Below are 68267 nucleotides of genomic sequence, written 5' to 3'. Positions count from 1 at the left end.
TATCAGCAGTGCTCTCATTAATAATCAATCGTTTTCCTCTTGCAGTGTTCACTTTTGAAAATGATTTCATCTTCTTTTCCCTTTAGCTGTCTGACATCTCACCAATGGGACGTGACCCATCAGTAACCAGCTTCAGCAGCGCCACTCTCACCCCCTCATCCACCTGCCCCTCTCTGTCTGACTCCCGCTGTGGTTCCATGGACCAGAAGTAAAACTTTTATTTAATACATATTTTATTTCTAAATATGTATTGGTGTCTAACTAGAACATTGCAAGCTTACTTGAATACTCAAAACACTATTCGTTATTGTAGATTGAATGTATTGGCAGCCTGTCACCACGATGCTTACTTATTTCATTGTTTTTCCTAAGGACCCCAGAGAACAGCTCCCGTGCCTCCAGTCCCTCCTGCTCTGACTATGAAAACTTCCCCATGGTGCCAACTCTGGAGTCTTCCTACCTTGCACGGGCTGGAAAGAACGAGTTCCTCAACTTGGTGCCTGATATTGAAGAAATGAGGCCAGGGTGAGTGCTGACATGTTGGCTCTTTTGCTGTTGCAGCAATGCGATTTAGAAAAAGTCAATATGAGATGCAGCCCAAACAAAAATAGATAATCTTGTTTTCCAGTCCAAGCAGAAATTATGTGAATAGATTTTTTTAATCTGGGTGTTTCCAACTGGAAGCAATTCTCATTTTAGTTCACTGAAGTAGAAAAGAAAAAGCTCACCCTCAAAATCTGAGATGCTCCCTTTTTCCCCCCTGTTTTTTTAGATCGGTGGTTTCTAAGAAAGGTTTCCTAAGCTTCATGGAGCCGCGTTCCAACTCGTGGGTGAAGCACTTTGTGGTTGTGCGCCGGCCCTACGTCTTCATCTACAACAGCGACAAAGACCCGGTGGAGCGGGGTGTCCTCAATCTCTCCACAGCACAGGTGGAATACAGTGAAGACCAGCAGGCCATGCTCAAGGTACAGTTTCAATTCCCTTAGGTCATCCCTGTTCCGTATTAAATGGTTACTTTTAACAGAAGAATAAATCTTATTCACAGAGGTAAATAATGAGGTATTGGGCAAAAAGACAAAAATAAGTACCATTTTAAAACCAAATGCTATATAGATAGAAAAACCCAAACGCACAACAAATATTGGATGCTTTCTTTTCAGACTCCCAACACATTCGCTGTGTGCACAAAACATCGAGGAATCCTGCTGCAGGCCAACAACGAGAAAGACATGAACGACTGGCTGTATGCTTTTAACCCTCTGCTAGCTGGAACGATAAGGTAGGCACTCACGTCTCTCAGAACGCTTTCACAAACCAATGCACCTCTGGTGCATTTTAACTGGCCAGTATTGTGGATAGAGTGTTGTGATGGCTGTAATCGCACTCTGTTGGGGACCAAAACAACCGTTCAGAGACAAGTTGCAAAACAACATTGTGCAGTTAAATTACAGTGAGAACATAATCTTACCCAATTGTAAGAAGTGCACCAAAACACAGCGGATTAAAGGCTGCCTGCGCAGTCATTTGCTGAGATGCACACCGGTTAAACAACGGCTTACGTGAGTGGGAGAGGGCTGGCGTCGGTGGCTAGGGATAAAAAAAGGCATTATAATGTAGCGACCCTGTTGGGGACTCGGTCAGGTAGCGTCACTCTCGGCGCTCCGGCCAATCAGACGGGACATGGGAGGGTCTGTCCGGGGGAGCATGACGTAGTTCCGGTTGTTGTGTTGTTGGAAGTGTTGACTGAGTGAGCTGGAGTTACTGTGTCGGACGCTGTGGTGTTTCGCTAATAAAAGGATCTCTGCCCGGCAACTATTCGTCTCAGCGTGTTAAGTATTCCACCACGCCCGGACGTTACATTGGTGTCAGAAGTGTCTTCGTACGGACGATATCGTTGAACCCGGTGGAAAGCTAGCGGTTAGCCTGCTGTGGGCATGGATCGTGTCGGCGGGACGAGCGGCTACGTTACGGTAAAGGAAGAGAGGAAAGAAGCGGAGGAGGGAGCTAGCGGGTGGTCGAAAGACATGGCCAGAAGTTTCGACGGAGCTACTAGGGGCGCGAGGGCTCGTTTGAGAGAGTCTGCAGTGAGGATGGCTAGGGACGCTGGCATCAGTCCCGCGGCGGATTTTCCCGCGGTTTCTCCGGGGAATGTAGCGTCAAACTACAATGGCGGCGCCCATCGCTCGGCAGTCCCTACGGTAAAAACACCGAAATACGACGGTAGGACGCCATGGGAGGCTTTCCTGGCTCAATTTGAATTGCTGTCGCATGCAGGGGAATGGTCCAATGAGACTAAGGCACTTCAGCTGGCGTTGTGTCTCACGGGGGATGCGCTGTCATGCCTGCTGCTGCTGAGCCCTGAAGACAGACGTCGTTACCCAGCGCTGGTAGGGTCGCTCCAGAGGCGTTTTGGACAATGTTTGCAACCCGAACTCCTGCGGAATGAACTAAACAATCGCTGCAGAAGACCGGGAGAGCCGCTGCGGGCGTTGGCAAACGATGTGGAAAGTTTGTCACGGAGGGCTTATGCCCACATGCCCCCTGAAGTGCAGAGCGAGCTGGCGCGGGACCAGTTCATCAGGGCAATTGTTCCCACAGAGCTGCGTGTCCAGGTCCAGCTGCAGCACCCACAGTCATTGCAAGCGGCTTTCGAGTTGGCTGCGGAGAGAGAGAATGTGTGGGGTGCAGCGCCTGGAGGCTACCATAGTGAGGGAGCACCTATGGCCAGGGCGGCGATGGCGGTCCCTCCAGAGGCAGAGAAACCATCGTGGGTTACGGAAGTGACTGAACTGATCAGGGCTGTGTCACTACAACAATCACACCGGCCGCGACCCAGAGTCTGCTGGGGGTGCGGGCAACCAGGGCATTTGGCCAGAGAGTGCCCCAAACCAAACAAGTACCAGGGAAACGGCCCGGGGTCCGCATAGAAGGGGATACGCGGACCCCGGCCGTAACCCCGACCACAGCGCCACGAGCCTCGGCAACAGAAGATGACAACGCCAGCATGGAGCCCGTCGTGGCGGTGGGGCGCACTGGGGAAGGTGACTCGTTCTATGTGCCGGTTACCGTGGAAGGACTGCCCTGCTTGGCACTGGTGGACACCGGTTCGACAGTAACTCTGGTAAGACCAGACATGATCACAGACTGGACTCATCTTGACCCCACCTCAGTGCGACTTCGCACTGTTACCGGAGAGCTGGCACCCATGAAGGGCAGAGGTCTGCTGTCTTTATCGGTGGGAGGGGTGACGGTGTGCCACCCGGTGTGGATAGCTGCAGTTCAGGACCCATGCATTCTGGGTTTGGACTTCTTGAGGGCCACGGGCTGCCATCTAGATCTACAGCAAGGCACAGTGAGTCTCCAGGGAGGGCCTTCCGTCACCTTGCTCTCCACCCCCAACCCGTCCCTACCCCCCGGGCCTCCAACACCAGCGGCGAGTACGGTGGTGACGGTCCCCTGCAACGCTATCCCCCCCGCCTGCCCACGCGAGTCATCTAGGGTCTTTCTCCCGGACGTCCACACCATGAGCCGTGCAGTGGAGGCGCCAGCAGCGATAAAGGAGGTGTGGAGAAAGAACTGTGTCGGCCTGCAGCCGCAGCAGCAGGAGCAGCTGTGGCACCTTCTCCTGGACTTCCAAGGCAGTTTCGCCAAGAGCGAGGATGAAGTAGGGCAAACTCACCTAGTGCAGCATGAGATTGACACAGGGGACGCGCGTCCCATCAAGTGCCGCCCCCGCCGCCTGCCGATGGCTCGTCAACAGGCTTGTGATGACGCGGTCACCAACATGCTCCAGGCAGGTGTCATCGAGCCGTCCGACAGTCCCTGGGCAGCAGCAGTGGTCATGGTCCCCAAGAAGACAAAAGGATGGCGACTGTGCGGACTACAGGCCAGTAAATGGGGTGACCAAGAAGGATTCTTATCCGCTGCCCCGCATTGACGAGTCCCTAGACCTGGTCTCCGGGTCGTCGTGGTTTTCGTCCTTGGACCTCCGCAGCGGATATTACCAGGTGCCACTGGCCCCGGAGGCCCGTCCCAAGACTGCTTTCTGCACTGGGCGGGGGCTGTGGCAGTTTAAGGTTCTCAGTTTTGGACTTTGTAATGCCCCTGCCACTTTTGTAAGACTGATGGACAAAGTACTGGCGGGGATCCCCCGGCAGCAGTGCCTGGTCTACCTGGATGACATTCTGGTCCATGGTAAAACATTTGAACAAGCCCTGGCGTCGCTGCGGTTGGTGCTGGAAAAAATAAGAGCGGCAGGCCTGAAACTGCATCCGGAGAAGTGCCATTTCATGCAGAGGGAGGTGTCTTTTTTGGGGCACCGTGTAGGTGGCGAAGGCATTGGCACCATGCGAGAGAAGGTGCAGGCCGTCGCAGATTGGCCCACCCCCACCAACCAGAAACAGTTGAAGAGCTTTCTTGGCCTGGCCTCATACTACAGGAGGTTTGTGCGGGGGTTTGCTGGCACTGCTGCACCCCTGTTCCATCTGCTGCAAAAGGACCAAGAGTTTTCCTGGACGGAGAAATGCCAGGCGGCATTCAACAACCTGCGGTACGCCCTAGTAGAGGCCCCGGTGCTAGCCCCAGCCGACCCCAGCTTGCCCTTCACGCTGGACACGGATGCTAGCGGATCAGGCATCGGCGGAGTACTCTCTCAACCTTTCCCCGAAGGCGAGCGAGTGGTGGCTTACTTCAGCCGGGCGTTCAACAAAGCCGAGCGAAGATACTGCGTCACCCGCAGGGAGCTCTTGGCGGTGGTGCTGTCAATCCGGCATTTCAAGTACTACCTAAGTGGCCTGAACTTTACGGTGAGGACAGACCACTCTGCCCTACAATGGCTCATGTCATTCAAGGAGCCAGAGGGGCAGGTGGCCAGGTGGTTGGAGGAGCTCCAAGCGTTTAATTTCAAGGTGGTGCACCGGGCTGGGACACGTCACACTAATGCCGATGCACTCTCACGACGGCCTTGTGCCGCAGGAGGGTGCCTCTACTGCGACCGGAGAGAGACCCGCGAGCGGGAACTGCAAGAGGAGGAGGGAGTCGGTCCGTCCGTGCGGCGGTTGGAGGAGGTTGTGATCCAGGATTGTCAGACGGTGGAACTGTCAGAATGGAGGCGACACCAGAGGCATGACGTGGACCTACAACCGGCAGTGCAGTGGGTGGAGGCACAGCGGCGCCCCCCCTGGGAGGAGGTGGCAGTGTTCTCCAGGGCAACCAAAGGGTTATGGTCACAGTTTGAGTCTCTACGCCTGAGCCAGGGCGTGCTCCAACGGGCATGGAAGGAGCCAGCAACGGGGGAGGAAAGGTGGCAGATGGTGGTTCCCAAGGTCCTGCGGGGTTCGGTGCTGGAAGCCATGCATGGAGCTGCAGGGGCGGGACATTTTGGAGTCTCAAAGACACTGCGGCGTCTTCGGCAGGGATTCTACTGGGGACAGTGCCGAAGGGACGTGGAAGACTTCTGTCGCCGCTGTGACCCCTGTACGGCACGAAAGGGGCCCTCAAGTCGCTCCCACGCCCCGCTGCAGCAGTTCCCCGTGGGGGGCCCAATGGAGAGGGTGGCTGTGGATGTGGTTGGTCCGCTGCCACGCTCAGACGGAGGAAACCGGTATGTGCTCACCGCAATAGACTATTTCACAAAGTGGCCAGAGGCGTACGCTTTACCAGACCAAGAAGCAGAGACGGTTGTTGAGGCCCTTGTGGGTGGCATGTTCAGCCGGTTTGGCGTGCCGGAGACCATACACAGCGACCAGGGAAGGAACTTCGAGTCGCGGGTGTTTGCCACCATGTGTGAACGGCTGGGCATGCACAAAACACGCACCTCCCCCCTGCGGCCACAGAGTGACGGACTTGTGGAAAGGTTCCATCGCACTATGGGCCAACAGCTAGCCATCCTCACGTCACAACACCAGCGAGACTGGGACAGGCATTTGCCACTGGTGCTCATGGCTTGTCGCTCTGCAGTCCAAGAGACCTCCTCCTGTACTCCCGCCCTGCTGATGCTGGGAAGAGAGCTCCGCACACCGGCAGAAATGGCTTTTGGGCGCCCCCCGGAATCCTCAGAGCCCCCCTCAGGCTCAGAATATGCCAGGAGGCTACAAGACCGGCTCGATTCAGCTCATGTTTTTGCCCGTAAGCAGCAGCAGAGTGCTGGCGTGAGACAGAAACGCAACTATGACATGAGAACAAGAGGAAAGCATTTTCGCGCTGGAGAGCTGGTCTGGGTCTACAACCCCCAACGAAAAAAGGGCCGGTGCCCGAAGCTGGACAGTCAATGGGCGGGGCCCTGCACAGTGTTGGAGCGGGTGGGTGAGGTTGTGTACCGGGTGCAGCTACCGCCCAAAGGCAGGAGAGTAGTGCTGCATAGGGACCGGCTCGCCCCGTACAGAGGGGTCGCCTCCCCGCTGCCAACAAGTGCCCGAGGGACGTCCTCACGGGGTGTTCCCCTGGGGCAGCCCCCGCCAGGTGCCTCGGGGACAACGGGAGAAGCTGTTGGGCCCGAGTTTCCAGCCGGCTTGGCCCTGTCGCCACCCACAGATAGACACGGACTCCTGGGGGGTGAGGTGGGGCCTGACATCGCCACGGGTTCAGGGGGCACGACCCCCCCGGCGGCGAGGCCGCAAAGACAGAGAAGGCCTCCGGTCCGGTTCGGAGACAGCGGAATTTAGGGAGGGGAAATTAGGGCTAGCATACACCTTGGGTCTTAGAGGTGGCTGTATTCTTCTGCAAAAAAAAAAAAAAAAAAAAAAAGCGGTGTTCTGTTTTGTTCTGTCCTGTGTTCGATTGTAGGTGCATGGTTCCATTTTTCAGCAGTTCCTTGGGGGCAAGGACCTTTGTAAGGGGAGGGTAATGTAGCGACCCTGTTGGGGACTCGGTCAGGTAGCGTCACTCTCGGCGCTCCGGCCAATCAGACGGGACATGGGAGGGTCTGTCCGGGGGAGCATGACGTAGTTCCGGTTGTTGTGTTGTTGGAAGTGTTGACTGAGTGAGCTGGAGTTACTGTGTCGGACGCTGTGGTGTTTCGCTAATAAAAGGATCTCTGCCCGGCAACTATTCGTCTCAGCGTGTTAAGTATTCCACCACGCCCGGACGTTACAATATTATCTTAAAATAAAATATGACATATTTATAAATGATAACAGCACAACGTGAAGCCTCTAACTGCTGCATAATGCACAGGTTTGCAGCAAATGTGCGGAGAAGGCAGCCTCAAAATGTCTCCGTTTAGGGGGAGAATGCCAGCAAACGTGAATTTGAAATAGCTGGGACACACAGGGATGAGGAGACCAGATGTTGAGAGCATGGTGTATATATATGTATGTGTGTGCACGAAAACCACACAAAGCGTAAAAACAGGACTCCTGGAATCATAAGCTGTGTTATTAGGTAAAACGCCTCAGTGTCTAACGAAGGGAAAGAGCAGCATGTGACGCAAGTCCGTGGCTGCTGCTGCCGGGCGTCTCTGTAGCTGTGATTCTGCTGGTCATATTGGTCACGCCGTAGACGGGAGGCCTGCTGACAGCACGCTGGAGGTTGAGCAACACAGAGGGCCGGAGAGCCTTTCTCCCTTATATTTCTGAAATGTCTCTGGTGCTGTGAATTTGTTTAATTAAACAGAAGCATTTTCACCACAGATTGGTGCAGAAACAGAGAAAGCAAACCAAAAAGAAAGAACAAAACAAACCTCGGATCAGTTCCAAGTCAAACTAGAATACCGTGGGCCGGCTTCCTTTGTGCAAGCACCTCAACAAATACTCATTTTCAGTTGGTCCACTTGTTGCTGTGAAATAAAACCAAAATTTAGTTTTCACTCTGGTTCGAACTAGTCGAGCGAACTCTGGCTTGTGACAGCTCTCTCACGCTGCTCTTAACTCACAATTCTTCAGAAATCTGCTTTGTTGTCTCGTCACGAAATAAGCTCCTGTTCCCACAGATCTAAGCTGGCCAGGAGGCGCAGTGGCTTAATGAAGAACTGAGGGGCTTGATTGGCACCCAGGAAACCACGGCTTCCATTCTTTCCGGCAAGCCTTTTGAACATACCAAGTGTTAACACTTATTAATCATTGTGATTCTTGACAGTTTTCTCTTGTTAGTAGACTTGTGGCTTAAGTCTCCTTTCATGCAACTAAAAGTTTCAGTTTGAGAGAAATTTGCCTCCCCCTCGCCCTTCAACAAGCCTGTGTCAACTTAGCGTTCCTCCTCCTCCTCCTCAGCTTTTTGTGTTCTTTGTTTTTATGGCACTGTTAAAACCTATTTTAGTTTTCAGCTTTGTCATCAATCCCTGACTCCCTGAACTAGTAGCATGTTGTGATAGTCTACTTGTGTGTGCACGATTCTTCAGAAACTTATCTTTTTGGACACAAATTTTCTGTTTGCCAATCATCTGTAAAGAAATTGTCTCCATCAGTGTTACTTGTTACCTGAGAACAGTTTGAATTCTATTTTTGGTCTTTTTTTCAATTTTTTATTAAGACGCCTGCATGCTAACAGCAGAAGTCCTCAGGAGATGACTGGGTTTGCTTACTCAAAGAATTCTAATAAATCGGACAACCCACAGTTTAAACCATGAAGGAAAATATAAAAAAGCAAAGCTGCTTCCAGATTTATTGCTGCTAACAAATTAATATTTTTTTCTTCTCTCTGTGAGGCCGGGCCGCCGCCTTTGGCTCCCCTCTGCCGTCCACTACACGGCCTTAAGATACAAAATGTTAAGTCTGAAAAATGTGTACCAGCTCAGCTAGACCCGAGGGTCGGGCTGGATTCCCACTGTCATCCGTGTGATACTTAGATCCCACTCCTCAGTCTGTGCACATTCATCAACGCCGACCCGCGTAGTGCCGTCAGTCAAGCGATTACCTACAATCATGCATTTGTGTCAACATCCAAAATACATCTTATCTCATCAGTGGAAATGTCACAATAGATTGTTGCTTCAAGAGTAGATATTTACCCCTGTCTTTTTTGCTATTTAATCTAAAGAAAAAATCAAGCTTTGAGGAGGAGGAGGAGAAGGAGGAGAAAGAAAGACAGAAAGAATATGCTTTGTACATACAGTTCTGGGGTCAGCGTGGTAGTTTACTCTTATTTAAGACATTCCGCAGTTTTTATTACACCAAAATGTTGATAAAAGCCCAACATTTAGTTCAGCCATCACATATGTGTGGTATGGAAAGCTGGATGGAAGGAGCTAGAAGGAGATCAAAGTGCTCGAGCCCTGACGTCAGTAGATAATTGATGAAGCTGCTAGCATAAAGCCTGCAGGACAGAAAACAGACCGTCTACCACATGACTCCCCTCTCTGTCATGACATTGTTGGCTAAAAGCTCTAAAAAGAAGTACTTACTGTTGAGCAGCACCCCAGGTTACCATTTATTATTTTTTAGTTGTGTTATTGAATTGAAACTCATCTCTACCAACTCTCATTGGTTGACATTTTTTTTAAATTATTAACATTGTTTTCTTTTCTAAAATGCTTTTAATCATTCCACAGTGAAGTTTTATACGAAATGTAACAGGGCATTGATTTCAATTTGTAACCAGCTTTATTGGTGTTTAACATTATTTTGCACATTTACACATATCTATAGCAAGACAAAGGCAGATCACCCATGTTTAGGTTACGGTTATTTATGATTATCAGGAACACGGATAAGAGCACATATCAAAGCTATGCTGGATAGCTGTTTATTGGAAAGGAAGAAGTGAAATTAAAGGGACAAAATATACAAAAAGGTTTTATTTCTGATATTCTTAATGAAAATATTTGCTCTGAACATTGTACTATAACTGTTACATTTGGCTCCTGATAAATGACACCTCTGTTTCTTCAAAAGGTAGAAGAATGCACAGATGGGCGTTAGAAACGCTGGCCAACCAACCAGTAGTATGCCCACCCTATCGTGAGAACGTTATGGTCGACGGTTTTGAAACAGAGGTAGTCTTTACAGATTCTAGTGTTGTTAATGTAAAGAGATCATAATTGTGCACCAGGAGTCAGAATGATTGAAAATTGTGGAGCGTCACTGCCCTCGGGTCAGCCAACCTGCTGGTCAGAGAAACTCAAACCTGCTGGATTGTTGCTGAGAAAATGTTTTGTCTTAAGAAGAAAAATAATAATAATAATGAAAAGCTATCTATGCACCGATAAAGGCTCTCTGAGCGGCGTAGCTCACATTAACCTCAGCGTGTTGTGCGAGATGCGTATCGATATGAAGACTTGTCAGAGCAAACATTTTCACTCACTCACTAATTTGCAGAGATATATTATTTTGGATAGTGTATTTATTGTTTGCAATGTACATATTAGTTTGCAGCTCTTTGCACATATTAATAAAAGGTTCAACTAACTGATCAAATAAAGTCTGTGCGGTTTAGTTGTTCTACTCCGAGTGAACCAAATGATGGTGTGGCAGCCTCCTCCAGTCTGAACCGGGAGAGCGTTGAATGTAAAATGAAGATGTGTTTTTCCATCGTTTAATATAAAGAAAAAAAAGTGAACTAAAATAAACCCACAGCATCTTTTTCAGGGGAGGTGAGTTAGAGTAGTTCCTCTTTATTAGAAGGTGGTTTGAGTGAAAGTCTGTTTTGGATTTGAAGAATATTTACTCACTACTCGTGCTAGCCAGCCACTTGAATTATAACTAAATTAGGGTGGTTTTTAACTCATTCTGTTTTTTTTTTCTAATATCAGGGAATATAATATGAAGTAGCTAGTGACATCAAAAAATGACAGTATACTATTGTTGTAATGGTGTCTTTCTTCACCTCAACATTTTGATTTATTCTTCCGTTGATGCCTTTCAAAACAAAGCTAGCCATGATCATCTTCCCCTCTGACAATTAATATCAGTTAACCGCATTCCCTTTGGATTTGTCCACCAAAAAAAGAAAAGACAAACCACAACATTAACACTGTACATTATTTGTCAGACTGGTTTCATTTTCATACTTATTTTGTAAATATTTGTGTTGGATGGAGCTTGAATTAAAATGTAAATATGTTTACTGTATTTGTAATAATTATAATCCATTTGCTGTATAGCATAGATGTGTCATGCAGATATCCTAATTCTGTGTATGGTAATCTTGCACCATTGAACTGTTTAGTGAATGAGGCAAAAATAAAAGTGCAAACTTTGCGTTAGCAAAACAAATGCAGCCCGTTTGTCTTCTCCTTTGTGCAGTTGGAATCCTATTTGTCTTGTTCTTTTTACATATTACTACTTCCTGGTACTTGTGTGTTACCAAAAAACCTCTCTACCAGAAAAAACTGCTTTGGAATGAGGAAAATGTTGCAAGACACCCTGATACAAAACTAGTACAACAGTGTATTCATATTCCACAAGTTAAGTATAAAAAGCAAAATGTGTTCACATTTTCAGTTTTTCTGGATTACATTTGACATTAATAGCTTGAGATTGTGTTTCATGGAAGAGAAAAGAGGTGTTTTGCTCAACATTTTCTTAATAATTGTGACAGTAAATGTCCCAAAGGCCGCCAGAATAAAACTGGGTTAATGTAAAATGTCACAAGCAACTCTGAAATAAAGTCCAATTACTTTAGTGCTGGTATAAGTATTTCAGAGAATACTGTCTTCCTCTTTAAATGTACTTAGTGCGTCATTGGTCATGAAACGACACGGCCAATGAGCGGAGGGAGGGTGGGGAGGGCAGCGTGGCTGACGTCTTGTAAGTGACGGCCAAACGGGCGAATAGGAGAACGGGTACATCTGCTCACGATTTTGGACCAATGGGATTTCGAGAACAACATCGCTTCAGTTTACTGGCCGTCATCTGATTGGCGTCTGTACAGGATTGTCTGCGTGAGCCAACGTGAGCCCCTCCCCCCTGACGTCACGAAGAGGAAGAACAAGGAAGTTAAAAACGAGCGAGGAGGAAACCTGAAGCGAAGTCCTTTCGTCATTTGGAATCTGTCACTGCGAACACACCTTATCCACGGAGCACCATGGCGAAGTAAGTTCTCCAAGTAGTTTTACAGTTATTCAGTTAGTCGTATAAGTGGGACGGTAGCGTTAAATCATTGTGGTTAAAGCATCGTAACGTTAGACTTTTAACTTTTGACCTATGAGTTGTTCACAGCTATGTTGTTGAGGTTTTAGTACTTTTTGGTTCTCAGATTTAATGTTCAGAAAAATGATGTGGAAAATGTCGTAAGTAATAAAAACAGATGTATAAACACGGAGTGACGAATTACATATAAGATATAATTTTCATTGAACGTTTGGAAGGTTGGAAGTGATTGTGGGCTGGTTTCAGATGCTCCGTGTGTGACCTGACTCCCTAAATGTGACCTCTTCTCCCCACAGAGCAGACATTGCACTGATTGGCTTGGCTGTCATGGGCCAAAACCTCGTCATGAACATGAATGACCACGGCTTCGTGGTAAGATGATGACTCTGACTGTGTTTGGCAGTTAAACACGTTTTTTTTATTAATCCCTTTTTTTATTTCACTGAGTACTTACCAAACCTCTCCAACAGGTCTGTGCTTACAACCGAACTGTGTCCAAGGTGCACGACTTCCTGAAGAACGAGGCCAAAGGCTCCAAGGTGATTGGAGCCGAGTCTCTGGAGGACATGGTGTCCAAGCTGAAGAAGCCCAGGAGGATCATCCTGCTGGTCAAGGCAGGACAGGCTGTCGACGACTTCATCGACAAACTGGTCGGTAGTTCGGTCTGAGCAAGGTTTCCCAATCACTCCTTCCCAACTGCATCGATAGGCCATTTGTTTCTCCTGCAGGTCCCTCTACTTGAGGCTGGGGATATCATCATCGACGGTGGCAACTCTGAATACAGAGACACCACAGTAAGTCGCGCAGGACCAAAAAACTGAGCGGCTGTAAGTCTCTTTCTGTTTGTGGAACTCATGGCATTTGTGTTTCGGGCGTGCAGCGGCGCTGTAAGAGTCTGCAGGAGAAGGGCTTGCTGTTTGTCGGCAGTGGAGTCAGTGGCGGAGAGGAAGGGGCGCGCTATGGACCCTCACTGATGCCGGGAGGACACAAGGAGGCCTGGTGAGTCATCCAAAAAAAAAAACTAACCTCTTGGCCGCTCGCACTTTCAGCCTCGTGGTAAATGTTGGATACAGGGCACAGAAATGGTTATACAGCCGGAGACGTGTGCGACCGTGTGCATGTTGAGTTTGAGCCGGTAAATCAATTAAAATCCGTTCTGTTGTGTTATTTTAAAGGCCACACTTAAAGGATATCTTCCAGAGCATCGCTGCAAAGGTCGGAACAGGAGAACCTTTGACTGGGTGAGTGCTGTGCAACGTGTGACTGGTCAGCGTACCTGTTGGTTGTTGTATCAAGTCGTTCTCACAATGTTCTGATCGACCTGCTGGTGCAGGTTGGAGATGAGGGCGCAGGTCATTTCGTGAAAATGGTCCATAACGGCATTGAGTATGGCGACATGCAGCTGATTTGTGAGGCCTATCACCTCATGAAGGATGTTCTGGGTATGGACCACGATGAGATGGCACAGGTGAGCTTTAACATATGTCACCTGCATTGGTGTTGGCGTGTGACATTTCATGTATTATAAAGGGTCCTTGACTATATTTCGTAACACTTTGGTTGAATCTCTCAGGCTTTCGACAGCTGGAACAAGACAGAGCTGGACTCCTTCCTGATCGAGATCACGGCCAACATCTTTAAATACAGGGACTCTGACGGCACCCATCTGCTGCCCAAGATCCGCGACAGCGCCGGACAGAAAGGCACCGGGAAGTGGACGGCCATCTCAGCCCTGGAGTACGGCACACCTGTGACTCTGATCGGTAAGAGGAAGAAAGGACAAGGAAGTATCTGGTTTCCTTCTCTCTGCTTTCAGTAAAGATGATGTTACGTCACACACACGTCGATATTTCAACACCGATATGAACAAACTGAAGAGTAGCCAATAATGATCCCGGTTGTTTTAACTAACCTTTAGCTTTGCTGCCACTAAGAAGATTGGCGGCTTTTCTGGTGCTCTGGTGACATAAGGAGGATTTGTGATAGTCTGCAGCTTTGGTCTTTGCTCTGACTGTAAGGCGGTCGCTTTCATCAAACAGTAGGGGGGCAAAATGATGGTCAGGGAGTTTAATCAACCGGTACAAAATGTGTCTTTTATATCCGCTCATGCCCTACCAAACAGACACCGCTTGTGAGAGGGACATGCATCAGATACCTTGAGTAAAAGTGCATTGTTGCCCTCGACCAAATCCCTAAAACCATAGTAGAGATTAGATTTTTATAAACATATTTGTTTCCTCGACCGCTCTCAGTGCTGTAGATCCTTTTGTGATAGAGCGAGGTGTTACAAAAGGTTTCATTGTGTGAGCGCTGACGGGCCGTTAATGGTGTGCATGGCTGGATCTCATGTTGGAGAACATTCCTCACCAGGAGGGTCCCCTCACTGTGCACATTTCCTCTCCGCCAGTATATTGCATCACCTTGCTGTTTTTTGGCAAGTCATGCTTACCCAACAGTTTCTTCCTCCTCTCTTGGTACAGTGGTAATCTAATGGCCATTTTACCGTAGCAACGGCATATCTCTCTTTTCTGATGCAGTCGCGGCATGAATCATTCAAAGCTTCTGATGAGTCATGCTGATCCTCTGGCATTTGTTTGCTTGGTGTTCCTGCAGTAAATCGGTGGATATGTCATTAGCCATCATAACATGAAATCATTTGTGAGGAATTCTAAATGAATTTGCACAGTTTTGGTTTTGGAGTGCCAATAACTGTTACCGTGTCCTTTTTTCTATGCCTCTGTGTCCTTTATTTATTTATTTTTTAACTAAACTAAATCTCTGTTTCAGGGGAGGCTGTCTTTGCCAGGTGCTTGTCCTCTCTAAAGGACGAGAGAGTCGAGGCCAGCCGCAGCCTTTTAGGACCACAGGGGGTCAAGTTCAGCGGGGACAAGGCTGCCTTCCTGGAGGACATCAGAAAGGTAGAACACACAGTGTGGTGTACCACAGACTGTGGTCTACAAGTCCAATCCGACAGCCATGCAGTTTGTCCTGCATTCAGTGTTTGGTTGTGACGAGGATTATTGCTCAAAACTATTACCAGTTTAATGAATCTAACGTGTACTTCTCTCCTCTTTCAAGGCTCTGTACGCCTCAAAGATCATCTCCTACGCGCAGGGCTTCATGCTCCTGCGGCAGGCCGCCAAAGAGTTCGGCTGGACTCTCAACTACGGCGCCATCGCTCTGATGTGGAGAGGAGGCTGCATCATCCGGAGGTACTTTTAACCTTGTTTGTGTTCCCATATCGACAGTTTTGCCTCACTGCTGCATTGTGCAACTTTTATGTCAACAGGTGTCTTTCACATAGATGGTGAAAGCAATGGTTTGGTAGTTGTGTAAGAGAGCAATTGATTTAATTCCCCTTTTCAGATTTCAGAATAATAATAATAATAAGAGGAGATGGGCCTCCCTGAAGTCTTAATATCTCACCATAAAGGAAGTTGTGTTTTTCTTTTTTTTGTCATTGTAAAATCAGTAATTGAGAAGGATGAGGAAATGATGGTTGTGACACTGGCTTGTTTTGTGTAATCTGGCAAAAACTGTTGCGTAAATCCAACACTCAGTGTGACTTGCACTTACCTAATGACGATTCCCTTTTCTGCTCTTTGCCCTTCCCACCAGTGTGTTCCTGGGAAAAATCAAAGAGGCGTTTGACCGGGACGCCGAGCTGCAGAGTTTATTGCTCGACACTTTCTTCAGTAATGCCGTGCAGGACTGTCAGGTATGATGATGATGATGATGAAGGAGAAAGTGGCCAAAGATCAATCTGCAATACCCACACAAATAGATATTTCCTCTTTCACAAAGTAAACGGTGGACACCACTTGTTAGCTTCATAGTCCGCTGCACTGCGGGTTTTTGAAAGGTAGTTTTCTTTGTTAAATTGTATTGTTATGCATACGTCTAAAAATGTCTTGATCCTATTCAAGCGTTCTTGGCTGAGGTCTTTTATTCATGGACAAAACCTAAGCCAATAGAATACCAAAGTTTGTGTCCAACAGCAGCAGGGAAATCAACACGTCACATATTCCTGTCCAAAAGGAACGGCTCATAGTGAGTCTGCACCGATCCACCAGGACTTCTTGTCTCTTGAGACCCTCGGCAGTAGACCGATTGAATGTCCTCAGATCGTCTCTGTGACTAGTGATGGACAAATTGCAGCCAACTGCGACTCGTTTCCTGTGTGCCAAGCGTGTAGCAGAACTACGGTTGAGCAAGTAATTGGTGTTCATGCTATTGTGGAAACGTCTCATTGCAACTTAGCGGACTCGTGGAAGACCCGCCTCCTTTTCGGATATAAGTGGCTCGTTCACTAAGAAGAATCAATCATTTATATTTCCAGGTGATCCCTTTTTTTTGCATAACTTCTATTAAAATAAAAAGTTGTTGTCTGGTTCACTTCTTCTGTTCAGGAGTCATGGCGTAGAACAGTCAGCACCGGAGTCCAGCATGGCATCCCGATGCCCTGTTTCACCACGGCTCTGTCCTTCTATGATGGTTACAGAACCGAAAAGCTGCCAGCCAACCTCCTCCAGGTAAGACCAGAGCCCACTGAGCATGAGGCGGGGAGGCACATCGGATTAAAGCTCCTCTCTGTTTGTGTTGCGATTTTATTTCTTTGAAACCACAGATATATACTGATGGTCAGTTTGAATCCCATACTACACACAAGGTCAGCTTTTCCTTGTGTGAGATTCTCGCTGTTCTCAACTGGGAGGTGCAAGTGATCATTATCGACCTCCGTAGCGATAACGAGCAGATCCGTTGTGACATGAATTCATCCTTGTAACTGCGCCACCATCTGGAGTGTGAGACGCTTGCAGGGTTTGTGAGATTCAACACTTGCTTGTTTGGGGGGGGGGGAGCAGACACAATGGCTTTTACAGAGTACTTTTCTAGTTGCAGATTTAACAGAACAAGCTATTTGGAGGTTGACTGACACAACTGTCAAATGAATCACGTGTGTAATATGTTTTTTTTGGGGGGGTGGTTTTTAGGCCCAAAGGGACTACTTTGGAGCCCACACATATGAACTGCTGTCCGACCCCGGCCATTTCATCCACACCAACTGGACCGGCCATGGTGGAAATGTCTCCTCCTCCTCCTACAATGCTTAAGGATCTTCAGCTCACTCAAAAAAATACAACCAAGATGGAAGGACGAGGGGGAGAGATGTGTGTGAGCAGACAACATGTGACCATAATAACCACTGAATTTACGGGACGCCCCTGGACAAACACTGTAATCCAACTTTCTACTCCTCAAAGTGGATTGTTGCGGTTTTATTTATCAACAAGTGGGTTACTATTGTGCTGGCTGTCAGGCTAATGTTGAGCTCAGGGTTCACAGTGTTAACTCTGGATTAAGGTGAACCATGGTACTGTATTAGGCTAAATAAAGATTTCAATCCCTTTATAAATAGCTCGTATCCTCCTTACGCTCTGGGTGTTGTAAACAGGATTCTGATCAGTCTGTGCTCCCGCATACAGTGAACATGTAGTATGATTAAACAAGATCAAAGAGGCTCCAGTCACATCTGGAATTTGTTTTGGGCCCAATATCAGCATTATCTCTCTATAGCTTTTCTTTTGTGTTTCAGTGATTGTCCAGCAGATGGCCCCAAGACACATTTCTTGACAGTAATTCTAAAGAATTAAGCTGAAAACTGCTGTGGGTCAGAGAGGACCTTTTTGAAAGGGGGTGGCAATTTGTGCTCTGAGTCATTAGCGTTTGCGGTAGTAGAAAGGCTGGCCTCTAATGAACATCCAGGTTAAAATGTCTCACGTGCAACCAGAGAAGAGGCCTCAACCAACAAGGCATCACTAGGTAAAAACAAATAACCAACCGACCAAAACTAATACATTTTAGGGGGGAAATAGAGGCTGTATTAAGAAGCCGTGTGTGGTCTCTAAAGCCCCATCAGACTACTCTTCTCAGCTGTTGTCAGTTACTGAAACAGCGACGCGTTCACCCCCACAGGAGGGAGGGAGGAAGGTTGCACCTAACAAGCGTGTGTCGCAGCTGCCATCACACCTGCTGCTACAGTTAACAAAGCCTCACGTCAGTGCACCTGAGCTGCAGCAGCTTCTCTCTGATATTTGATGCTCTAAACACCTCCTCGTTGGACTCCTCTTGTCACAGCTTGGATCCAACATTTAACTACGTGCACACGCTTCAAATAGCACGAACAGGCAGTGGGAGGCTGTCTGCCAAATGATTGCTGCTCTGTAATTTGGATTCCACCAATTGGTTAAAGAAAATTACACGTTCTTCCCCTTTTCTAGTAAAGAAGCATTGGATTATCTACTTGTTCTATGACTATTTTAAGAGACGCGAGGAGCCGGCGCAGGGGGAGAATGACGCCTGGGTAACAGGTGCCAACTACTACGAGACTTTCAAACTAGATCATTTTTTTAATGGCTGTTCCCTGACAGGCTGTATTTTCATTTCATAAACTGCTACAATGAATGCCATACAACCTCAGACTTTACAATAACATGAAATCGATACAATACTGTTTTGACTTTTTTTATATATATACACACGTTGACCTTTTACTATATCAATGTTCCTTCAGGCTTTTTTGCCCCAACATACTACAGCTTTTATTCAAACATGACTGCTTTCGACTTAATTACTTTTGTCAGAAACTTCACCATGGTGATTATTTGAACATACTTAGGAATAACTATATTACAGTATCACCCTGTGACTTCTTCCCCAACTTTCCATTAATAAAAGGCACAGCATTATCAATTGAACATTCCAGACGCACTTAACAGCCAGCACTAAAGAGTCCAGGATAGGTTTTAGCGTTTTACCCACCCCCCCCCCCAAAAATATCATTGAATGGAAGAATAACTGTAAAAATAAGTGTGAGGTAAAGCCTTGTAACAAAATATTTGTATCAGTCTACATTGAGAGACGACAGGCGATTAAAAACTCAAAAACCTGTTTATTTTACACCGCAATACTAAAATATCTCAATACAGAAAGTGAAAAGTCCTGCTGGCATGTTCAATCAGTCGTTTGAATCCCTTTTTCAAATCTCTTACGGTTACATTTCATCGAATTTTACAATCAGGATAAACAAAATAACAGAAACATCTTGCTTTGTTGAACTGCTTTTTGATCACATTGAAATGAAACCTACTAGTTAATACTTCCATAAGTTTACAGTGACAACTACGAGGACAAAGAATAAAAGCATTCACTGACAAAAATGCACGTTTCAGATTGTAAAAAGGCAGACTTTGTGTTTTACAAGTTTGGAAAAAAACAGAAATAACGACTAACGCCAAACTGGTAGTGTGACTTGGTCCTATTTGTGTCGTTTGCAGGTATGAACAAATACCTCAGCCCAATTGGAGTGTGGTCCGCTCTAAATTTGATTGCGGGAAGGTCCGAGGTTTCTTGCTAGTGATGAAGCTCCTTTTCAGGATTAAGGCAGTCGTGCAGCAATCCCATTGTTGGTTTTGGTTTGTGCCGGCCCACCCACCAATGTCTTCAGCCTCTTCATAAAAGCTCCAACCTGGATTCTGACGAAAACCTGGGCTGTCCATGTCCGCGGTCCCTATACATGTGAATTAAAGTGTTGGCATTTGAATTAATGTGAAGTCAAAAATAAGCCACTGTCAAGAGTGTATCATACCTAGTCAAATTCAGTTTTTATTTCAGACTTCCCTTTGATTCACAAAACATAGAAAAGCATTCGTAACCACTTCAAACACAAACTTTCAAATGGGAACACTCACCACACAAACCTCAAACTTAAACACACTTTCTGTAATTTTTCCACACAGACTCCACGAGCACAAAGTCATTTTCACACAGAGAGGGTGGTAACAAGGAGAAAATAAAGCAAACAACCAGACACAGCATCCACATTAAATCAGACAGCAAGAGAAAGCTACGAAAGGGGGTACATACTCATATACGCACTTGACATTTCACTGTTTTTTTTAAGAATTAAAGATGATAGATGACAATAAGCAGAGACCAGAGGGATCTCGAGATGCAATAAATGTCCTTGTGATGGCCATTTGGGACACACTCGTACTTGCTTCTTCCGCTCACACTCGCACAAAGCCACAGGTTCTTCAACTCTCGCAGGCATTTGTTTCTTTAAAAATTGTTTTGCACAAACAGTCCTTTCCACACTCCTCTCAATTTGCTCTCCCGTTCGCGCACTCACTCGGTCCAACATCAATCCCATTCATTGATCTTGAAAAGCAACAAGAGTAGACAAGATATCTATATCCTTAAAAAGGGGAGGAAAAAAAGACAACACCCACCGTCTAACACAGTATATGCAGAGTGAAGCTGTGTTCTTTGATGGCAAAGCATTTACACATGGGAAGAGGGGTATTGATACTGAGACCGGTCGAACATTGCAGCCAATGAGGCGCTTCCTCCCGGGAAATTGGGAAAGAGTTGATGAACTGCAGAAGAGATTTTCATGAAGGCGTTTCCAAATGACTTCAAAACAAAACGATTCAATGAACTTCATACAGATATAAAGTATTATCAACCTCATTTTACATGGGGACGAGGGGCTCTCAAGATACTCGTGCATGTTTAAATATTTATCTTGCATGCAGTCCTCGGTTTTAACATTTAAAAACAAAACAAAATGTAGGAATTTCCACTAATAAACTAAACTTTGCACCCATTCAATGCATGACATAATCAGTCACACGCAAGTATAAATTTTCTCTTTTTAACAAAATAAAAAGGCAGTATATGTTTAATAATAGGAACACAAGATATAAGCAGTTCCCGACTGTATGTATACTTACCAGATTAGCCTAACAGCAACAGAAGCACAATCTAAGCTCCCTACACCCCCCAACTAGAAGACTTGGAATCCATAGAGGTGCCAAAGCCAGAGCTGAAGCCACTAGTGGAGGCCGTGTTAGTGCCTGCAGCCCAACCGAGGCTAGCTGAGCTGGGGCTGCTGTAACTGGTGCTGGAAGAGCTATACGTCTGGTCTCGGGTGGTAGGGGCGGTGCCTGCCGTGGTGGTCAGACCCTGCTGGTTAGCCAGCATGCCCATCATTCCCCAGCTGCTCTGCAGCGCTGCCTGGGCAGCAGCGACCATCGCTGGGTTTAGGCCGAGTGCCCCAAAGTTTACCCCACCACTACCACTGCCTAGCCCACCGCGATTACTGCCATAGCCCTGACTGAACCCCCCAGCCCCAAACCTCCCTCGATCCATCATTTGCCTACTATTATTGTGTTTGGGCTCAGCATTGGAGATGTGCACGCTGATGCCCTTGATGATCAGGTCCTCTCCACATAAGGCTTGGGCCACCTGACAAGGAGAGAAGATAATCAGTGGGCATTAATATACCGGCCAGTTGTAATCCAGCTCTGCCTTTTAAGGCGAATCTCACCTGGTCGTCGGCAAACGTGACAAATGCAAAAGCCCGGAAAGGTTTGGGGATGAAGACATCAGTGACTTCGCCGTACTGCATGAAGTACTGCCTCAGCTCGTCAGTTGTCATGTCCTCTGTACAGCGGCCAACAAAGATTTTACGGCTCCGCATGGGCTCATCGGGGGACGCCTGAGAGGACAAACGCGCACAGCAAGGAATTAGGAAATCTGGGGTTGTCAGAAATACTTCTGCCCAATTCTGAATTTGAACATTTAATTGCTGACAGCCATTTCAATTGTGAAATTAATTTGATACACCACAATTCAGCAAATGTGTAATTTCAAATCTTTTGAATGAAATAAGGAAAGACAGACCAAAAAACTGCTGCTTATTGTTTGACATCATTTGTAAATGCGGTCGACATTCTCCTTAAAATGTACAGCTTTCTCAACAAGGGAATCAACTTCTCATTGAATGGACAGGATCTGAGATTGGGAGCATTCTGAAAACAGCCAATGGTGCAAACTAATCTAAAAGCAGAAATCCGATCAACTGACCCAAATACTGTGAATTTGACTATACTTGCACTGAATGGTTCTACTGAAGCGCTGAAATGGTTCCCAAATTACCTTTGAGTTGGGAAGTTTGCAGTCACACCATCGTCCATCAATCATGTGTCTCTGAGCAATCACTTTGGTTTGTGTCTCGTACTCAGTGAATCTGACAAACCCAAACCCTTTGGAGTTGCCAGTTTTTAAATCTCTCTTGACCTGGAGTGAACGGAGGGCAGGCAAGCTTGATCACAACTTGTAAATCTGAATAATAAGAGTCACATATTCAGATCAAGACACGACGTCCACACCTGCACCATGATGACCTCCCCAAAGGTGGTGAAATAATCTTTCAGGTCTTGTTCCGACGTTTTCCACGGCAGCCCCAGGACGATGAGATCCGACGTCTTCTGAAAGCCTCTTTTCACTTTCACAGCCGAGGCCGCATCTATCTCTTCCATCTTTCTTTTATTATCTGGGGAGAATGGAGGGGCAGGTGTGAGTCACATCAGGAAAACTACTTTATTTTGTTACAAGGCCACCGTCCACAGACTGCTGGTGTAATAATGAGATGAAGATAAACTCTGTCTGGTTGCGGCAGCACCCAAGATATAAAAAAAACGTGACAACAAGTAAGACAGCACCTCAACATTAGCTCCTACATCTGGCTGAGTCTTACTCCAAACCCGTGCTCACTGAGGTCTGCTTTAATCAACACTGTTCTGTGGAAACTGTGTGCAGGGAAAATGGAGCATTAAACATTAACTGGAAGTAATGGACAAGATCAAAAGGGGCTAAAACGACCGCGGTCTAACGCAACAAACCCTGCAGAGGCGCGGGAAGTCATTGAGACCAACATCTCACCTTTAGGGTAATTGACGACATAGACCAAGTTTCCCCAGTCGTTCTCGGGGGCATGAAGGACACCCTCCACCAGCCGGACCCCCCTCATGCACTGGGACTCCGGGTTCCTGTAGCGCAGCCCGCACGCCCCTGGAAACTGTGCCGCTACCGATGAAAGCAATATAGTACCATCATCCTCCGAAGGGATCTCCATGGGCTCTTCGCTTTCATCCTCGGCCACACGAATGTACAACTCCGACATGGTCTCTAAATGGTCGCGCGCCGGTCCAAGTGGAAGCAGCCGATGGGAGTTAAAAGTTGAAACAACGTAACGATGCACGCGAGTTTGTAGCGTCGATCGTCGATGAAGTTTCACGTCACGTCAGTCAACTGGGCGACGCAACCGAGCTATAGCGGTAGTCAAAGGAGCACACAAACTATGTGGAACCCAAACACTCACTCAATAACCCTTCAACACTCACTAGCTTTCTTCTCCGTTTGTAGCACGCGTAAACACGTTAGTCAGCTAGCTAGCTAACAAGCTAGCGAACCCAAGACGGCTTGAAAAATGAATGACCATTCAATTTCACGCACTGTTCACCGTTAACAAACACACGAGTCCTGATTCAGTCTGCGGGTCTGTAGCTAAACACTGCACGCTTACACCAATATCGACAAATGATCGTGTTCGTTCTGATTTACGCACAAAATCGTAAAGAACACATATATTGCAGCAGTACGCGCGCGGCTAACCTCTATAACCTCAAGCTAGCTAACAAAATGGCTGCGCACTTTGTAGAAATGACATCATCCAGATGGAAGAGTACACTTTTGAGTTTTTGTGGGCATTTGAACATTTCAAACTATAAACATTAAGTAAATCATTTGAGGTCAGGTCACTAGAACCTAGCTAACTGTTTGCAGACTTATCTCTTACGTTATTTTTTAACTCCATTAATCTTGTCGTGTTGTATAACTTTCAATGGGAACATTTTAAAACCCATGGCCTACCCTTTAAATTCATATATAAATACATTTTCCCACAGTCCAAACAAAAGGTGCGCACCATGCGCACGGGAATATTATATCAAAAGCAATTGCATTTAATACCATATCATCGTGAGAAATTGTTCTTCAACCGAAGTATAATAATTTAACCCATATTCAGGGATACTTGGTTGACATTATTTACATTTGTACAATTCTGTGCCGCCAAACATAACCACAGGATTACAGCAGCAAAGGTTAGAGTGCTACATTGTTGAACATTGCTCAAACCCACAGAATCACAGATTTTGTCAAAAACCAAATGTCAGGATAAAGGGTACAAAGTCTAAAATAGTGTAAGATAAATAGGATATTTGTATTTTATGGAATGGTCAAAGAACACATACTTGAAAAAAAAAATGAATGGACATGTGGCCTACCATTATTTACTTTATCCATAATAGATGACCACTAAAAAAGAGGTGTGTCAACTGCCTCAAATCCCACTGTTCACACATCTGGGGCACAATGATCATTTCAACTTGAAAGTGTCAAAGCAAACACACCTGTGTTTATTCCCACTTCCCCGATTGAAGTCACATCCCCGAGTGACATCAGTCCACTTACCTACAAATAGGCTCGGGTCCGACTGCCCACATAAGTCAGTGGGAGTGACATGGATCAGAAAAGATTGGGCGTTCTACTTAGAATCATGTAAGTAGCATATTGTTGCACAAACATGAACTATTCACAATTTTCTAAATTAAAGTAGAATTTTACCTTTTTCTAGTGTATTACAATGTTTTGTCATGGGGAGCACACTTTCCATTCAGTCAACAGAATGGAGGATCCATACCCCAACTACAAGGTTGACAGGTAAATCATTTTTGCTGCAATGATTTTTAATGTTTTTCTGACATCTCTTGAAATGTGGTTGTTATTTTAGGAATGATTTTCCGTCTTTATTTTCAGAAGGAGATGTGGAATGCTTTTCTGAATACATGGAGATGTGGATACACAGTAGGAGGATTGAAGGATTGGGACTCTGGCTGTCTGGAGCCTTAAAGATCCAAGGTAATTCTTTCAAACAGTCAATGAAAACATGTTGACATGGATATGGCATGAACTCCCTTTGACTCTCGTTTTCTTTGGATAAGTAAACCTTGCTTCCTTGGACCACCTGAACCTCCAGCTGTCTGCCTGTGGATTCTCACTGCACAAATACCCCGACAACAACTTTATTTTTAGAGTCGGTTACTTGGGATGTTTCGTCCAAAAACAGGTTTGTACGGCGCATTTAGAAATGTCGTGTGCATATTCACAGACTCGGACAATTGACCGAGAGGGGCCTAGTAGTAAAATATCTTTGGCTGCATATTGACCTTTCAGAACAGCCATCATGTCCTAAAACTGAATTTGGCAAAGAGGATAAACCGATTTGGGGGAAGACCTTATAGTTTCACGATGAAGTGTCCCGTGGCTTCTGTACTACCAAGCAGAGAGCAGATCAAGTGTGACCCAGAGTCCATTCAGGTACCTGTTGATTTGAGTTGGTCATCTGTTACTTTTAACTGTTTTCATTTGAAAAATCGGATACGCTCTGTATGTGTCTGTAGGTGACCAGACAGGTTCCCTATGACAACTGGAACAACAAGGTAGTCGTTAAAACTAATCCCAGTGAACTCAGCCTTTAGAAATATGATTGCATTATACATGTAAACACGTATTTGTGCATGTGTTTGATGGGGAATCTGTGTGACTTTGGTATTCTGCGTGTGTGTGTTTTTTGCATCACAGTTGCATTGGTGGCTGTCGCTGAGCGATCACCTCATTGTAGCTCTGGAGGATGCAAGCCTGATCCAGATGAACATTGACATGAGCGGACCAGACATTACAGTTCAAGGCAGGAGAAGGGAGGTGTTGAGCCCTGTGGAAGTAAGAGACTATGCACAGCATCCTGCCACCTAGTGACCAATGGCAGCATTGCAACTAAATCTCCCTTCATTACTGTTATGTTGAACACAGGTATTGGGAAATGAAGGGGAATTCCTGGCCTTGAAGCTGGTTAGTGGCCAGTATGCCTATAGCATGGAAGCTACTTGTCCCAAAGGTGGGTAGCAACATAGAATCAGACTCGGAAGTTATTGTTTTTTTCCACACCACAAACTGTAACATGTTTCTACAAATCACTACTAACTTAGTACTAAGATTCTTTACTTAGGTAAAACCTGCCCTAACATGATTTAAAGTAAAGTAGTGTCACTTCAAACTATAAAGTTGAGTACAAATATAGCGTTTCCCAAAAAAGAGTGGTGGGGCGAGGGAGAACTTACATTATCTATGAGTGTTGGAAAAAATAAAAAAGTCAGTGAAGTGAAAAATGGTGCATTATTTATAAGTTCACAGTGGCCCAAACTACAGACTGCTCTTTTAAAAGGGGATAGGCACAAAATGGTTTGTTTATTACGCAACTAACTTATGAATAAATTCTGTGGAGTAAATAAATACAATATTTACATGTAAAAGTATTCAAGTACCAATCTGACATTGTATCCCTGATCTCAGTGACCGCGTTCACGCCGGAGGAGACTGAGCTGCACATTTTCAAACGGCGTATGGGTTTGACAAAGCGAGGCAGTCGTGACAACGAAGCACTAACAGTCAGCGATGTGTCGGTGAACCAGACAGACAATTTCACTGTGCACGAGACCAGGGAATTTGTGACACTGATCATCACTACAGCCGAAATACTCCAGACCAAGGTTAGTGCTGAAAAAACCCCAATTTGAATTATTACAACCTGTTTAACGTCGGGGTGTAAAACATCTAAACCAGGTTTTCTTTTAAAGACCTGTGCGGAAAGGAAACAATTCCTGCAGCCATTTTACAGGGTGGATGTTGTGCTCACCTTCAAAGAGACAAATCACAAAATGCACTGGACCATGGAGAACACACTGCCATGCACAGGTGAGTGTGCGGCTGATGATCACAGTAAAATTAAAGTGGTGATTTATTATCTGAGGATATTTTGACCAGTAGCCATTGAAAATCATTTATTGTGGTCACACAAGGCATTTACTTTAGATTGTTGCTCAGTCAATGAATCTATTAAATCTAAGTAGCACATTTCGTACAATTCAAAGTGAGACGCAAAAGTAATTGATGGAAGACCCATTAAGAATTAAATGTTGTTTTATCTATATTTTATCATGTTTTAAGACGTCTGAGATAGAATCTGTGTCTGGTTTTCCAGCAATGAAAAGCTATCTAAAATGCAGCATGTAAATATTGTTGATTACAAAAATTGAACTGCTAACTAAAAAGTTGCACATCTCACATCACTCTGCAACTCAAACATAAAGAGCAAGTGACAGCAGGTAAAACAGATGTTTGAGCGGTGGAGGAAATGTCACTAAAATGATGCGATCATACCTCAACAGGCAGACCTGGTGATCCACACATCACATCTGTTCCACACACCACAGCCCCATCGGCGCCCAACTTCAAGCACGAGGAGTCAACCACAGAACAGCCGGCGTACGACCAAAAGGAGCGAGCTCCATTCGAAGAGATGCCTGCAGAGTTTTCCTCAACTAATTCCACTCATACACAGTTTGAGGCCCGCAGCTTTCATTTCTACACTGAAGAGAGTCAAAGTGTAAATTCGTCCTCTGGATTAGATGGAGATCACATTGCTTCCATTAATGCCACTGAAATAAGCCTTTTTCATTCTCTAAATGCAACCCTACACACTTAGAGTCAGAGTTCATTGAGATGCCCGCTACAGCTGATCCATGAGAAACTTCTCACAATGGTTCGACTTGAAGAACATCACCAACAATTCAACATAATGAATGGAAATAAAGTGCAGCAAAAGCAGACATGTTAAAAAAATGATATGGTTCATTCAATTTAATTTCCTTATGTGTTTTCTGAGTCACTCAAGACTTCAAATACAGTTCCACTGTAGTTTTTTTTAATCGTCATTGGTGCCAATGGCTGCACGTCTGTTTGCAGTCTTGTAGGTGATGCTGCGGTCAGTCAGCCCTGTGAATGTTGATTATACAAGCAAAAAGAAAAGCCCCGACCTATGCCAGCCGTTGCCTGAGGGTGGACATTATCCAGGCGTAGACAAGGCAGGCGTTAAATAAACATGTCTCTATGCGAGCTGCACAACAAGCTGACGAAGAGAAGGCCCTGCAATTGTTACGGCCGATGCCACTTTGAAGCTCACAATAAGATTGAGTTTTCAACACAGAATATCTGGTTGTCAATGATGATTATGAAAGACTTTCAGATGGTTTGTGTTTCTTAGGGAAAAATGGACAGTTTATTATCTTTTTCAAAATAAATAAATCCGACCCTAAACATTCAGCTTGTGTGGTTGCTGTTTTTTTGCTCTTGCTGCAGTACATCGGAACCAACAGGAGAGGGCACTGTTGCATATGTTTTTAGAAGGTGTTTGGATGGGCTGCCAGCCCTCGTGCACATGCTTATTTTTAAAATGAACCAGTTTAACGTGCACGCTTAACATTTTTATCTTCCAGTTACTTCGTGTCTGCATTGACAATTGAGGTGTGTGTGAGACATGAATTACCGCGTAGCAATTCAAAAGCTGCTAGAACGGGAAGTTTATTTTCAATATGGCCTCGTCTTTGCTAATTTATTTTACTAGTTGCTTTTAATATGATAACCTTAATTGCATTTCCCACAAAATCAAAATAATGAACCGGATTACTTTGAACTAAAGGACATGAAGACGATTGACTGTTGAGTACGCACTGTTTTCCCCTTTATTATTGTGACCTCCTGTTATGCACCAAAGCATCTTTAAATGATAACAGTGCAGTGTTACGCAGTTACATGCATCATATACAATGGGCTGTGGGGCAGAAAATCTAAACTTCCTTGTGCCTTTGGTCCCCATCTGCTCCGTGAACTTATGAGCAGGAAATGGAATGAGTGGTGCAAAAAGCCCACCAACATCTCTCATTCTTTCATGTGGCCTCTCTTGGTCATTACCCTATCTGTACCGACTGTTAACTGTCTTTACAAAGTTAAAAATCCCTTTCATGTTTCACTGTTTCTTTTTTTGTTTTAATTTCAGTCAGAGCATATGGTTTGCACATCTGGGAGATGCTAAGCGTGATGGCACCCAACCTCCACACACACTGCTTCTGTGAAGTGATCCATATATGGTCTTCATTGTTATTGCTCATAATCACTCATTATTATTATTATAAACAAGCCTTGTCTTGATTGGCTGCTTTGAGTCGGCTGCAGTAAGTAAGTCATGTGAGCTTTCAGTATTTCAAACAAACACCCCGCATTTGGGGAAAATGAAAACTTTGAGGATTTATTCAGAGCTCTGAAACATCATAAAGGCATTTTCCTTACTCTATTGCCGCCCCTGACTAATCCCTGTCTCTTTACGTGACCATTTGTGGGCGTTTTTGGAACTAGGAACACTCTGGAGACCTTCTTGAATGGCCTGAAAACATCGTTCTGAACATTCTGCAGAAACCCTCCGTGGGGTAAAAAAACAAAAACATTTCTGGAAAAGGTTGTCACTTTTTCGCAGACCAAAGCAGTCCAACAAAACAGGTTGGTGACAAACTGCGCAGCTTGTTCCATGTGACCACAAACAAGCAATCAGATCAGATCAGGAAATGTAATAAGTGCCTCTCATCCTTGCTCTTCTGAGAATAACCACATTTGATAATGCATAATAGAAAGAGTGTCATTAACTGACTGGTAACTTAATGACACCAAAATTAAGTTAAAATGACTATTGTGGTAAACTTTGGGTCATTAAATTCCACTTCAGCATCCTCTGCTCTCCCAATACCAGCTCCCAGTGCCACGTTTTGGCAAGGCAGACAGGGTTTAATGCCACTGGAGAGATGGAGGGAGGATGAGGGGGAGGAAGGCTACGTGTGGCTTTGAGTGGTTTGCTGGGCCTCTTCATCTCGCTCGGCGGGTAATTACAGAATCATGGGTGAACCAGGCATGTAACCACGGTTACGTTGCACAGTAGCAGATGTGCTCTTGACATTATCCAGCACCAGAGCAAAAGGTAAATAAAAACAGATGCAGCTGGTTGCTACGGACCTTTGCCAAACTTGCGTATACCCCTAATTGTTCCCATGTGGGCCTGCTGGGCTGGAGCAATAAAAGGGGCGGGTATGCTCTGTTTAAGATCTGCCTGTATTTCTCAATGAGAGAAATTTATGAATAGGACAACGGGCCTCTGATGTTGGTCGTGGCGGTACGTGTTTATGTGTGTCTGGCCTTTAATGGAGGGTCAATGTCATTAGTAGAATGACAGTTTCTTTCGATCTCTCACAATTTCCCTTTTTCTTCTGAGGACAAAACATGACTCATGTCTTTTAGTCCTTCTGCAAGCATCACCACGTGCTTGCAGAAGGCCTAAGGAAGTGTGAGCACGACGCCGCACTATGTCTGCTGCAGGCCAGTTGAAATGCTGAGGAAGAGGCTTGATCTCAGTGGTATCCTGTATTTGCTGGACATGTGATTAGTGCACGCATCCTGCACAGGAGCCACAATCTGCTGTGGTTTGGGATTGTGTGGCTTTCTGCTCAGGTTTACAAGTGCAGTTGTTGCAGTGTGCAGCAATGAGACGCGGGTTAAATGACATGGAGGCCACATTTTGGACTTGAATTCCCTGATTAGGCCTGTTTGAAAGGTCAATAAACAATTTCTAGATTTTTTTTTTGTTGCAATTTTCTTTTTAGCTGTGTGGTGTCACACTCACTCAAGCGCACACACACATCTTCCACTATGAAGCTCGCTTCCAGCAGTGTGTCTCTCTTCCTCTCTCTCTCTCTCTTTCTCTCTCATTAACCGCAACTGTCAGATCCTCCAGATGAGGAGCAATTAAACCAGATAATAAACACTCGCCATCAATTCCTGTTTGTTGATGTTGTTGTTGTTGTTGTTGATGTCGACGAGCGGGGGGCTCCTCTCCTGCCACCTTAGTGCTAACTAGTACTTGAGTAACACACGAGAGCAGCAAGGGTAAAGTCCTTCACAACACTGAAAAGGCCTCTACCTGCTGCATGAATGCAAACACCGGGCTGATGGTAGAAAAGTCACTGTGGGTGTTAACAATTGGATCCTAATCAGACACAGCTCACACAGGCTGCTCTTTTATCCCCAGGCTTCACAGAAAAGGCAAACAAAGCCCTGCAAACTGTCAAGATAAAACACTACTTGGGATTGGTCTTGTGTTAGGGCTTCTTAAAGGGCAGTAATCTTACCGCGCGCTGCTTCCTGAGACAACGTGCTGTAAAAAACGCCTGTGTTTGCTCTTGTATTGGAGTGATAAGGCCGCTCTTCATCACGCCTCGCTTCTGGCGAGGCTCATCTCCCCCCGGGCGATGAGACGAAGGGGCCGTGTTGGGGGGGACAGAGAGGGCAGCCATTGAGGTCTCGTTGACATTCGTTGTAGATGAAGGTCTCATGACAGAAAAAGGGTTGCTAATAAAAGTTTTAATCTGAAGTTACTCTGGTATTTATAGGGACGTAAAACAAGTAATGAACAGATTTAGCAAAGGCACAAAAAAGATCAATATTGAAGAACCATCGCATGACGGGTGAGGTTAGTCATTCACTTACATGCACGGTTGTTGCCAAAGTTTGGCACCTGTAACACCCACAAATCAACCTGGTTATGAGGAGAGATTAAGTCACGTTACGGTAGTACTAATGTAAGTTAAGGGTAAAGCAGAGATGAGGAGCGGGGTTCAGAGGTCTGTTCAGGGACATGAATTTGTTCAAATGAACTGTGGTTGACCTCAAGAGAAAGGCAAATGTGCATGTTGATTGTGCATGACTCTTGATTGTTTGACTTGCAGAAAAAAAGGAGGGCCTGGGATGGTTTTCCACTTAAATTTGAAGGCCGGACAAAGCATTCTTAGGAATTTAAAGACAATGCCCTTTCTTTCAAAGGCTATAAAAACATGTATACAGCTGTACAAGGAGTTTCCTGATTCAAAGGCAAACTATGCTGTCAGATATTCCTATTACCAATCAGGATGGCGTGGCCTGGAAAGTAATGTACAAGATGAAACTGTTTCCTTTTGAAAAAAAGCTGTAAAAACTGATCCGATTTCCCCTTCTCCATGGAAAAGTTGATGTGGCCTCTTGTTTTGAAACCATATTTCCCACAAAAACACTCTGAAAACTAAACAAAATGGACAGTGTTGGATTTATTATCCTCTGCTCTTTTGTCTTTGGCTGCCACTGTTTGTGCCTTTGCCATGGAAACGACGAGGTTATTTATCTTTACAGCGCTTTTACAATAACGTCCCTTTCCTGACCAAACAACAGAGGAAATATCAGGTCAAGCCTCTTCCCCCTTCTAATGATCAGGTCAATTCAGCCTCACTATTTCAGGCAGCTCATGCACATTCACACATGTGCCCACACACACACACACATTCAGCACGCTGTTGATGTGAAACATACAGATTGTGATTAATATTTCCGTCTTGTTAGTGTGTTATTTAGACACCCTAAAAGGAAAGGGAGAATTTGAGTTTCTATTTATGCTCTGCCTGTTGGGAACCTCTAAATGGCTTAAGGCCGGAAACACTAGATGGAGACAGAGAAAACTGACTCCCGGGTTACATTTTTGACAGGTCGGAGAATACAAGTCACAGGGTTTAAGACATCGGAAAAACACACGGACAAAGAAACCGTATTGTCTTATTCTCTTTTGGTTACATGAATAATTAGATTATCAGGAGATGCTTCTATTATTCCAAAATCTGAAAAATCTACAGAGTTCTACCTGCTCTTAGAGATCCTCTCCCTCTTCACAGGATGAATCTAATCATATGTTTTTACACATATACAAAATGTGTTCTGTGTAGTCATTGGCAAACATCTTGCAAATCCCTGTGACTTGTGTATACTTCAGCATACTCTCGCTGTCCGGCGCTGTCCCCTGTTCTAGCATAAGGGGAGACGAGCAATTACTCCTTTTAAGGAATTGTTCAGTTGGAAGTTGCCTAGAGTATATGCAGACTACTTTCTTCAGTCCACGTGGACCGTGCTGATAATAGAGGAAACTGACAATTTAGATGAGGAGGAAAAGGCATAAAAGCATGAGGTGCGTATAAGTGCATGTCACAATTAAATTACTTAATGGGTGGAAGTCCCAAGATAGATCACATGAAATTTACATCAAGAGTCACTGTAATAAAGACTTTGTAAAACTTACATTGAAATTCAATTAGAGTGTTGAATGCATAACCAAAGCCGTGAAAAATGAACTCATTGGGGGTCCCTTTTCATTACTGCCCTGAGGCAAAAGAGACCATTAATTTAATACATTCCATGTTTTTTCACATGAGCATTTTTAAGTTAGAGCACATTTCCGTCCTAATGTATCTAATACAAAGAGAGAGCCTGCCAAAGACTGCATTATACAAGCAGCAAAGCGCCCCCCTCACCCCCACCCCCACCCCCCCTCTTCAGTTGTTACCTTGAGTAGTCAGACCACTTTCAATCAGTCAAGCTTGAAAAACGACTTGGCCCTAAAAAAACAAAACAACAAAAGAAGAAATTATGATATTGTTTTATTGATTCACAGTGCGGTGAATATTCCTGTACTGCAGGTGCCGCCCCTGGCACAGAGGTGCATACAATGCCTCTGACTTTGACTGTTAACAGTTAAACGGTACGTCTTAATTAAGACGTTACTGTTTTATCTCAGAACAGTGGATCTGCACCCTTCAGTCAACCACAAAGACAAAACAGAACAGGGACCTCTTCAGATGTCCCACCCTTAAGGGGAGTGCTAATTAAAATACTATTTCATTAACTGTTCCAGCTTGGTAAATATAAGTTTACATGGGGTCAATAGACTTTACAACGCATAATGATTTGAAATATAATTACTGCGTGAAGGGAGCCATGATAATACTTTCAAAATAAAGCAAAGTTGTTTGTCGGTCCAACAGTGACCCACCATGTCAGTCTTGGTTAACGGAGCTCAGAGGGCAGGTCATGTTAAATGCTATCAACTTGATGCACCAACAGTTTATCAACCTCTTTGGCACCTTTTTATACGGCACACATGGCTGCCATTTGGTGAGCGGCTGGGGAGCCACAATAAGCCACAGGCTTCAGTTCATTCTTGCTGCAGAGAGGTGAGGTAATTAAAAGCCAGTTGATGTTATCTATAACAATGCTCTTCTGCAAATATAATTAGGTGAAAATGTTCAAACACCCTTTAAATATCATTTAATTATCACATTGCAGGAGTGAAAAGAGTTTAACTTTCCAGCACTTTCATAGTTGCTTGTTTTCATGCTGAGAGACAAAACCTGGACATTAATTTCCCAATGTAGAAATTGGGTGGAATTGTCCATGCTATTGTCGTACTCATGACCCTTTTTCTCTGAACTCTTATTTTTTTCCCCAGTTCTGCATATCTGTCCATACAACAATGCTGTATATAGTAAAGCATTCATTTAATTTTGGGGAGGCAAACAGCAATACTGCTTTAAAAACAGCCAGAAACACATTTTTTTTTAAATAAAGATGAGTGTGACACTAAAGCCAGTCTGGGAGTGTGCAAGTAAAATAGAGGGAAAAAACATGTATTATTCATTGAAAAACTGTGAATGTTAGTGCTTCTTTTCCTTGTTTCAGCACGCATTTTTCCATTTGTCTTGTGATGCTAAATTTTTAACGTTTTCCCCACATCACATTGATGTTGCATGTAATTAGTGACTTTGCCGCAAAATCACTTCTGACACCACTGTGTTTGCAAATTACAATACTTCAGATAGGGGATATTCAGTTGGGAGAATGGGGCCGGGACAAGTATGAGAGTAGTCTAAATATTATATGCACTGCCCCGGAAAAGTGACAAAATCATTTGAATTAACAGAAAAGATGAGAAAGCTAATTGAAAACACTTGGTTTATTTATATATGTTTAGAAAGCTCATCATGTTTTCAAGAGCAGGATGTGCCCTTCGCAAACACAACCCTGTATACTGTGCAGAAAAAGAGCAGGAAACGCTGAAGTGCATATTTGATTTATTTATTTTCACCCAGACGGATACTCAGGGCTTTATACAGATTTTGCCATTTGGAGGTTGAAATAATGGATGGGGCGCTCATCCATTTTTAATTCCTCCATGTTGTGTGAGGGGTAAACATGCTGTTTGAGATGTCTTTTCTCTGCTGAACTGTGTTTTCTCATTATGAGACTGTGCATAGGGAGCGAAAACTAGTCACGAAAGTGCTCAAAGTGTATTGCAACAGGTCGTCGAGGGTGCCCTTCCAATGTTGCATATTTACCAAAAGTCACACATTTTTGAAGAGCAAACCACTGCCTCCCCCCCCCTCTCCACCCCTCCCAAAAAAAAGCTTCCATTAGGTTATCGTTGTCTTATTATGTTGTATGGTATGTGCACAGATTCAATGATGGTTGCGATATTCTTTTAATTAATACGTAGTGATCGAAGGACAGGGATCGCTGTTGACACACCATCCACCCATGGGAAGCTATTCTGCAAGTTATACAGTACAGCAGCTCTCAGTTTGGACCCAGACGCCAGCCCACAGATCCGCTGATAATTTGGAATCATTTTTAATAAGTCGTAATTACACGGAGGGTCTGATTGTGCTCTGCAGCCCTTGAAAATGAAATATGTTACATTGGGACTTGATGGTAAAGGATATTGCTTGCCGTTCATACATAATTGAGCGATCTTGAATGTCAAACCAGTGGGAGAAAATGCAACAGAAGCAACAGTACACCTCACCACAAAACTACACGGCATCCTCTCCACTCTGAGCCAGCCAGGAGAGGGAAACACGTGTTATGTGGTGTACCAAAGTGCCCAAAGGAGGTGTACATTGACAGGTTTTATATTTAAGAGTGCTTCCCTAAACTGCTGCTCTTTAAGTAACTACTGCTTTTTTCTGCCATGTTGCTTGAACAGAAGACTGCTTTCGTTTTGGGTACAAATCAAGTGTTTTGACCCCAATCGACTATTAAATTAACAGAGAAAGAGTGTTCTTTTCCATTTTAAATAAAAAATAAAAGCTCAGATGATATGTCTGTGGCCCTCTTCGTCTTGGAGCTAGAAGGTCTGGCAGCAGGGAAAGAATGAATTTGTAGTATACGAAAAAAAACCAGAGCTCTGGGATGAAAGCTTTTTATTTCCTCCTCCTCTTTATAGATAAATGACTTGCTGTCTGCTGAGCAAACAGGCATCTTTATATTTTGAAGTTTTTGTGTGTAATGTGTTATATATTTCACACTGCCCATCTTTATGCTCTGCCTTTTTGCATTTTCTTGTAAAGCTCAAATGCAGTTATTGATGCCCTGCCTCTTGTACATTATGCATTATACGTTAGTAAGTACCCTTTTTGCATATTGACGGTAATAAGAAAATGCATGAATGGAAATTCTAATATAAATTGACTTATATGTATAGGCTTAGACTTTGCTCAGTAAGCTATTCTGCAAATAATATATAGTTTTCCGTGCTGCTAATCTCGTGCAAGACTGCAGGCTCCAAAGAGACCAAAAAAAACAACCAGGGCCTTTAGCTTTAAATACTTTTATCTCATGTTACAGGAATGACAAACTGTGCCTCTTTCTAAGGCTTTTATGCTTTGTTTCAAGAGGGGGAAGAGAGATGCACGGGGAGACGAAGGGTGATATTGATAAAGATGGAAGGTGCAGAGGAGTGTACTCCAGTGTAATGCAGCTTTATGATGCCCTTTTTCATTTAGCATGAATGGTTTTTATGATTCCATTTCTTGGCCAAACAGGGATGAAAGAGGACAGAGAGTTTGAAACAGACAGAGGACACATCGAAGCTACTGAAAAACAATTTGCCCCCTACTAACCCATAGCATATCTTTTATTATATTTTTATCTTATTCCTGCACTACGTTGTCAAGTCAAATTCCGTGTATGTCTGACATATTATGGAAATAAACGTTTCCTGATTATTGCCAAAACAATGACACCCTTTCACTTAAAATTTGAAAGTCTCAACCAACCTCAATCATTGAATAGATATTCAAGCCAAACTTTGTTTCTAGCCAGAGTGACCATACACAACCAATGAATGCATCCAATTAATGCTGGTTACCTCTGGTGGTAAGACATTTGTTTTGGAGTGATATAATCTTATCTTTATTAAAAGTAAAAAATAAAATATGTACATATACAGTAAAAAACATAGTGATGAAGTTTAAATCTGTTACTTAAGTAATATATTTACCATTTACCAATACCAATATTATATAATATTTTAGTAGTGAATTAGCAAAGACTGAGTAGCATCAAATTTGAGATGAGGTTAACTCTTTATCAAGGGGAGGCAAGTTGCTTTGTAGAATGTGCACATTATGGCCTCACTTGTCTGATGGCAAGATAAAGCAACAAAGATATTCTAAATATTCTATACAACATACTTAAAGTGATATTGAGTTGTTTGGTTACCATTTCTTTGAAGTGTCTAGAATATGTTTTGCTGCCACTATCCACAGCATCCACACCTTGCTTCCATGCTGGTTTTCCTGTCTGCTGCATCTACTTTAGGTACAAAGACTGTGGAAAAGTGCCTCTTACAGCCCACCTTCAAAAAATCCATACTAATAATTAGATTTTGATTGCTGAGAAAAATTAATTGAAATTTGTATTTGTCATGTACGTCCAGATGAATGGGTACATTTCCGTCATCTGTCTGCCCACTGAGATGTTGGCCCTGTAGTTGGGAAAGGTTAAAAAAACAGGACATGCCCTTTTTTTAAGGTCTTCCCAATTGTAACAGGTCATGGTTGTGACTCTTTTGTTTGTTTTTTTCATGTATTTCAATGAGGATTTTCTCTTGTATTTAACAGAAAGAAAATATATTTTTGTTTCCCCTAAGTCAAGGTTGGTGAAACTTTAAACCAACTTGTAATATTATATCACATGAAAACAGGATGCTGCGCGAGAGACTGTGCGCTGATACTCGCATCCTTATCCACCTGACATTGAGTTTGAGCTGACATGTTTCTAAATAGGGAAATAGCGGAATGGTAATGTTGCGGATGTACTTAGAATCAGATAAACTCATTTTAATCATTTAACTCTGGATGTGAGCGGACCTCCATGGTGAAACAGAGACCTGAAAAGGTTTGTAAAACATATTAGAGGAATGCTCTGTATGGACGACTTCCTTGATCCTTACTTACTCATCTCCGCTCTGTGATCCCGATACTGATACTAACGGTTAAAGCATCCACTTCCCTGCAACAGGGCATCATTTTTCCCTCTCTCAATAGGCTTTTGTGGTTTTATCCTCTGCGTCCGAGGCATATAAAGGCTTTATAAGGGTGCTTACAGACAGACTCGAGCAGAATCAGGCTTTTTGAATCTATTTAAATGATTTTAAAGGCTGGGCAGAAGGATATGATTCTCTGATTTATGGCTTCCCCCCTCTTCGTCCAGATTGATGTTTTGCTTTTCCATGCCTTACTGCTTTTATGGAATCATCTTGTGTCCAGAGATGTGGCTCCTCCAATAAAGAGCCTTTTAACTTTGCTCACATTTCTATAAAAACAAAAGAATGAAAAAACTCTTTTAAAAACACATGGGAATTAATTACGTTTTAACAGTATTCCTACACGTGTCCACAGAGCATATGAGACATTCATATGAAAAAATGTGCAGTTCTAGTGCTCTCGGTGATACAATACCCTAAAATAAAAGACATTGATATTTTATTACTGGGAGTATATTTATAATTCCCCTTGAGGCTTTCAGCAAGGGACAGCCAATCACATGTTATTTTATGCTGCTGTATTAAGACTCATGCAACAACAAAATCCTCTGAACCACAGTGTCCTCGTGTCATGAGTGTCACATTGGGCTGTTGTCTAAACAAAGACATGGCCTGGAAACCAGAGGGAGATAGGGGGACAGGTTAGGCACAACGAGAGACATCCATTTTAATTAAATGTTACACAGTCCAACTCCCAGGCCTTAATACAAGTAGGCTTACAGCAAAGATCTCATTTAGGACAAACAAGATGACTGCATCTTTCCCTAACTATCACCCACAGCGGAGGAGTGTCTCGTGATACGGGGCCGTAAAATGACTGATGTTTGTAAAAAGCGACATTTCTGCCTAGTAAGCACTTCTACGGGGACGCTCCTGAGTTTTTATGTGCGGGTTCATAAACTCCCAGACTAATGCACCCTGACACACTGTTTTGATATCATTACAGCATTATACTCATCCTTTTTTGAGTGAAAAAACGCAAGTACTTAGAAAGTCGAAATTCATAAATAAATTTATGTCAAACTGCACTTAATATTGATTTTGTTAGTGTACAGATTCAATAATAAGGTAGCGAGTGCATGAATATTTAAATATAATCTTCATTTCTGCATCTCCTAATGGCCTTTTCTCCTCTACACTCAATTTAAACACAATTTGCAAACTATAATGTATTGAAAATGACTGGAATTCAGCAATAAATCATAGCTGAGATACTGTGGGCCTTTTATAAGATAGTCCAATATTAGTCTCCAGGGGGATCTGCCCAATTTGATTTAATTTTTTTAAAACTTTGCAATTATCATTCAACTATCATTTCCCACAGAAAGCTTTGTCTCCCCTTTTCCAATTTTCATGCTGAAATGGAGGACGGCCTAAATGGACTGCAGGCTAACCGAAGACGTCAAAGGTCAAATTACAGGCAGCGGAGTACATTCTCAGCACACAACAAAGTGTGCAAATGATTCCCACAATGTTACTTTGTTTTTCACCGTTTGCTGGAGACTCAGCAACCCGCATAAAGCCAGTTATTTTTAACAGCTAATGGATAAAAGTAAAAGAAGAAGAGTGATGCGTCGTTCAAGGCAGCAGTCCAACATAGCGTAAATGAATGAGCAAAACCCTCTAATAGGCATGTGGAGCCACAGCGTGCGATCCATATGATGGCTATCAATAATTCATTCTTGGCTTTGGCCTTTTGGGAGACATTAAGGTAATATGAAGAGCAGTCAGGCCAAATGGTTTGTGAATCCTTTTTAAGCAGCACACATGGTATCATTTACCTGATTTCTGCACGAGTAGCAACATTAGAGTGAGTCTGTTACAGATAAGCACAATCAAAGACACTTATGTTTCATTTTATTTGAAAGGTTCGCGGTTGGACGGCGATATCAAAACAAGTCCATTTTGCCGGTATTCCTTACTTCTTTTTTTATTGTGGCAATGCAATAAAACACAAAGGGTGTCATCAGTAAGAGAAAATAAATATACGCACAGATTTCAAAAGAGTAAGGAAAAATTGGTATGGTGGAATCTTGTGTAAAATGTATTTATAACCCGGTCAGGATGAAACGTGGTGCACATGAACTTCACACTCTGCCATTTGGACAGATGTTAATAGTTTGTAGCTGGAACTTCTTCTGTTAGCATCCTCCCCGACCCATGTGGCTGAACCAGACTTTGTTGTCTTTGCTTGCCCTCAGAAAAAGCGCCGCTTCAGCTTTAATAACTGGCTTTTCGGAGACATTTTTATTTGTCGCGCCGCATCTGGGAGGCCACATGGATGTGATTTGTTTTGGGGAAACAGGCTTCCATTCACACACACAAACACACAAATGGTCAATTGATCTCAAAGCTAACAGAGGATTAACAGACTTTAATCGTCGGGGCAAGAGGAAGGACTTTCCTTAAAATGGTTTTCAACACAGAAGGTCTCTGCGACAGCGGAGCAGGACTCCGCCTGGTTTCTCCTGCATGCAGACAGAGACATTGTGGACTTAAAGCAGTTGGACTGCTCAGCTCAGTGATCATTCCGCACACACCGTATTATGTAAAGGTGGGCCGGCAGTGGCGGCTAATGGCCTCCCTGTCTCTATAACTTATGGATGTAGCCTTTTGTGCTGCAGGGTCGCACATAAAGGCCCCTCTTTTTAATTCACAGTCACCCATGGTCAGGCTAAATGGCTGACAGTGGAATTGGAGGCCCACTTTTATTCCAGTACACACACACTTTGTTTAAAAAAATGGCTATTGACATTGACAAAGGAGCTGGAGCTGTTTTTGTAGCAGTGTTTCTACAAGGTTAAATATCTGACTGTGGCTTGTGTATGAAAAATGCCTCCCTCTGAGTGAATAATAGAGAGCATTTCCTAAAATTGTATTTCATAATACATAACAAAGAGAACATCTAAAGGTACAACGTATGATGTATCGCATGCTGCTGTCAAACAGTCACTACCAGCATTTGAGTGTGTATTTCTCTTTTTATGTTTTGGTCTGTGTTATCCCGTAAAAACTACATGGAACTTTATGATTCCTCATTTTATTTTAAAAGCAAAATGAAAAGATATCTTCAGGACTAGTTTTTGCTCCTTTTGGAAAACGAGACGTTTTTACAAATTTTCCCACAAAAAGAAGCCATTAAAGCAACATAAATGCGCCGTGTTGTGTGGTACTGAGTACACCTGGCAACCGGGGATAGTAAAATCTCTAATTCAAGCTCCATAACATAAACGCCATAAAGCCGTGGCTTGGCAGCCTTTCATGTCCATTGTATCTGTGCCTGAAACAAAGCCTGTTTTTAGCAGCCTTACACTGATTACCAAATGTTGCAGAATCCCGATCTGTGCATTTCTGAGCAGCACTTAATTCTTTTTTCCTTATTAAAAATTGATCATTCTTTGTCGGTTTTCATATTTTAATCCTGTTTTAAGGAAAACCCAATGCATTAATCAAATATGACAGAACATACTCTTAATGTGATCATGCAGGGGAATATGAATTGCAAATGCCTCACCCCCAACCCTCCTTCCCCACCCCAAATGTACTTCCATTAATGCTACAAAATAAAATAATCATGACCATTTTAAATAGAAATCAACTACATGCAATGTGAAGGAATATTTTCAAATTGGGTTTGTGTGAAATGGTGAAATGCAGGGCTTTTACATCCAAAGCCGGCAGTGTAATGCTGTGAACAAGCAGTGGTGCCTTGGGACAGCGACTCGAGACAAATGCGAGACGACGCACGCTTGGCCGGGCCCCATTTCCTCACTGATTGAGATGGAACACAAGTTTTCTGTGTCGAGAACAAAGATTCTTCTTCGCTGATATGATTTCCGAGTTATGGTATCATCATTCCTTCTCCGTCCTCGTTGACCAGATTGACAGGCTGAGCCCCGGTGTGCACTGCAGCGATCACGTGTCCCTCCACTCCGTGAGGAAGTTTAAGAGATTTAGGATTAGGACATAAAGAAAAGAGCCGTCAAGAACTGTAAAAACAACTGGTGCCTTTGAGACCTCGGAAATTACGACATCCTGCAATTAATGCATTACATCACAGAGGAGCAGGCGCCACTATAGATCGCATTTACGGACAAAAATATCTCATCAGCATTTAGAAGTTTTCCTTAAAGAGAGTGGCACAGAGCATTCCAGAGACATTGGCTTGAAATGGAGAGCCACCTTTCAAAACAAGTCAATATTCAGCACAGAAGAAAGAGGTCCTAATTAGATTCATTTGCCTCTTGGATCAATGTTTTCCTAGGGATGTGTATTATAAAGTCAGAGTGGAGCATAAATAATCAAAAACAAATAAAGATGTGTGTTTGGAGAAATATGGCTGATGGTGCTCATAAAATATAACCCCCCCCCACCCCATGCAAAAGCAAAATTAATATTTAAAGATGGAAAGGAAAGAAAATAGCTCACGAGGCGAAAAAAAAAGTCAGTTTCTAAAAAGGTCTGCCCTTGGCCAGCAGAGTGGAGGAATCCTTTAGAGGGTACCTTGGCCATACTTAGTGAAAAGTAGATAATTTGTTAATGTCACGCACTTGTTGGAAATGGCAGATAAATGGATTTCAGCCATTATTTTCCAGCCTAAGTGAAGTGAAGGAGGAAACGTTGCGGAGAGGACAAACCCAGTTATGACTGATAAGTGTCTAAAAGCTAATGAAGGCTGGCTAGGCCAAGGTCAATGGCTACTAGTGAGATGCTATGTGCTGCTCCGTTGTCCTGCCGCTTAAATATAGAGGAAATATACATTGAGCTTTTAACACCTTGAAACATAGGAGAGACTGGTTTATGAAATATGGCCATGTAATGGCTTTTTAATGACGGCCTCCCAGCCCACTACTCTGGCCTGAGATTGGAAATCGGAGGTGAACCTTGATATCACTACGCTAAGTGCTTGTAATGCACCGTAACTTCTGGCCATCCTGTTGAGTGAGACAGTTCAGGCCAGGAGATAAATGCCCCCCCCGTACTGGACAGGGCCTCTGCTGGCAGGAGGACACTGCACTCCCCGTGATCCCGGCCAGAGGTACTGCGTACTTCATAATGACAGCCCAGTAAGCACTGATTTGTTGATTTTCAGGTCAAAAGATGTCCGGACCTCCTGATGAAACTGTGCTGAATGTGAGTTAAGCGTGTAGCCGGGTTCTGAGTCCCGTTGAATACACAGTGAATCGTCTTGACACATTGGTGATATGGTCAAAAGTTTATTTTATGCAGATTTTACACGGTCTCGAAAGATTTTGAGCAGTAAATCATTAAATTCATTCTTACTGGGAAAACATACTGGCTCAGCACATGAGGGGGGAACGGCCATTTGATGACTGGTCACATAACAAATAACATTGAACCATTGATGGCCAATATATCTGCAAATATGTTTCATTTCAAACGTCACCACACAGGGTTAAAAAAACACACAAAGACAGATACTGAAACTTGGCATCAAAAAACAAAAGGATTTGAAAAGACATAGATGCTATTTAAAACCAAATAACCGATCAATAAATCAGGAATTTGGATCACGTTTGCCTCCCTCACTACTTGAGATGTTACAAACTTCAGCAGAGGAGATTGACTGCAGAAATATATCAGTCTGTGCGCTGAATGACAACCATTAAAAAGTGAATGGGTAAACTGTAAAAAACAAGAGATAATAAAAGTGACTGAGGGTCTTTAATGGTGCTAAAATGATTCCATGTTCTTTACTTTTGCAGAAACACTCGGAGGCGGAGCAAGAGTCGATCTTTCTTTAAATGCTACAGTTTGGGGAATACGCTGACCCTTGGCTGGACTCTCAGTTTTGACTCCCATAATCCAATCAGCCAGGTGAATAATTACAAAATAATAACACCGGTGCAACATCCTCTTGGCTCCAGTGGCTTCCCTTCCGCCACTTGTGTGCTTAATGTCCTCTAAAGACCCATATTACACCCCAATTAGATGGCACTCTTGTTTCCTTACATCAAGGGCTTGACTCTACTGGCTTGTCACCCTCCCTCGGCCTAATCAATTTCATTACTCCAGTTACAGCCCCAGCCCGGGGAATGCTGTGCCCTTAAACTTCAGCTCCTGCTTCGATCGATCAATAGCCCGCGTCCCTGCCAAGGTTCCATTTAAAGTTCATTTATTTCAAGCCATCATATAAAACAAGACAGAGCATCGATGCGGCCCTACTTTGTTTTATTCGACTGAGGATTTCCACCATGACAATCAAATCTACTCCAGTTTGCTCCCAAAGCCGTTCTGGTAACAGGAACCAGGTAAGGACCACAATGCGGCCAAGCTTTTTATTTACTTCCTCTATTCCAGCCATGCACATCACTTCCCTGTGTGCAGCCTGCTGGTCAAGGCACAATGATTACTTCCATTCATGAACTCATTGTTGGGCTCTGCAGACGTACATGAACACGCCATGACATGCGTGGTCAAAAGCGGTGCCTGACTCCAGTTTGACAAAAGAGTGTAAAGACACTTTTTGTCTCAGGAGCAACATGAACAAAGTCCCTTAAAGTGGAAGTGAGTTTCTGTGAATAATCACACATGTACAATTTCACCTTCCGCACGGTTCCTTCTTCACAGTTATCCCTGGATCCCGCAAGTGTAACATCCTATATTATCACCAGTTAATTAATTTCAATGATTAATGAAATATAGCCAGGTCTGTCTCCTCCATTACATATTTTATTTGTGGAGTCTATAGAGATGCCGAGCCTTGGTGCGCAATTATATACAGAATTAAGATCCTTAAATATTCATAAGGGTTATATAGAAGATGATCATGATTGTGAAAGCCTGCTTCTTCAGCCCTTCATTAACCACAAAACTTCATTATCATTCACAGCTTGACAAATCAGTGGCATGGTTTTGGCAATCTAATGAAGATAATTTGCTTTGGATATTGTGAATGAGGTCCCAATTTACATGAAAGTGGCCCCCAACATTGATTGAAGTGGTGTCTTTTACTTATTTTGCTGCTGGGATTGTGTGCTACTGAATTTCACAGTTTACTTAGAACAGAAAGATTGAAATTACTGAACAAGGATTTTGTTTTGGTCCAGAAATCAACTTTGAAATTCCAATGAACCATTTCAAACAAACAAATTAGGATCTCGAGTTGCATGACAGGTGTCAGGATAAAAGTGCAGTGGCTCTCCAGAGTTTGTTGATCTGTGCTGCTGGTGAGTCAAAGCTGACCGGTCAAAATGGCAACAAGAGCCACACTCCTCAGACGTCCAGTCACTGCTGCATGAGAGTGACTTCACAACCTGTCACAGGACATCATCAGCCCCTTTTTCCCCCTTAACCTTATAGTCACAGCTGCCTTAAACATCTACTCTCATGACATTTATGAATTAATAATTGCACATTCTATGGTGATATAAAACAGGCCGCGAGCGCAGAATCAAACCTTTTAGGAATCACAACCTTTTTTAAGTTAAAATCAGGTCTGCATTATTATGTAATCTTGTAATCTATTTGTATTTAGGGCCTTACCTTGGTTTATTGAAAATTAAATTACATTTTTTGTTTTGCTTACAAGTGCCTTTTTCATGCACATTTTACATTCATCTTCATAAAACCGTTATTAAATGAGTATTAAATTAAAGGGTTCTGTGAAAAATGTCTACGATGACCTCAGACTCCATGGGATTTTATTAACAACTCAGTCGGTCTTGGGAGCGATGTCTCGCGCTGCCTCGCATGGCACGGACCGAGTTACACTGAGCTCTTTCAGAGCGCCACGCTGACGGAGCAGGCTCCACCCAGTAGCACATTTGGGATAAACCCCAAGCCTCTTTTTGGTACAATGAGCATGTCAGCTTTGCCACACATGGCAAACTCTGCCGCAGTAGGTCTTGGCAGCGAGAGGCCTGTCTCTGGGAGTGATTTCTTCCCGAAGCTGGCCCAAATGAAAGCATCTTGTTTTAATCAGGGATTCTGGCTGCGATAGCTGCAGTGGGAGCTGTGAGGACTTGGCAGTCGGTTGCAATGCAGACTGTGGCACTCGTACAAAATACACAAATATTTCCACAGTAATTATGTGTCAAGTTAAACAAGCAATTGAGGGCTCGGGCTGAATGTGTTGGGAGGGAGTACTAAGCGAAAGAGCACGCTGTGTTACTTGGATGCAAGGGATTGAGTGAGACCCCCAACAAGACAAATTAGGCCATCAGACTTTGATAGGCTTAAGGGATTTTTTTTTTTTGCACCGGCAAATTCAGACCGCATTGTAATTTTGAATACTCAGTGGATTGAGCAATATCATGTGTTGTTGCCACATCTCGTTCCAGTGGAAGAAGGCGCTCTCAGTTCACAAGATAGAGTTCAAAGAGCGGATAGACGGCCAAGGGGACTGAGTAATTGTGAGATCAGTGACTTGAGCTTTTCTGTGGTTCCTGCTTTGTAAAGGCACATTTGTAAATCTACATTGGCACCAGTGCTTGAAAAGGAAATATGATCCCTGTCTGACTTTATGGTTCCACTAAAGCTCCTGAAAAGGATGGAATGATTATACAGTTGAATTTTTGGATTGACTCAAAGAGTACAATTAGAAAGCAGTTGCACTTCTGTCGTAGCTGCAGCATTTAATTGTTCGATGACAGAGAATGACTTTAATTTGCAGCTGGATTCAATGTGCTTCGAGTAAGACCATTAAAGGATACTTAGGCCTTATTTATAAAAAGGAAGTTTTAAAATCGTTGGAAAAGTGTAAAATCTACCCCATTACAAAGGCAAACACACATTCATTGAACTCTAAAAACTAAAGAATCTCATTATTCTGCTGGGAAGAAAATTGATAAAACACGTGAATCAGTTAAAAAAGGTTTTAACTGCTCAGAACCTCCTTCAAACAGGTCCTACTTTACCAATTTAAACCCATTTTTGAGATACCATGCAGACAAACAGGACCATTGGGTGATGACGGATGCAGTTTATCAGTACAGCCATCTACACTATAGACGCCGTGGTCTTTGCCGATTTTAGAAGAGACCAGATTTCAGCCCATGGAGGAGAAAATGAATCTAAAAGTCAGCTAAAGAGTCGTCTCACCTGACTGAGAAAGTCTTTCGCAGTCACTCTGTCGCACTAACGTCCCTGTGACCTTCCGACACAAAGAAACTCTCCACACATTGAGTATCACAGCACCTGCTTTAAAGCTGGCTGATCTCAACAGGAAACCAAACACTTGCCATTCAGCAAAAAGAAATATCCCCCCTAATATCCCTGCGCCATGCAATAGAGGCTTACCAGGTGTCCGGAGGTTGAAAATGTTGTCCCACGAGAGGTCATGGAAAAAGCAACTAATAACTATAATATAACATATCATTATTGTTCATATTAAGAATAACCAGTAGAATTAACTCCCAATGAACCAGTTAATAAGCAAATGCACTCATTATTACAGCCCTGTGTCACAATATCTTATTTAAGTAAAATATCAACATGGCAATCAGAGAAGATACTTAACAAATAGGATTTAACAGTAAGAAAGAAAAAAGGGGGACATAATCATTGTGATGAAGGGTGCCAAGGTTTAAATGAGGCGTGCCAAATACATTACAGTGAGGTGTTTGTTACCGTGGCTAATCAATGAGCTAAAATCTGAACCTGAGATGATGAAAACTGGAGTTTTAATCCCTGGCATGGGGTTTGGGGGATGGGGATTCTTTGTGCGTTCAGGTGGATAAAACTTTAGACCGAGAGAAAATAAACAAAGAAGCCAAAAATGCAGGTTTTCAAGGCACAGCACCCACCTCCGTAGCCAGCGTGCAGTTATTTTTGCAAAACACAATTCAACCAGATATCACCTTTAGTATTTAGTTGTTTTTCTTCTGAAAACAACAACTCTGCATCTGGGGCCTCGCTGCACTGCACGTCTGAGCTCCTCCACTGAGCTTCTCACAGCGGCACGTCAATGACACTCTCATTACACCCGGTCCAATGTGAGCCCCCTCATTTCTCTCCTTACTGTATGGAACCAGCAGGCAGAAGTGACACCACCTCTCTGAAAGAATATGCTCATTAGCAAAACCAGCTAACAGTAGATCTCCCCGTGTCTATTAGTGTTACATTTACCTCTGGCGTGACAGTGATTCATCACAAATATTAGCTTTGACTGGAATCCTGTCTCGGTGCACTTCTACGGCTGCTGTGACAACCATTAAATCACCTGCCACAGTGCAGTCACTTTACTGATGCCGCCGCTGATGCCTGGCTGACCCGTCTAGCCCCAACAGTACATACTTCTGCTTTATGTCACGTACAGTTCGGGGCCACACAAGCCTTCTTTGTGAGCGTCGCAAAATCATTTTCTTTACCCTTTTCCCCTGGAATTCAAACGCAAGGGAAAAGGACAGGAGAGTAGGGAGATGGATGGGGAGACGGGGAGGCCACACTAGGGATTGCTTACAATCATCACATATCATAAAGCGACGTGTGCCACTGTTCTCTGGTTTGTCATTTCCCCTGGTGTTTTATTTTCTTTACACCTAAAAAAAAATGTTACTGTTTCAGTTTTATTGTCCCTTTTGTGTTTGTTTCATAACCTGTGGTGGGAATTGAGGAATAAAGCAAACAGTCGGGCTCAGATTCCATTTCTTATTTAAATGCTCACATTGTCTGCGCCAAAAACCATGATTTCCCTGCTCTCTTGTCCCCACACAAAGCGCACCTTCCCAGGTGGCCGCTACAGATGGCGATAAAAGGTGTTTGCCTTTTGAAGACGTTGTCCTGGGTTTTTGTGTAAATTCATTATTTAGGATTTCCTTGGTTGGATTTGTATTGTTATTCATTTTGAGAAAACTTCCTGGTTCCTGGAGGTGTGAAAGCGTGCGGGAGAGGCCCCTAATTCACCTGAGCAGCTGTGCAAATTCAAAAGTTTTCGAGAAAAGTGAGAAGAGAATGACACCAGTTTATTCACAGCGGACTTTTTGTTCTCATCCCTTCAACCACTGAGGCCTGTTTCACTCAAACACAACACAACAGCTTATTCTAGCTCTTTGGCACACTTTAAAGCAAAAAAGAGGACATTTTTTGCAAAAGCATCTGGCATTGGTTTGATAAATGTACACTTTTGTGGAAAATAGTGGCGAGTCACCCACCAACATAACTGTCGTCAATTTGTCCTGGTGGCTTATTTGGCAAAGCTAATAAGCATGCCGTTTAAATTCAGAATATGACCTTTGTCACATCATCTGTCTTCCATATTTCCTCCTTATCCTCCCTGTAAAGCTTGCTAATAAAAAAAGGAATGCACCCTAAATGTCTTTGAAAATGTTTTTTTTTTTTGTTAACAGACAGAGACAGGCTGTCCAAGTGGGACCAATAAGAGCTTATTAAGTGGGTGAGGCCCCAAACGAAAGTCCAAATGTAACACCCATGTAAGCGGGGACTGTCAGAATTGTTTTTCACATGAAATATAATTAAAGGGACATTTCATTAAGTATTTACAGAATACTTAATGGCAAATCTGGATAATTCTTGTTCACCAGTCTAAACCAGAATGGAATAACTTTAAAGGATTTGTGCAAAAATGACTATGTAGCCTCATTCGGTCCGCAGCTTTTTGGTCCTATTGCATCACTACGTGCGTCGCCTTGCTATCAAACAAACCGAATCGGTATCTTATCAAACTATTCTTTTCCTTTTGAAAAAAAACGACCAGAAGAGATGAAACTACTCAGGTGTGTGACGAACACACTCCGGTACCGAGATGCGCCAGTAGGAGGCGCTGTAGCCGTGTTGGATTCAAAGTGCGGGTGAGACTTTCTCCTCGAAGTGAAACAACTTTTGTGTCTTGGACATCTCTTGTTCTGTTGCCAAAAAAACACACGAAACATTCAACACTAATGCGAAAAAAGTAGTTTTTTTGTATAGGTTATTTAAAGACATTTTCGCTGACCCTTTGTGAGACATTTTCTATTTTTCGTGTGGTTGAGGAATACAGAATGGGTGAACTAACGCACCATGGATACGGGTTTCCCTTTGAAGCAGAGCACTCGCACGTGCGTACAAGTTCGTTTAGTTTCCAACTAACCAGACCGCGGGTCTGTCGTCCACGAAGTAAATAGTTTAAAATAAAAGCATGTTTAGAGACTACGGCATTGACGAGCCACACGCCCAAATATTGTTGACCCGGTTAATGGAGTCCGCGCGGCCGGTGACGGATAGGACCGAGGGTCAAGGTGCCGTTTCTCACATTTCGGGTTAATTTACACCAAGACACGCGGGCGCCGGGAACCCTGTGCGCGTCCACGTGGTTAGAAACAAAGGACGCGGGTCCCCGTGTGACAACGCCTCGAAGTTGGGACGTTTCTCCGGGTGAACTCGCAAGTCTGCGGAGAAGCGCAAAGCCCACGAGCAGAAACGCAGAGTGCGGCCCGGTACCGCGCGGAAAGGAGAGAGGTAGCAGCAAAAAGAGACTGTAACAGTACTCCTGTCGTCCAGCTGGTTGGCTGGATCACAGGGGACCTGCTGCAAATAGCAGGGAGGAGAGGAAATAGATGAATGCAAACGATCTGCTCTCCTCTTGCTGGGTATTAAAGACTTTATAGAAAATTAAACCTTTCAGAGGTAGCAGTAAAAGACCTGGGTGCATCTGTCTTTACTCGGATATAATAAGGCATTGATATCCAAACAATGCAAGGATAATGCATTTAAATACAAGTCCTATTATTTTTTATTGTTATTTTGCATTTTCTCATTCCGTGCCTCGGATCTTTGGCTACCAGATGTGCCTCCACATTGAAGAATTATTTCTCCTCCCCAGAGTCAAATAAATGCAATCAATATGAGTATTGCTCTCAGGCCTTGAAATATTACATTAATGTTCCATGTGGTGACATTTTAGCCAGAATTTTCAAATACATCATGAAGGCTCAAATTAATATTTATCAGCAAGAGGCTTTTATGCTTTGCAAAACAGTATTAGCTGGTACTCCAATAATCTTGTCCTCTAAGCAGGGAAATGGTGTCTATATATTATATATACATTTTATCAGCCTACCAAATGTCTTATTTTAGTTAAATTCACAAAAATGGAAACTAAAGAAAATCACATGTTATTGTATGTTTCAGAACAGCACTTATTTAGTCTCATTAATAAATATTTAAATTTCACATACATTTAAGGATTTTCTGCTATTCCCTGGAGGTACTCAAAGCCAGACTCATTAAGGGTGGGGGCTTCAGCATTGACATTATTATTTAATCAGGTATGTTAAACAATTTGTCCTTCCTATCTTTGCTGATCAGAGCAGAAAAGCTAGAGAAATTCAGAAAAGATCGATATCTCAATATGTTCTTGAACTCACCAGATAAAGACGCACCAAACGGGGCAAAGTGTGTTTATGCACACTCACATGCTTTAAATCACAGCGTGTGCATTCAGGGGTTTTTTCACACTCGCATGTGCACGGATCCGTGGCAACGCTTTAAGAGCTTCATCCTGTCAATCTAGAAAATTGTTATGCATCTGTGACCACAGGGAATAGCATTCTATCGTTTATAGATCTGTTTTAAATTATTCTTGTCATTGAGCCCCAAATTTATGCTACCATTGATCCAGCAAGGAAAATATGAAACGAATTGGGGTTGCTATTTGATGACCTGCGGGTCAAGGAGATTTTAACATTGGTATTATTGAGCGTGGCATCTGTCGTTTTTCACCTGGGCCGCTGCCCTCCTCACTTTCTCTGCTCTTCCGCCTGATAATAAAAACAACCCGCTTTTTCTTCAGTGTAAAAACTCCAACTCTGACGCCCGCGAGTTGCCAGTTGTTGTTGCAAATCTGCAAAACACGCTCAACAAATAACCTCAGCCTATTTAGAACGTATTTTTTGCCTTTTACCCCTAAGTGGGATAGAGGCAGGATAAGTTGTACTGCATCCTCGTGATTCGGTCCTATAAAGTGTTCACTCAGTACATTCATTTTGCCATTAAGTCATTCGTTCATGTTATGCAGGGTGTTCACTTTCAAGGTTTATTCAAGACATACTGTATATCGCACACACCATGAATCAGTGAGTAAAAGATGGATGGTTACTTTTGCTTGACTAAGACGGTAATGTGAAAATCAGAGCCGTATGCATTGTGCATCCACTGTTCAGGATTATTACCGCGTGATTGTTGTTAAAGATTCAATAGAGAGGTTTTACGTAAAATGATCATTGAACAGTCTATCCTCAGTCAGATAGCCAGACTGAGGCAGAGCACCACCACTCTGCCTCCGAGCTCGCAGCAGAATGAGCCAGGTGTTGTGGTAACAGACTTCCCCTGTGGCCCACTGATGAAGAACATCTGGAGTGCTTCTGTTCAGCCACTTCTTTCCTGTCCCCAATATGACCAGGCGATGTAGCTAACAGTGCGATGCATGTCGACACATGGCTCCAAGGTCCCTAGATATGGGTGTGAGATGCTCCAATATTCATACCTGACAGGGCTGCCCCCATTGACACGCTGTGCACTCTTTCCATATGTGTGGGTGCCGCTGGGTCAAAGGGTGCTGAGGCCAGTCGCAGAGTTTGATAACTCTTCAGGCCTGAAGGGTGAGGGACAGCAAGCTCAACGGTGGTGTTTCGTCACAAAAATGAATCAAATAACATTGGAACCTCAAACAACTTTTAAATGACCATCTAAAAAATATGTTAAGACACAAACACATTTTGTTTTTTAAGCACATATTGATATATTCGCAGTAAATGGCCAGTTTTGTTCCATCTAGTAATTTAAACAAAATAAACACAAGTCATCTTGAGAGATTGTCTGCTCACGTTCTTCGGTATGATCGGATTGCACCAGACAAACACTATGGTAGCTTCACTTGCTGTGGTTTTAATGCATTGTAACTTTACCCATTTTGACAACCTGAATTTACAACGTGATTAATTGCTGGGAATAAAAGTCGAAAGCAAAGTAGTGCAATAATACAACTTTTCTTTTACAATGCTGCAGTCCAGTCTGAGAACATGGATCTTAAATCATCAGAGTCCACCGGAGCTCACTGCCAGGTGAGCTTGAAATGCAGATTTTAGCTGATCACCTTCAGAGGAGAAAATCTCACTTTTGCATTTTCACTCTTTTGAATCACTTTGAAAAATTATTATTAGAAATACAGAAAAAAATAACCCTATTTAATTCCCGGAGGAAATTCACTAACATGGTCTGAGGTTATTTATATTGTTTGCAGCTATTAGTCCCTGACATTTATATATGCATATGTCAAATCAGACTTTTATTTATGGGCGATGCATCTAGAATTGTTTTTGTCCTTGTCCCCCACTTGACAGCTGTAGCTATAAAGGAGTTAAATCTGCTGGAACCTTGCCCTGCTGGCCAATTCAATGGCATAGTGATCCAAAACACCTTCCGCAGATATAAAACCATATATAGAAATGTGCAATACTCGGATTTAATTTTCCCTACCGCCATCCATATATAATACATGAAATGAACCTCAAATTAATTTGCACCAAGGCTCTAAAGTAACAATGTAATCTCAGTGTTATGGCACAGTTGCAAATGGATTTCTGTCTCTTGTAATTTTATAAGAAGCACTCCAGGGGTCACCTTAAAGATGTTGCTGTTTTTTAAAAGCCAAAACCATCCCGTGGCATCTCAGCAAAGGGAATCTCTGCAAAGCAATCTGTTTTGTGCCATTGATTTGTCTGGTATTGCGCCTTGTCACCCGTTTTGCCTGTTAGGTTTGCTGGTATTGGCAGAGATGACTAATATTATACCCAGATGTCTATAATAAAGTGCACAGTATCTGCTTACTTGTGCGCAAACTTGTCCTTAAAATGTCCTGACCAGTGCAAAATGACTTGAACCCTGTTAAATGTTAAGGGAACAACATTACATTACATGGCACGGCAAGAGTGTCGGAGCGAGGGGCTCAGCAGAATATGATGATCCTTCTAATGCCGCCCTCTCGCTGAAGAAGCTCCACTGGATTTCTGAAAATTATACGGCGTTGACACCCCTCTGGACTGCATTCATTTTATGTCTGTTTGTTGTGCTCGACACAAGCGTTCTACTAAAGACATGAGGAAAAATGTCAAATGTAGATTTCAAAGGTCATATGTCTGGTTAAGACAGATTTACAGCGTGATTGATATTCTATGATACACTCTGGGCATCCAGTCATTAGAAAAAGACACAAAAATGGTTGTCAAGCATTAAAAAGTCATGGATGTTTCACATTTCAAAAAAAGGAACATCTGACACTTTTTTTTCAGCATCAGTTGCTTCGGGGGGGGGGGGCTCTGCCCGACAGACATTACGTATTCCCTCTTCTACTTCAAATCCACTCAGCATTTTGAGAACTTTTCATCCGTCACATGAGCCCACCCGGACATCTTCTGGGCCATAACTCAGTACCTAAATTTAGGCAATATATTAAGACGCTCCCCTCTGGACTCGTTCCCGACCTTTGCCTTTTTTTGGGAGCAAAGCGCGGCGTTTAACAGAGGCTATCCTCGTGACGTGTTTAGTTTTCAAATTACCACCAAGACTCCGTGAAGGTCGCCCGGAATACACACTGTGACGTGATTTAAAGAGTGTTTTCGTGACGGTAGCATTTGAGAGCGCCAGAAAACACAGATGGCCCGCACAAGTCTTTCAGTTTCAGAATTCATTGACAGAAGAATATTTTTTATCAATAATGTGATGAACATGAGCATAAATGACACATCTACACTTGCTGCTACTTGACTCACTCAGTGTGATTGTCCAAAGCTCTTGTCTTTTGACTTAGACTTAGATGGCTTGTTAATTTGGTCTTTTTTTGGTCTTTTTTAGCTGCTGTGTTCATAATCAAGCATTTCAGCTGGACCCCCCCCCCCCCCCCCAGCTCCCTCCTTCCCTCTCTAAGTGTAAGCGTTTTCTCTGAAGGAGGAATTTAGAGCTCAGAAAGTTTATAAATAAGCCTTCTATCAAGTTCCACAACAGGTGTGACCCCCGTGTCCTAAAACTGAACACTTTTGGTTGGGTGTGAGGATCATGTGATAAGTTATTCAAAATAATATATACATATGTTTATCAGTCCAACAGCCTTTTTAAATTCTCAATTGAAGCAACTTAAAAATGTGTTGAACGATTACACAATAGCAGCTGCGGTGAGGACAGACATGTCAAGTTCTGTCCCTGCCAAGGGAGTTTGAGGCATTCAATGAAGCTTTCAAGGATAAACGCCATATCAGGTGATATAGTGTGCCCAACAGCTCTCCCCGTGACACATTGAAAACACAGTGTCTCAACAAATACAGTAGGAGGGAGATTGCAGAGCCTGCCAGGAAAGGTTTTCAACACCCATCCTTAAGCTTAAGCTAGCCCCTATTATCTGTCCAAACATATCCTACTATTGCTCAAGGTGTAAACGATGAAAAACTAAAGGACTTTAGAAACATAATTCAAATGTAGAGCAGAGCTGCGTTTGGGGAACAGTAACCAATATGCATCATGTGATGGAACAATATAACACTTAGAAAAGCGTAAACATGCACATAGGATGTATGGTATTTCCCCAAATATTGGCCTTTTACAATGATGAACAATGATGAACAATGCCTGCAGTTGTGCAATTTTCACCTACAGTAGGAACAAACCAAATGACACATTCGTCAGGTGATAAGTGGAGCACAGGTGTGTCTGCATGCATCGGTTAATGACACCTGGTTTAACTACAGTAACCTGGAGGGGTTATTAAGAAACAAAAACAAAAGAAACACCACAAAACTGTGAAGCATTTTGCATTCATTTCATGTGCTTGGATTTCAATTCAAGCAGGGAAAGTTGAAGATTGAATATTGAGGAAGCCCCGTTACGGCTCCCGAGGGAATGATTATGGTCAATCATAAAACTTTATCACAGTGTGAGACAAACAGAGTGACAGAGTCTAAGCTGATTGCTCAAATACAGTCTAAACAAAGACGCTCAGTCATGCGTAACTGATGTGCTTTACTCTTCAGACTCCTAAAGGTTATCAGTTATGGTCTTTGCTATCACTAGTTTACATTTCTCATGTAGTCTCAGCATATATAATGTGCCAAACCTAAAATAAATAAAAACACATTGCATTCAAGCTTGGTATGCGGAAAGAATTAGCAGGACTTATGCGTAAAACGTATGTTTTCACCTCTGATGAAAATCCTTTTGACATGAATTCCTTGTACAGCTGAGCCTTTTTGACAGCTTTTTTTGGGCCTATATTTAGGACCCATGATTGGTGCGGACAGGGGATCCAACACACCTTTTTATTTACCACAACATCGTTGGTATGAACGGCGGAGATATGTGAGACGATGGCTGATGCTGGATGAAATGTGGGCTCCTCCATGTCACTCCCACGTCCTTAAATGTCCCCCCACTGTCCCCCCACTGTCCCCCGTTAACTGAGAGCAGTCTTAGAATTAGGAGCCAGGTGCGCCAAGAATGAAAGCTGGCTGGATTACTTTACATTATTTCAATCAATTATTAAAATGTCCCCGTTGCCTCCATGATGGCTTGAGGAGGCATGCCAAATAATGATCCCTCCCCACACGCACACTCCCCCGATCACCCGCAAAAACACAGCCCAGTGTAAGAAAAATGTCACATGCACAAAATCCCCCCCAACGGTGAGATTGACTTCAGGCCCGTTGATCGGGCCCCAGCGGCGGAGAGCTGACTGTGTCATTTCGACCCGTGTGAGGTCAGAGCCGCTTGTGTCACCGTCGTCACGGATAAGCAGCTGAAGCAGCACGGCGACGAGGGGAGAGGAGTAAGTGTAGCCAACCAAGTGCAAGAGGAACAGGGTCCCAGACGGTGACTTTAAAGAGTGTCAAAAGCTAATAAATATTTTAGGGTCAGGTGTGTGTCAGGGGCAGGCCCACTGTATCAGGCGTCTGCTCTGTTTACTCTCCATGGGAAACAGGTGCAGCCACATGAAGGAGAATTTCATTTCAAAAATAGCATTTAGCATTTTACTCCTCCTGGAGGCCTTCTCTGAGGGAAATTCTCATGTAATCATACACCACGGTTACTGAAAACTTCTGAAGTTGATCTACTGAGACATATGGTGTTTTGGTGAGGGGAGGAGCAGCATTAGGTACGGAAATAGGATTTAAATGTTTGGTTTGTGATTGTTTGCAAGAGGGCACCTTTCCATAACAAGGTTTTATAAGTAATAGTAGTGAAGCTAATAAAAAAACTAGAGTACTTGCAGACTTGAAAAGGTTCCATTCGATCGACAAATACTGAGACAAAACACCCGAGCTTCACAATGTTCTGACTCCAGAGTCTCCGGCAACAGTATTCTAACATCTGACAGTTTCTTGCAACGACTTTGCGGTGAGCGCCTGTTTATTTTCATCATTAGAGGAGCGCGTTGTCTCATGAACGTCCAGGTCGGGGCTCACGCTCCCTCTGAGGCGCTGCATCGTATTTTTATGTTTTTCCATTCGCGTCATCAAATGCAGCCTGCAACATAATGAGAGATGTGGCAATTAATTTTCTTTTAATCAAGGTCGAAATGAAGTAAATTGGTGCAGCTTGTCGAGCCCTCATTTTCTGTTTTTGCAGTGATGCAAAACAAATACGATAAAATTATGGCCCTCCTCACCTTCTGTAATTAGAAAGCATGAATGATCAGGGGGAGATGATGTGTAGTATGCGGTGCCTCTGACTACGCCTCTCCCCCCAGAGATCAGATTTCAGCTCTTTTGAAACAGATGACCATGTTTTCTTCCCCTCGCCTCCCTTATTTGTCTGTTCTTTTTTCCCTCTGTTGGAGTTACAGACAGAGGGAGCAGCTCAACATGACATTGACTGCAATGTTGTTGTATGCCTCTCCAATCTTATTAAAGACCACAGCTGTGAAAGACCTTGCTGACTCTACACATTTCTATTAACTATCTTGTTTCAGTGTCCCTCCAAGCTGATTAGGAATTTATTAATATCTGGTTTTACCTGAGCGTGTTATCATGGCCATATGGTGCAGTGACCAGCACATTGCAGATGGCATTGTGTTTTCAGTTAAAAACAAAAGCTTCTGTCATTCTTTAGTTTTTTCAGCGATTGCAGCACAGAAAATTTCACCACTGACTTTTGAGCACATTAAGTACATTTTAATCTACTATTTAAGATGAACTCACCTCTAACCCCTAAATGTATTGCCTGTTTTTTGAAAGTTAAGATTGATGCAATACTGCAGTTTTCACCAGGGACCCGCACCTTCATTTCCTGTTGGAATTGATTGAGGAAGTAGCCACCTACCTCTCATTGTCCCCTGCCTAAACACATAAATAGCTTAGATGGAGAAAACACATTTCCCTGAGATGAAAAGATAAACAACCAGTTTCTTATATACTTTAAACAATGTGCATTTCTGAAATTTTGGCAACGGTGTTTTCTTCCCAATGTTATATTTTTTGTTCGACGGGAAGAGTAACTGAATGGCCAAGGCATTTGGGCTCTTGCCCTCTGCTGCTCATGTGCTGCCTACATCTGTCACACCAAATGTGTCTCTGTTAGGCCCTCAAACACTGGTGCACACAGTGTTGTAACGCACTGGAAAAATATACACAAAGACTTGATCGAGCAATAGCTCTAAGTCAGCACAGTGCGAGGTGAGCGTGGCGACAGCTGTCCAATCTTCCACTCGCCCCCCCTCCTCCCTCCTCCCTCCGCCCTCACCAGCCACCATCACTTTGCAAAAATGCTCCCTGTTTACCATACATAGGCAGCTGCCACCACTGTTAACTTCTGTAAGACAGCCACCTGCTGAAGGACATTTGTACATGCCTTTATTTAATTAAGGTGAATGCCAGTTCATCTGCCCCCTCATGCAATGTGACTGAAAATAAGTCGACCTTGATGCAGGTGAACGTCTTGGCTGCCCTGTGCTGGACATGTGTCTTCTCAGTCATCAAGATCTCAGTTTTAGCCTGAAAAATGGTCCAAGTCCACATTGCTCTTACAACGCAGCGTGTGTGTGACACACCATACCAGTTTTTCCCGCCTGTAATGCCATGGAAAAGAAACAAAGTCCACACAATACACTGTTCCGCAAATATATGACACAATGTGACGCCCGAATTTGACTGCGTTCTGGTGGCTCATAAAATACAGTGGAACTTACTTTCAGTGTGAAACCTGAGCTTGTTTGGATGATCATAAAACAGGTATTTGTACTGGTACTGACAACACACACACACACACACACAATGTGTTAATGTTAATGTTTGTTTTGTTCTATGTAACATAGTCTTGAAAAACTGTTCTTTTTCAAACCACTGTATTACAGCAGCTAACTATTTGAGAAATCTGTGCAAAAATGCAAGTGTACAACACACGACAAGGAAAATATGAGAGGATATATAATATCACATGGGAGCATGTGCTAGTGACAGCTGCAATGTTCATTTTGGGCCGCTAAAATGATCTACTTGCATACCTGTGTGTTCATTTGTGTGTGTGTGGGTGTGTGTGTGTCCATGTGTGATGTCACAGCACACCTGGGCAACTCAACAGGCACAATAGCCGAAAACCACGACACTGGATTATTAGTAGGGCTTTTAAAGGAATAGTCTGACATTTTGTAAAATGTGCTCTCTGCAATCAGATAAGAGTTCAATATCAATTTCATCACAGGGAGTCCAGCCCTGAGATAGGTCAAGCCAGGACGTGTTTCGATCAGGAGCAGAGGGAAACAGCTGCCCTGGTGAAACAAATCCTCCTTCTAAAAACTCCAAAGTAATACGATGGACGTTTTTTTTGTGGGTGGTAATAAACAATGGGGACACTGTAGTCAGGAACAGTTGTGTGCATTCTATTTCTTGACCAACATCTACTGGAAGTTGTGACTGCCCACATCATCATAGCAATAGCCCTTCCATCGTGGCTTGACTGTTTTAATTGTTTTGGTAGTCGGCTTGCATGGTACCAAGATAAAGGACATCAATAACACAGTTTCCTCCTTCCAGCCCGTGCTGAAACAGATATTCACCTTTAATTCAAACATGGGTATTTTCCAATCGAAATCAGCTTTATTTTGTTCTTTATCTTTAAAATAGCTCATTTTGTCCTAAAGGTTTGTATAAATCTGTTTTTTTTACCCGTGAATCGAAGCTACGTACTGGATATTCTCTCAGGATGAAATGAACCCTCTAGTTTAACCAAACTGCATGTCTTTTCTAACCTTGGACTGTCTTGTGATTAGCTTTTAATGTTTTATAATTAGTAGTACCAATGGGGAAGGAGTCAACAGGGCAGAGGTGGGGTGGGTACGCCCTTGAGAGCAGGCCTTATGAATCAACGGCTGGCAATGAATGAACTGGATCATTACTGAATCAAGTGATCTGCAGAATAATCTATTGATTTTCTGGTCTTTCTTACTTCTTTATTATTCTGTATCACAGTATTGCAACATCAGGAGGAACCCACTGATGGATGGGATGCTGGGACCTCTGCTGTGACCGTGGGGGTTTGCTTAAGAATGTAGTATATACAACACATTCCAGGGTGATGGGCATAAAATAAATACAATGACTGGAAATTGTATGATTTATAAAGTGTCCTTTTTTTAAAGGGTACCTCTGACATTCTCAACTATATAGAGAGCATGGGCGTTTTTCAGTGACTCAGCACGTTAATGTCTGAGGTGGTAGGACAATTGGTGGAAACATTGGAACGTAAGATAATAAACATGTACTTTGTAACAACATACAGCCACACCTACAGTATGAAAGACTGGTCTGAATACAGATATTTATTAATCAGACTCTTTAAGCGTAATGAATTAAAATCTACTTGAGGCAGCTGTAAAAGGATATTCATTCCAACAGAATTCAAAATGCTATCCAAAATACTTGATTCCCTTAAAAAAGCATGAAGTAAAAATTGTGTGTGAAATTCTTCAACAAACCTTCAGATTTGTGTGAATGTTTTGGGGTTTTACATGCTGCAAAAAGGGGACATGGCATGGGTTTCTGGACTGAGGATGAGATAGTGATGTGATTATAATATGACACATCATTTAACAAATATCCCAAATGTACTGGAGGGATACCAAGCAGTAGGTCACATTGCTTGGATCCTAAACCCTACAACGGGTTAAGATCAAAGAGTAAAGCACTATCTACATCGTTAGTTGACTACTATTGATCCTCTTAATTCTTTATTGTGTACAACAGGAGACATCACAAAACTGCTAATTGGCAATAATCTGTTTGTCAATAGTTTGCAAGACTGCAGAATTTAGATAAGGATAGTTCAAATCTAAGATACATTATCATAGCCTTACCATTCCTATGGGCTTTGCTCCTGGGATACCTTCAAGGAGTCTCATGCTCAGAATATTTTACAGTAAATTATTGATGTATGGTAGTTGGTAGAAAAGGTGAGAGAGAAGCAAAATAAAGAGAGAAAGGGACATTTGTGCTCTGTCGATAGAAAGTAAAAAAGAAAACGTAAACTTGAAAAAACTTAAATGATTGATTGATCAATTGTGAAACTTAAACAACGCAGACAGACACACACACACACACACAGAGGTGCAAACGTTGTGACACCATAAAGGCAAAACATCGGCCATCTTCATCTTCATCTTCAGACATTTTCATCTGGACGTAGAGCTGCATGTAACTTTCTTTTTGCCAGATAAAGCACTTAAAGAAAACATTGCATGCACTGAATAGGAAGGAATGAGAATGACTCCAAGTTAGTTCTTCTTCTTCTTTATTGTCATCAAGGCAACAATAGTGTGTTAATAGAATTAGAATTAATACAGTTAAAGACCTCAATTGAAGGATTTTAACATATTGCCTAACTCCAGTGCTTTTACCCCCTGGAAGCAAGTTCCAACTCAGTTCTAATATTGACTCTGGTTTCTTTATACTGAAACCAGGTCTGGGTAACGTGCAATGCAAATGAGTATGTTTTATGGGCCAGAAATGTTGTCCTGGAACTGCCCTTTATAACATTGTTACATCTCGACTGTAATTGCAGAGGAGTTGCACAGAAAAGACACCGTGACCTATAATGACCTCGAACAGGACTCGATTTCCTGTGGACTTGGTCTTGACTTTGTCTCTGCTTTTGCACTTGGTCTTGACTCTGGACCTTATCTATAGGACTTGAAGTGTGATGAATGAAGTTGGTCTAGACTAGCAATAACAAAAACTTTATTAGCTTGTGACACTTTATTAAGTGATTTAAATTGGCCTAGGTTTATTAACTAATAACACATGGAGGTGAAACGTAGTAAAAGAGCAGATAGTTTGGTCAAACTGTCAGCTGAGACAGAGACCACAGCTGAACTCCATTCCACGTTTTCTAAGCAACACCTGCCAACCGAGAAATTCAATTAACGACTCCTCTTCCCACTTGGAGCCGGTCTCCAGGGCAGATCTTCCGGGCGACTCGCCCAGTAAGAAATTAGAAAATGCTACAATAAAACCCGAAAAACTGAGAAAAAATAATGTGTCAACTTCATGAATGAAAGCGCTCACAATATCCACCGTAAACACACACACCTGCGTTAAGTTGGAAGTCACCGAGAGACAACGAAGTACACCTCAGGTAAGAGTTTTCCTTTTCCTCTCAACTACTGGAGAGGCTCCCCTCGAAACGCATCATTCTCTGGCGAAAAGCGACATCCAAAGTGTCGCATCAGTGGCACCGAGCACGAGCGTTTTTTGAGGCAGTTTACCACAGTTACGGTGAATAGTCAGTGAATTGACGGACGGACTCGGTGGACTCGGGTCGGCGAGCCTCGATGCGGCGGCAGCAAGTTCCGCTGCGACCCGCGCAGCCTGTTAGCGCTTTTGGAAGGAAAGCCGAAAAAAAGAAGGAAAAACGCCGGCCAGAGGACCACGGCTTTGCGTAAAACTTTGTCAATTCCCCTCAAAACGGTTTACACGTATAAGCCGACAACACCGGGCGGACAGACGTGCCTGCAAAAGTTGACACGGCAACTTGTCCCCTCTGCGAGTGTGTTCTCCCGTTTCCCCTCACAAGACAGACCATTAAAAAACAGTGAAAACAGGACCCATGTGAGGTGTTTTTTTTATTGTGTATTCAGCTGCTTAGTCGCCCCTTACACTTCTCCCAAAGGCGTACAAGAAGGAGCGACTTTTGGGTGCGTCTTCTTTGGTCGAAACTGCGGAGTTTTGTTGTGAAAAAACTTAGTGAAACTCGCTTGGTTTGCTTATAACAGGTAGTAGCCTCGCGCACAGTATCGTTTTACCGCGAATAGAGGAACTACTATAAATGTTATCAATATTCAAAGCTCTAAATGCGGAAGTTGAGCTGTTGAAGATTCTCTGTAAATGGCTTTTGTAAATATGTTTTTTTTGGTCGTGTTAATGGAGCCGGACAGTGTAACCTGCTGAATGAAGGACACCTCGCGAGGGCACACGTCAACGCAACTAGTTATCAGTCCGTTTGGCAAAAAACCCGCTTATTTGCCTCCAAAACATTGTCAGCTCATTCACCTTAACACACACACACACACGCACACACACTCACACACACACACACACACACACACCTTCGGACGCACACGTACACGCGTAAAACATGTTCTCCTTCTGTTCCTTCTCTCCGCAGCTGAAACGCAGCTTTTTTCTGACTTCCACCGTCTGTAGAACAACAAGAAAAAATCTGTTTAAAAAACACTCTGTGTATCCTGCGTGTTTGATTAGCTGCGAGCTTTATAAATCACCACTTTGATGTGAGATTTCATTTAACATGCTTTTGTAAAGGGTCGCCGCTGTGAATTGATAGAGGTCTGTGTTGTGTGCAAGCCAATGTGTTTGTTATTATTCTCAGGGATGAAGAAGAGGACAGGAATAGATCACTGGCACTTTAAACCCAGAGTTCTCATATTCTCACCGGATCTTTCTCCTTTGCTAATTATTGTGTTGTTTTCAGAGCAAATATGTCATATCCATGGCGACCAGGCAGGTTTATTGTCTCTCCCGTGCAATAGCTCACAAAAGTAATTAATTATCCTTTTTTTCTCCCTTCTCTCTCCCTTCTGTCTTTGCTTAAACAGATCATTCATGGAAAGCCATCGTCTATATTAAAATGCCAGTTCTAGTACAACACAAGGTAAACATTACATTTCATATCTTTTATTTTACAGTTTTGTGTTTGATTTTTTTTGTCTCCCGAGTCAGATCATAAAGCGTAGAATGTAAAAAGAGGCATTACGTTCCCAGTGTTCTATTGAGGTATTCTCCATAATAGCCCCATAATGCAGCAGCTGTCCAGCCTGTTGCAGACGTACGCTTCACACTTAAAGAGGCAAACTTAAAACCACATGTTTAGACATGAAATCAGCTTGCATTTTGTGTGATTTGAATAGCGAGCATTAGTCATACTAGAGATAAGTTTACTTTAGTGATGTTCCTTTTTTTTTTACGAGGTCACCAAAAATAATAACCAACAGCAGGTGACACTACAGGTTACAATAGTTCACCTCCGTGCATTGCAGCGTTATGGTGCGAGCTCTTTTATACGGCCTTCCCAAAGAGAGCTGCAAATTGATCATTTGAAGCAGTTCCCAGCTCCTCATCCCGTGTGCGGCCTCAGTGTAACTCCGGGATGTGACGGCATGTGTCGGCTGTCCGAAGGTCCATCTTTATCTGGCCACCAGCCAGCCTTCACTGTCAGACCGGTGGCCGAGGTTCTCATCTCTCTTCGGCATTGATGAGACAGTCCAATATCCATCCGTCTAAAATACTGCCCTTCTCTCTCTACCTCTCTTCTGCTCGCTCTCAGCCTTCCTGCTCTCGTGATTTTTCATCGTGACCGTAGGTAAAGGTCGTGCTCTGCGAAATCAAAGGCCCTCGTGGACCATTTTGTTTGTGTGTTTAGTTCAGCGTTTATGGGTGTGGTCCTGTCAGGCCTTTCGTTTGGCTCATTCGCTCTCTTTATTTCTCTAAAATGGTACTTGAAATGGGTTCTTGTAGTGCTGTGCTTCTGGCTCATTCGACTATTTGAGAATCACAGTGGATAATCAGTGTGCGATGCCTCCATCGTTCTTATTTCCGGCAGCCCTATCAGTCAGGGAAATGCCTCACGTCTCAGAAGTACCCATCTGCATCTGTCAAGGGGTGTGTAGAATTAAACCCATGTGTATTCCTATTCTGTCTGACCTTGGTTGTGGACCTCAGGTCTTTGATGTCAAATAAGCGTCAGTAATCCCAGGCGGCTTTGACAAGCTTCAGGAGCCACTACTTTTGTTTCCCAGCTCATAAGCTTTATCAATTGCCCTCAGTGCAAGGATTTTGTATACAAATTCACACTAGCTCAACCACGGTGTTTTGCCTTGTAAACATATACCGCCTTCAACACATACTGTTATACCCGCACAAATAGCACACGTGTTTTTTTAATCATCATTATTGTTTTTATTTTACTGCTAAGGAAATGTCTTTTTTGCATGCTTGATCAGCCAGTAGAGAAATCCAATATAATGGAGGTTCAAGGTGAATTGCATCCCGTGCTTTTCCCCCCCCTTCGACTGAGGGAATATTCCAGAGCAAAATAAACAAATCACACAGACAACAGTATTATAGGCTTGATTTTGAAGGCATGAAATAAGTATCGATTAAATCCAGCAGTTCATAGATGAAAATGGTCTTTTTGGTAATTTGTCCTGGGTCCTTTCAATACGATGGAGACAGAGAGAGAGAGAGGTGTGTAGACTGGGGGAGAGAAATAAAAGAGACTGCAGAAAAGGGGGAGAGACGGAATAAAGAGAGGAGTAAGACGAGAAACAGAAAGAAAGAGGGAGGAGAGCTTCCACAGAGTTGAGAAAGGGACACGCTGCCCCTTTCCGAGCTCATTATCATTCTTAATAAGTCTTAAGGAAAGAAGGAGCGTTGAGTGTAAATGCACGGTAATCCTTACACTGGCCAAGGTTAGTAGGGACGTCAGCACATGCGCACCGTTCCCAGCTGGCCACTTTGGGACACGGAGGGGACCAGAGGAGCACGGTTTAGGATAGATGTTCAAGGAGAAAGTGAGGACGTTTAAACGCTGTGCAAAGGTTTGCCCCCCCCCCGCCCCCCCCCCCCATCTTTTAGCTTTTTACGTCCTACACCACCTGGCATTTAGTGACTAAACAGTTCAAACTCATCAAACTCAAAACTGACAAATTGGCCCATAATAATACCAAATGAAACCTGCAGTCATTCATAAGCAGAATTTGATAATAATTCACAGATTAGGAAAGCACAGCTTGACTAAAAGAGAAATAGGAGAGTTTTTGACTTTGGCAACAATCACCACTGGGGATTCAGTCTTGTACTCAAAGTATCTGTTGGCTGCAGTGCACGCCTAATTCACTGTTCTTTGGGTGTGGTCCAAAAGCACGCATTAAGATGAATTGGATGAACTGGTGACCAATTAACACACTTGACAAATTGCCAGCCACTTGTAGTAGTATTTGTTAAACCATGTTGCTTAAATGTAAATCCAATGCAGCATGTCTTACTATGCTTTACTATCCAGTGTGTAGAATATCTGTTCATTAATCACATCGGATTGGAGACGTGTTGTCACGGATCGGTGCTGGAGGTGCGGGCGGAAGCAGGCAGGACTCAGGCGCAGGATTCTCAACAGAAGTGTTCTTTATTAAACACACAGAAACAGGGACAGAGGCGTGCTCCAACGGACGGTTGACAAGACAATGACGCGACAAAGGACAACTGGCACACAGGGCTTAAATACACAAGGGAGGTGCAGGTGATTGGACACAGGTGGAAGCAATCAGGCAATCACAGGACAGGAAGTGAAGCTCACCCAGAGACACGAGACACAAGAAAGCTACAAAATAAGACAAGCAGAGGGCCCAAACCGTGACAGAACCCCCCCCTCAAGGACCGAATTCCAGACGGTCCTAAAGGGGAGCAGAACCGGAGAAAATCAGACAAGGGGAGGGAGGGTGGGGACCCGACGATCCTGGACCGCGCGGGGAACTCCGGGTGATGGCGGCCCTGTGTCGGGTCCTTCGGGGGGCCGGCCGGGCCTCAGGGTCTCGGGGGGTCTGGCGGGGCGGCGGCCGGGCCTCAGGGTCTCGGGGGGTCTGGCGGGGCGGCGGCCGGGCCTCAGGGTCTCGGGGGGTCTGCCGGGTCGGCGGCCGGGCCTCAGGGTCTCGGGGGGTCTGCCGGGTCGGCGGCCGGGCCTCAGGGTCTCGGGGGGTCTGCCGGGTCGGCGGCCGTGCGTTGTGGCGGGGGGCGCCGAGCTGTGCGGCTGCGGCGTCGTCGCGGAGGGGGGCGCCGAGCAGTGCGGCTCCGGCGTCGTCGTGGCGGGGGGCGCCGAGCAGTGCGGCTCCGGCGTCGTCGTGGCGGGGGGCGCCGAGCAGTGCGGCTGCGGCGTCGTCGTGGCGGGGGGCGCCGAGCTGTGCGGCTCCGGCGTCGTCGTGGCGGGGGGCGCCGAGCAGTGCGGCTGCGGCGTCGTCGTGGCGGGGGGCGCCGAGCAGTGCGGCTCCGGCGTCGTCGTGGCGGGGGGCGCCGAGCAGTGCGGCTGCGGCGGCCCAACCCCTGACCCCACCCCCCCCTCAAGGGCCGGATCCCAGACGGCCCCCAGGGGTGGGGGGGAGAGGACCAAGGGATGGGAGGGAGGGGGCACGATCAGGGGCCGTGGGGACGGGCCAGGAGACTGGACTCTGGGGGCCGGAACGGGCGGAGACTGGACTCTGGGGGCCGGAACGGGCGGAGACTGGACTCTGGGGGCCGGAACGGGCGGAGACTGGACTCTGGGGGCCGGAACGGGCGGAGACTGGACTCTGGGGGCCGGAACGGGCGGAGACTGGACTCTGGGGGCCGGAACGGGCGGAGACTGGACTCTGGGGGCCGGAACGGGCGGAGACTGGACTCTGGGGGCCGGAACGGGCGTGGGTCTTGGAGCTGGGGGAGTGGGTCTTGGAGCTGGGGGTGTGGGTCTTGGAGCTGGGGGTGTGGGTCTTGGAGCTGGGGGAGTGGGTCTTGGAGCTGGGGGCGTGGGTCTTGGAGCTGGGGGCGTGGGTCTTGGAGCTGGGGGCGTGGGTCTTGGGGCCGGTTCGGGCGGAGCCGGGCGTCGCTGCCGCCGTCGCTGCCGCCGAATGCGGAGGTCCAGGGCGTGGGGGTCGTACCTGGCCTGGAGGCGGGCGGCCAGCTCCAGCA

General features: G+C 44.0%; 3 protein-coding genes and 1 long non-coding RNA gene across 6 annotated transcripts in view; 3 read left to right on the top strand and 1 right to left on the bottom strand.

The window, feature by feature from the left end:
* The first annotated feature begins 11826 nt into the window (after positions 1-11826).
* pgd (phosphogluconate dehydrogenase) lies at positions 11827-17548 on the top strand. The gene is given in 13 exon segments (XM_062564112.1): positions 11827-11966; positions 12320-12395; positions 12494-12673; positions 12752-12817; positions 12904-13022; positions 13199-13268; positions 13357-13491; positions 13597-13786; positions 14811-14941; positions 15102-15235; positions 15642-15741; positions 16433-16555; positions 17018-17548. Coding segments are annotated over 13 exon segments (1452 nt in total). The 5' UTR covers positions 11827-11958; the 3' UTR covers positions 17138-17548.
* A 1407-nt stretch (positions 17549-18955) lies between these two features.
* Positions 18956-23588, bottom strand: tardbpa (TAR DNA binding protein a). 3 transcript variants are annotated; one of them, XR_005120779.2, is made up of 7 exons: positions 22812-23587; positions 22259-22422; positions 22026-22166; positions 21415-21585; positions 21248-21332; positions 20315-20461; positions 18956-19593 (listed from the first exon to the last, which is right to left on the bottom strand). XR_005120779.2 is itself a non-coding variant. In XM_037479095.2 (6 exons), exons 1-6 carry the CDS (start codon positions 23050-23052, stop codon positions 20367-20369), a joined length of 897 nt encoding a protein of 298 aa, XP_037334992.1. In that variant the 5' UTR covers positions 23053-23587; the 3' UTR covers positions 18956-20366. The 3 variants fall into 3 exon arrangements, 2 of the variants coding, with proteins under 2 accessions (XP_037334992.1, XP_037334991.1); XM_037479095.2 differs by having other exon boundaries at positions 18956-20461; XM_037479094.2 differs by having other exon boundaries at positions 18956-21332; positions 22812-23588.
* Positions 23589-23859: 271 nt separating this feature from the next.
* On the top strand, positions 23860-28008 carry c1h1orf127 (chromosome 1 C1orf127 homolog). The gene is made up of 11 exons (XM_037479601.2): positions 23860-24491; positions 24568-24653; positions 24750-24851; positions 24935-25059; positions 25167-25310; positions 25394-25432; positions 25575-25712; positions 25803-25887; positions 26343-26539; positions 26627-26744; positions 27218-28008. Exons 1-11 carry the CDS (start codon positions 24454-24456, stop codon positions 27532-27534), a joined length of 1389 nt encoding a protein of 462 aa, XP_037335498.2. The 5' UTR covers positions 23860-24453; the 3' UTR covers positions 27535-28008.
* A 34503-nt stretch (positions 28009-62511) lies between these two features.
* The window catches only part of LOC134132298 (uncharacterized), a 12230-nt gene continuing 6474 nt past the window's right edge, over positions 62512-68267 (top strand). The window contains exons 1-2 of the long non-coding RNA XR_009956848.1: positions 62512-62673; positions 64151-64206. This is a non-coding gene — a long non-coding RNA (uncharacterized LOC134132298). The remainder of the gene's footprint in view (positions 62674-64150; positions 64207-68267) is intronic.

Source organism: Pungitius pungitius, chromosome 1 (genome assembly GCF_949316345.1).
Source record: "Pungitius pungitius chromosome 1, fPunPun2.1, whole genome shotgun sequence".
Classification (NCBI taxonomy): domain Eukaryota; kingdom Metazoa; phylum Chordata; class Actinopteri; order Perciformes; family Gasterosteidae; genus Pungitius; species Pungitius pungitius.
This window is presented reverse-complemented; position numbering and strand designations above follow the sequence as displayed.

Bases quoted from the DNA above. Each gene is read 5' to 3' on its own strand.
- tardbpa (XM_037479094.2), bottom strand. From the start codon at position 23,052: ATGTCGGAGTTGTACATTCGTGTGGCCGAGGATGAAAGCGAAGAGCCC. The intron at 22,167-22,258 runs GTGTGGACGTCG...CGTTCACTCCAG, and splicing joins GGGAGGTCATCATGGTGCAG to GTCAAGAGAGATTTAAAAAC. The intron at 21,333-21,414 runs GTGAGATTCGCC...TCTCCTTGTCAG, and splicing joins TCACGTTTGCCGACGACCAG to GTGGCCCAAGCCTTATGTGG.
- c1h1orf127 (XM_037479601.2), top strand. From the start codon at position 24,454: ATGGATCAGAAAAGATTGGGCGTTCTACTTAGAATCAT. The intron at 24,654-24,749 runs GTAAATCATTTT...CTTTATTTTCAG, and splicing joins CCCAACTACAAGGTTGACAG to AAGGAGATGTGGAATGCTTT. The intron at 25,713-25,802 runs GTAAGAGACTAT...TGTTGAACACAG, and splicing joins AGGTGTTGAGCCCTGTGGAA to GTATTGGGAAATGAAGGGGA.